General features: G+C 42.4%; 2 protein-coding genes across 5 annotated transcripts; one reads left to right on the plus strand and one right to left on the minus strand.

Annotated features, from left to right (window-relative positions):
* The first annotated feature begins 1,201 nt into the window (after positions 1–1,201).
* On the plus strand, positions 1,202–20,379 carry LOC103114269 (serpin B13). 4 transcript variants are annotated; one of them, XM_060173991.1, is made up of 8 exons: positions 1,202–1,221; positions 4,305–4,486; positions 4,985–5,116; positions 13,671–13,799; positions 14,240–14,357; positions 16,200–16,342; positions 16,976–17,131; positions 19,433–20,379. In XM_060173991.1, exons 2-8 carry the CDS (start codon positions 4,322–4,324, stop codon positions 19,835–19,837), a joined length of 1,248 nt encoding a protein of 415 aa, XP_060029974.1. In that variant the 5' UTR covers positions 1,202–1,221; positions 4,305–4,321; the 3' UTR covers positions 19,838–20,379. The 4 variants fall into 4 exon arrangements, with proteins under 4 accessions (XP_060029974.1, XP_060029973.1, XP_060029972.1 ...); XM_060173990.1 differs by lacking the exon at positions 1,202–1,221 and adding an exon at positions 1,733–1,887; XM_060173989.1 differs by lacking the exon at positions 1,202–1,221 and adding an exon at positions 2,661–2,751.
* Positions 20,380–29,150: 8,771 nt separating this feature from the next.
* Positions 29,151–38,914, minus strand: LOC103114456 (serpin B3-like). The gene is made up of 7 exons (XM_007524148.2): positions 38,733–38,914; positions 37,431–37,487; positions 34,966–35,094; positions 34,173–34,290; positions 32,997–33,136; positions 32,335–32,490; positions 29,151–30,344 (listed from the first exon to the last, which is right to left on the minus strand). The coding sequence occupies exons 1-7, from the start codon at positions 38,886–38,888 to the stop codon at positions 29,940–29,942; spliced, it is 1,161 nt and encodes a 386-aa protein (XP_007524210.1). The 5' UTR covers positions 38,889–38,914; the 3' UTR covers positions 29,151–29,939.
* Positions 38,915–61,401: the final 22,487 nt, after the last annotated feature.

The following is a 61,401-nucleotide window of genomic DNA, read 5'->3' on the forward strand; positions in this document are numbered from 1 at the left end:
GGATAAGTCAAACAAAATGGATTTTTTGCTTTGCTTCTGGATAGCAGTGAAGATACCCTTTACCTAAGTCAAAAGCTGAGAAGAACCTGAACTGTTTCCCTTCACGAATAGCAGAGCCAGTAGGAATGTCCTAGAGCTGGAAAACCAAGAATTACAGAGATGTAATTTCCTGTTCAGTTTTCTTTTTAATTATGCTATTTTCTTGAAGTTAGCGTGGGGCTAGGTGGTGGCTCATACGGCTGAGCGCACATGTTACCATGTTCAAGCCTCTTATCTCCATCTGCAGGGAGGGAGCTTCAGGAGTGGTGAGGCAGTGCTGCAGCTCTCTCTCTCTCTCTCTCCTTCTTTCTTCCCTCTCAATTTCTATCTACCTCTATCAAAGTAAATAAATAAATAAGGGGCCGGGTGATGGCGCACCTGGTTGAGAGCACATGTTACAGTGCACAAGGTCCCAGGTTTGAGTCCCCAGTCCCCACCTGCAGGGGGAAAGCTTCACAGGTGGTGAAGCAGTTCTGCAGGTGTCTCTCTGTCTCTCACCCTCTGTATCCCTCCCTTCCCTCTCGATTTCTGACAGTCTCTATCCAATATATAAATAAAGATAATAAATAAATAAAAAAAATTCAGTGAGCTTGTGGGATGTTAGTGAATTGTTTATTGGTGCTTATTCTGGTGTCTGGCACATCGTAGATGTTCAGAGAACGTTTATTGAGTAAATTACAGTGAGATTTCATAATTAGTGGATGGGATACTTGAGAACAAGAGTGATGTGCGTGTGTGTATATGTGCATGTGTGTCATAGCTGACTGACCTACCTTTTCTCACTACCTTTTCATGTTTTTTTCTAGACATAAAGTTTTCTTTCATTTTCTTCCTTGCATTTGAAACCTCAAAATACTGTGGCTGCAAAGCTGACTGTATTACAGAGACTGCTCTTGTCAGGACACAGCTTTGTGTCTGGAGGAAGCCAAGCACACATTCATTCAGATCTTCATCGGACTATACACCAGAGGTTCCCAGCCCCGTCTCCGCCTCATAATCACCTGGAGGCGACAGAAATTCTGACACCTGTTTTCCACTCCACGGATACTGACTCAGTTGTCTGGGGGTGCGGCTGGGCAGAGTATATATTTTCAAGTTCCCCAGGAGATTTTAATATACATTCATTGAGAAGAACCAGTGCTCCAGACAACTATTTCCAGATACTCTCTGATGTCATCTGGTGTGAGGAACCTCTTCTTCTCTCTTCCTTCATCTAGCTTGGCCAGTACCATATTGCTTTTTAATCCTGGGTCTTATTCTGTTGTTTGTACTTGACTCTTTTTTTTTTTGTACTTGATCTTTTTGTACTTGACTCCTCTCCTTTCCCTTAATTTCTTTTTCACTAGAATACTAGTCAGCTCTGGTTTATGGTGGTGCTGGGGATTAAACCTGCAACTTCAGAGCCCAAGGACCCGGGTTCAAGCCTCAGGTTCCCACCTGTGGGGGGGAAAGCTTCATGAGTGGTGAAGTAGAGCTACAGGTGTTTATCTCTTTCCCTTCCTACCACCTCCCACCAAATTCTCTCTGTATCTATCCAATAATAAATAAATAAAAGTAAAATAAATTTGAGAAAATCGACTCCTATAAGCCAGCTTTGTTTATTTTCAAATTTTTATTTATAAAAAGGAAAAAATGACAAAAAACATAGGATACGGGGGTACAACTCCTCACAATTCGCACCACCAGTGCTCCCTATCCCATCCTCTCCCACCCCAAAAGTGCTTCTGTTATTTATCCCTCTGGGAGTATGGATCAGAAGGGATAAAGAGATAAAACCCCATCATTATGGGGTTTAGAAGGTAGATGGTCTGGCTTCTGTAATTGCTCCCCTGCTGAACATGGGCATTGGTAAGTCAATCCATACTCCCAGCCTGTCTCTCTCTTTCCCTGGTGGGACAGTGCTCTGGGGAAACAGGGCTCCAGGACACACTGGTGGGGTCATCTGCCCAGGGAAGTCAAGGTTGGCATCATGGTATCATCTGAAAACCTGGTGGCTGAAAAGGAGTGAAAATATAAAGCAGAATTGTTGACTAATCATAAACCTAAGGAAAAGAATATTGCAGATGAAGATTTGGGATCTCCATTTTGGAAATAGCTAATATTTTAGGTATATTCCAAGGGGTCCATGACTTTATTAGTTTTTGCCTGAGTCTGACAGCTGATATGCAGGTGGACCCAAGGTATTGTCTGGGGCATCTACATTATTTTAATTTAATCCCCCCTACTTTACTGGGGAGGGGGGGAAATGCCTTACAACACAGTTGTTGACACATAGACACTCTCCTCTCCCCATGATCGGTGTCTGCAAGACTCTCTCTCCCCCAGCATAAGTCCTGAGGTTTTAAAGAATTTGGAGAAGATGGAATTGTGTTTCCCCATGCGTTGGTTCAGACTAGATGAGGTACAGTTTGCAACACCAGTTGCTGGCAATTTTAAGTATGTAATTTCATGGTCATAAGTGAGATAAATAGGCTATTGGATCCTTAGCTTTGTCATAAACCTGGTGTGCTGACTTTATTAGAGAAATCATCATTGAGAAACCAAAAGTTGTTTCACTGGAAATACATACTCTAATGACTAGGGAGAGGCAGAGAGAGAGAGAGAGAGAGAGAGAGAGAGAGAGAGAGGAGACTATAAATTAAAGATCTCAACTACTCCTTTTACACATGCTGCCTGGTCCCATACTCAGCTACCTCTGTTCTCCAATAGCCAGTAAGTTCTTCCTTCATCTCTGAATTGAAAATTCTGCACTTTGACAACACTGATACTTGTTGATGTGAAATACATGCTTTCATTTTGCAGACTTTCTTTGGGTGTTCTTTTTTATTTATATTTATTTATTTATTTTCCCTTTTGTTGCCCTTTTTATTTTTGTTATCGTTATTATTGTTGTTGTTATTGATATGATCATTGTTGGATAGGACAGAGAGAAATGGAGAGAGGAGGGGAAGACAGTGAGGGGGAGAGAAAGAGAGACGCCTGCAGACCTGCTTCACTGTGAAGCGACTCTCCTGCAGGTGGGGAGCCAGGGCATCGAACTGGGATCCTTAAGTCTGTCCTTGCACTTTGGGCCACGTGCGCTTATCCCTCTGTGCTACAGCCTGACTCCCTCTTTGGGGTGTTCTTTAGTTAAGTTGATATCTGTATGGCCATGGTGGTTTATCTTCTTCATCTTATCTGACAGTAAGCTACTTCATTTCATTTCTGAGTTAATCTGGGAGGAATGCCGTGTAAGGAAACCCAGGGTTAGAATAGAAGTTTTAACAGAGATTGTAGAATACACTTCTCAGGGATAGTAAAAGTCTCTCCAAATATGTAGGTTTTCAGACATGTTCCCTTTCAATCAGCATTGTTATCATTGTTTTGAGAATTTTCTAGAGGCTTTATGAATGAATTGGAATGTAGATGAAAATAAAAAATGTGTTCTATTAGTTAGCTTTTGGTAAATATGAATTACCACTTAAGAGCTACTTTTTGGTGTGATAACACAGGTACTCTGTGTTCACTGTATACATCTGATACACAGAAATGTGTAAAAAAGTAAATACTTTCTTCCCTGTTTGGTAATCTGTGGCTAGACACAAGTCATTGCCCTTTAGGGAGATTTTAAGCTCAAAGTCAAGGTTTCATGCAACTGAAGATGAACTATTTTATTTTTTAAAAAATCACTCTGTCTTGATTCTCACTGTATTGGGTTGGAATTAACCCAGAAACAGAAATTATTGGAAATGAATGCCAGTATTATTTTTATTGTTCACTCTGCATAATAGAACCTTGCTTAGGTCTGAGACCAAGGGGGCAGCCCCTAGTCTTGTCCTGAGACCAGCTGGACATCAGGCATCAGGAGGCAAAGGTAAGATCTGCCTTGGGGAGCATCCCAAAAGAAGGAGGTGCTAGCAGGCAGGCAGGCAGACACAGACAGGTTCTGACAGAGAACAAGAGATAATAAAACCAACTTGAGACATGAACCCTGCCCCCTGAGGAGATAAGAACTGAGAATCACTGCATGATTCAGATTGACTCATGTCTCCCATCAAGGAAAGGCCAAGGCGAGGGGAGAGCAGCAGGTAGCAGGGTCCTTTTCATTGAGAAAGTGAAGAACTCAGCTTTCTGGATCAATTCAGGAAGAGGAAGAGAAGCAGGAATGGATCCTATGACAGAAAGCCATTCATTCACACAAGCAAGAAATGTCTTTGGCTTGACTCTTGTAGAATAATCTGCTAGTGTTTTAGATCTTTTTTGAATCCTATGTTATACTGTTCTAGATCTTGCTTGAATCACCATGGATTATCTTGGCACGGCAAACACTCAGTTTGGGTTTAATCTATTCAAAAAGCTGAACAAGATAAAAGATGGCAATATCTTCTTTTCCCCTTTGGGTATGTCAACGGCCTTTGGCATGCTTTTTCTGAGGAACCAAGGAGACACCTCCAAACAGTTACAGAAGGTAGGAATGTCTTTCAGGAGCAGATTGGCCTTTGGGTGTAGGCTTCTCACCAACTACCAAGAACAGTCCCACCAGGAAACAGAGAAAGCATGTGAGGACACAGAGTAATTTCAGGCCCTTCAGAAAAGTTCCTTTCTCTCTTAGAAATGGCACCATCCCTTCAGGTCACTGGTGGTTGAAATTCTTTGGAGTGGGCAGAGTGATTGGCCTCATCTGACGCCATGAACCTCATAATTAAAGATGGAGCCTGAAGCACAAAGCCTACTGGATGAAGTTGCATAATTCCCAAGAGCACATAAGTCACACATCAAAGATGAATACATGAATGAATACACCAGTGGTGGTGCCCTTCTGAAGGCATCAGTCAATCTGTGAGGAGAGATACATCACCTGGGTACCGTGGAAGCTTTTCTTCACAAGCATCCACTCTCCTGACGGAATGCTGTGTGAGGCTTTCTTTGTTGTGACCACCACAGTAATTCTTTTCCCCCCATCCAGATGCTTTGTTCTGAAAAAGATCCAGAAGGCCCAAGAATTAAAACGGAAGAAAAAGAAGTGGGGAGACACGTCTTCCATTTTCAATATGGCTGCTTTTTAGAGGTGGGCTCACTCGGGCAATGCATAGATCAGGTAACACCCTTGGTTATTTCTCAGTCACAGTAATTCCTACACTCAAATCATGTTGCTAGGACTATCCTACAATATTAAAGCCTTTACTGGGAGGAGATCTTAACTTTAACATACCACAAGCACTTTAATATATATGGGCAAATGAGCATCTGAGCTTTGGAGCTAAACAGATTGTGTTTAAACCCTGGTTCAGTCAACAGCTATACCACTTGCATCAAGTTATTCATCTTTGAGCCTTTGTAAAGTATCTGGTAGAATGCCTGGAATACCCTGCCAATTCATCCAGAGGTGTTCATAAGAGTAGTAGATGGATGGCATTATTATTATGTCCCATCTCAATTTTAACTCTCTCAGCTAATCCTTTATTAAAAACCAATTTATTAGCATAAGACCAACAACTTCTTGGGTTCTCTTCCAGCTCCAAGGCTGTAATCTCCACCCAAAAGGTGTTTCTGCGTAAACACGAGAGCAGGATTAAGTCCACAGGTCTTGACTGGTATTCAGAGCTAGTTAGCAGTCTCAGGAGGAGCCCATCTTCCCCAATAGTAGTCACAGCCCATTCTCAGGGCCTCATAAAAGTCATGGCTCCAATCACCCAGGATTATGAGCTGCTCATTTCACAATTCCACAAGGCCAGATTGCCTGGGTGGTTCAACTACCCCTTGTGGAGAGTCAGGCTTCCTTACCCAGTTTGTACATCCTAGTTGCGTGTTCTGCTCTCTACCCAGTGAAGGGATTGCTTGCAGAGCAAACAATCTGAGCATGGTAGCCTAGGACAAATTTTTGTGTGTGTCAGAAAAAGGCATTCCTCATAGCCACCCCCCCCCCCCGAGAGATTATTCACTTCTGCCTTGATGAATGGGGTGAAGATTAAATTTTAGTCTATATGACTGTGTGTGACAGCTTTGTCTATGCCCCAGGATTTTTATGTGAACCATGGAAGTATATATGGAATTGCATACTGACCAGTCGAGAATGATGGGTATATCTGGGAGATCATCTATCTTATTTATTTTGCCTCCAGGGTTATTGTTGGGGCTTGGTTCCTGCAACATGAATCTACTGCTCCTGGAGGCTTTTTTTCTCCCACACTTTTGTTGCCCTTTTTTTTTTAAATCATTGTTGTTATTAATATTATTATTGTTGTTGGATAGAACAGAGAGAAATAGAGAGAGGAGGGGGAAAGACAAAGAGGAGGAGAGAAAGATAGACACCTGCAGACCCGCTTCACTGCTCATGAAGTGACTCCCTTGCAGGTTGGGAACCGGGGGCTAGAACCGGGATCCTTATGCCAGTCCTCGTGTTTAGCGCCATGTGCGCTTAACCCGCTGCGCTACCTCCTGACCCCCAATCTTATTTATTTAATTTTTTTAAAAAAAAAACTTTTTATCTTTTTCTTTGATAGAGACAGAGAGAAATTGAGAGGGAGGGGGGAGCCAGAGAGGGAGAGAGAAAAGAGAGATACTTTCGACCCTGCTTCACCTCTCATGAAGCTTCCCCCTGCAGGTGAAAACTGGGGGCTTAAACCCAGGTCTTTGCATATGATATTAAGTGTGCTCAGTTCCACCACCTGGCCCTGAGGCCATCTGCTTTAATCTCTCTCTCTTTTTTAATTGAAAATATTTGTTAGATAAAGACAGAGAAGGAAAAGAGGCAGAGAGTGAGCGAAAGATACCCTGTCGGGGAAACTTCCTGCATGCGGTGGTGGGGACCAGGACTGAACCCGGGTCGCATGCATGACAAAGCAGCACACTGTCCAAGTGAATTATTTCACCAGCCTGAATTTCTTCTCTTAATAGATAAACAATGACTGAGTTATATGTGATTTTGGAGACGGGCCAGGTATACATTTGATTATCATAAGAATTCAGAGTATTCTGGGGTCTGGGAGAAAGACTCACTAGGTAGAGTGCACAAACACACTGTGTAGACTTTATCACATGGGAACACAACATCACACACAGGGGAAGTGTACAAGTGGTGGAGTGGTGTTGTAGTCTCTCTCTCTCTCTCTCCATATATATGTATATGTCTTTCACTTCCTTTATTAGATTTGCCCCCAAGGTATTTTATCTTTTTTTGGTGCAACTGTAAATGGGATTACTTGATTAATTTCCCTTTCTTACCACTCTGTTTGTTTATAGAAATGAAACAGACTTATGTATATTGAATTTGTATTCTGTCTCAGGGAATTTATTGATTTTTTATCTAGTAGTTATTTTTGTAGTTTTTAGAAATTTTCTCTGTTTATTAACATGTCATCTGTGAATAATGATAATTAAAATGACTTTAAATAGAAGGAACATAATGTAAACTATCACTTTTACATAAGTAGGTATTGAGTTATATCAAATCCTTTTGTTCTACGTTGACTGGAAGGATCATGTGATTTTTATCTTTTTTTAAAAAAATATTTATTTTATTTATTTCCTTTTGTTGCCCTTGTTGTTTTATTGTTGTAGTTATTACTATTGTTGTCGTCATTGTTGGATAGGACAGAGAGAAATGGAGAGAGGAGGGGAAGACAGAGAGGAGGAGAGAAAGATAGACACCTGCAGACCTGCTTCACCACCTGTGAAGCGACTCCCCTGCAGGTAGAGAGCCAGGGGCTCGAACCGCTATCCTTATGCCGGTCTTTGTGCTTTGCGCCACCTGCGCTTAACCCACTGCGCTAAAGCCCAACTCCCGATTTTTATCTTTCTTTGTGCTCATGGTATATTACATTGATTCACACATGTTGAATCATCCCTGCACCCCTGGGATGAATTTTATTTGATCATAAAGGTTTATTCTTTTGAATTCTATTTGCTAAGATTTTGCTGCAATTTTTTTTTTGTGGTCATGTTCAGCAGGTGCACTGATTAGTGATTTCCCTTTTTTAAATTTCTTTGTTGGGGGATTAATGGCTTACATCCAACAGTAAAATACAATAGTTTGTACATTTCTCAGTTTTCCACCTTTCCATTCCACCCCCACTAGGTCCTTCTCTGCCATCATGTTCCAGGACCTGAACCCTCCCCAACCACTTCAGAGTCTTTTACTTTGGTGCAGTACATAGTACACCAACTCCAGTCCAAGTTATGCTTAGTGTTTTCCCTTCTGATCTTGTTTATCAGTTTCTCTCTGTGAGTGAGATCATCCCATATTCTTCCTTTTCTTTGTGTCTGATCTCACTTCACATGATTTCTTCAAGCTCTATCCAAGGTGAGGTGAAGAAGGTGAATTCACCATTTTTATTAGCTGAGTAGTATTCCATTATATATAGAGACCACAACTTACTCAGCCAGTCACCTATTGACACCTAGGTTGCTTCCAGGTTTTGGCTATAGCAAATTGTGCTGCTATGAACACGGGTATACACAAATCTTTTTTGGGTAGTTGTGTTTGGTTCTTTGGGATATATCCCCAGGAGATGAATTGCAGGGTCATAGGGGAGGTCTACTTCTAGCCTTCTGAGAGTTCTCCAGACTGTCCTGCCCACCTTTTAAACATCCTTTCCTGTTTTGGAGATCAGAGTGGTATTGATTTTATAGAATATGCTTGGAAATATTACCTCTTCTGATATTTGGGAAAAATTTGAGTGCTATTACTTTGTTTTTTCACCAGGACCTCATATTCACATCACTCTACTGCTTCTGAATTTCTGTGAACTTCCTTGCTTCTTTTGCAGCATCCCATACAATATGATAGTTTGTTTGTTTATTTATTTATTTATTTATTTTTACCAACTTAGTTATTACTGGGGCTTACGGTCTCCACAGTTATGCCGCTACTAGAGGCCATTTATTTAATTTATTTTTTAATTGAGAGGTAAGGGAAATACCAAGAGAAGGAGGGACACCTGTAGTACTGCTCTACCACTTGTATATGTACCATGCACTAACTGATTAGCCACTGGAGCTCCTGCTCTACCACTCGTGAAGTAGGTGGGGACTGGGGCTTGGACCAGAGTCCTCAGGCATGCTAACATGTGCACTCTACTGGGTGAGCTGGCACTCAACTCCTGATAGTTCATCTTTGTTTTTGTCTAGGTAGATTTTAACTTTCTTTTTCTTAAAAAAAAAATCTTTATTTATAAAATGGAAACACTGACAAGACCATAGGATAAGAGGGGTACAATTCCTACCACCAGAGCTCCCTATCTCATCCCCTCCCAGATAGTTTTCCTGTTCTCTAACCCCATGGGAGTATGGATCCAGGGTCACCATGGGGTGCAGAAGGTGGAAGGTCTGGCTTCTGTAACTGCTTCCCTGCTGAACATGGGCGTTGGTAAGTGGATCCATACTCCCAGCCTGCCTCTCTCTTTCCCTACTGGGGTGGGCCTCTGGGGAGGCTGGGCTCCAGGACATATTGGTGGGGTTGTCTGCCCGGGGACAGATGCCCATGGCATCATGGTAGCATCTGGAACCTGGTGGCTGAAAAAGAGTGAAAATATAAAGCAGAACAAATTGTTGACTAATCATGAACCTAAAGACAAGAATATTGCAGATGAAGATTTGGGGTCTCCATTTTGGAAATAGCTAGTAAGGTCTATTTTAGGTCTATTCCAAAGGGCCCATGACTTTATTAGTTTTTGCATGAGCCTGACATCTGATATGCAGGTGTACCCGGGTTATTGTGTGGGGAGATGATGTCATGGCTAGAAAGCTGGATCAGGGAAGAGAATAAGCTCCCAAATATGGGAAAACTGTATAAGCAGTCCAAGTGTAGTTAAGAAGCATTTTGTTTAGTCTCCATGTATTTGACATTTTTCTTATTTTCTTTTTGTTGTTAATTTCTAGCTCCATGCATTGTGATCACTAAAGATACTTGTTATAATTTACATATTCATATATTTGATCAGTCTGTGAAAATATTCTATGTGTATTGACTGGGATGGAAGATTTTGTATATAGATATGTAGATATTCAGTCCATCTCCTCTATAGCTTCATTTAAGGACACTATTTTCTGTTGTTGTTGATTTTTGTTTTAGTATAAATGATCCATCTTTTTCCATACATGGTGTATTAAGATCACTTACAATTACTGTGCTGTTGTTAATATATTCTTTGAGGTCAGTTTGTAGTCATTTTGTATATGTGGGTGGACCCGGATTGGGTGGATATATATTGAGGATAGTTCTAACCTTCTTTATGAGCTGATCTTTTGATCATTACATAGTACCTATCTCTGTCTCTCATTACCTTTTTTTTTTTTTTTACCAAAATTCTCTTTTTTTATTTCTTTATTAGGGATTAATGTTTTACAGTCAACAGTAAATACAATACTTTGTATATACATAACATTTGTCAGTTTTCCACATAACAATACAACCCCCACTAGGTTTTCTGCCATCATGTTCCAGGACCTGAACTCTTCCCCATCAACCACCCTAGAGTCTTTTACTTTGGTGCAGTGCCCATGAAATTCTCTTTTATCTGAGAGTAGATAGCTACCCTTGTCCTTTCTTCTGTATTAATGTCTTGGGACACCTTTCTCCATCCTTTCACCCTGAGCCCATATTTGTCTATATGTCAGTCTGTCATATACATAGTATAGATGGAACCTTTAAAAATCAGTTTAGCTATGCTGTGGCTTTTAATTGGTATTTTCAAGTCATTCACTTCTGCGTTAATTTTTTTTTCTGCATGAGGCTTACTATTATTCTATTTCTTTTTTTAAATTTTTATTTATAAAATGGAAACACTGACAAAAAAAACATAAGAGGGGTACATTTCCACAGAATTCCCACCACCAGAACTCCATGTCCCATCCCCTCCCCTGATAGCTTTCCTGTTCTTTATCCCGCTGGGAGTATGGACCCAAGGTCATTATGGAATGCAGAATGTGGAAGGTCTGGTTTCTGTAATTGCTTCCCTGCTGAACATGGGCATTGACAGGTCCATCCATACTCCCAGCCTGTCTCTCTCTTTCCCTAGTCGGGCAGGGCTCTGGGAAGCAGGGCTCCAGGACACATTGGTGGGATTGTCTGTGCAGGGAAGTCTGGTTGGCATCATGGCAGCATCTGGAACCTGGTGGCTGAAAAAAGAGTTACCATATAGAGCCAAACAAATAGTTAACTAATCATGAACTGATAATTTTATATTTTTGTTTCATTTCCAATTTGTTCCTATCTGTCTTTTTCATGTAGATGGTTTCCTGATTCTCTCAGCTCTTTTAAAAGGCCTCTGATTCACATTTATTTTTTAGTTACCATAAGGGCTATATTCAACTTACTATACTTAACAATAGTCTTTCTCTCTCTCTCTCTGTGTGTGTGTGTGTGTGTGTGTGTGTGTGTGTGAGTATGTGTGTCTCTCTCTCTGTGTGCACTAGTCTTCATCATCTGATTTTACTGCTCCTATTCATTTTTCATCCCATCTTATATTTTGTTGTTATATCATTCTGCTGTCCCTGTTTTATGACTTATTTATATCACCTTGACTTTTCTTTCCTTGTGGAACTCTTCAACAATTTTTGTAAAGAAGGTCTGGTAGTAGCTGTAGCTGACTAAAATTGGCTTTTTTTTCAAAGATATTCTTTTTTATTTTTATTTATTTATTATTGAAGAGAGACAGAAATTGAGGGGGAAGGAGAGATAGAGATGGAAAGAGACAGAGAGATACCCTGCTTCACCACTTGTGAAGCCTTCTTCCTGGAGGTGGGAACCAAGGGCTTGAACCTGGCTCATTGCACACTGTAATGTGAGTGCTTAACCAGGTGTGTCACTGCCTGGCCCCTCAAATTGGTTTTGTATGTCACAGAAGGCCTTCATATTTGAATGGCAGTTTTACAGGAAAAAGTATCTATAGCTATCAATTCTTATCTTTTGGCACTTTGAATATGTTATTTCACTCTCCCTTGAACTTCAGAGTTTTTGCTGACAAGCAAAATGACAATCTGAAAGTCTTGTCTTTTAAAGTTACTTTCTCCCTTTCTTTGGAAACTTGAACTTGTTTTTTTTTTTTTTTTTTTTAACTTTGTCCTTGTCTGTATAGGCCATTTTAGATTTTGGAATTTGGATATCCTCTCTACTTCCTAAATGTCTATGTTCTAGTTGTTCTCAAAATTTGGAAAAAATTCAGTTATTTGCTCTGTTACTCTTCTTCTAGAATTTCCATTGCCCTCGTATTTATTTCTTTAATATAGTCTGATCTCTCTTTTATAGTTGTTTTATTTTCCTTAAACCTCATTTCCTCCCTCCTATTTCACTTGAAATAACGATGATTTTTATTTCCTATTCTGATAGTATGTTCTCTGTTTGACAGAGTTCACATATTACATTTTCTTAGTTCACATGCACTTCATTTAATGTGTTCATATATATATAGTTACCCAAATCTTGCTGGCTTTTGGTAAGAACACTTGGAACACCTGTATCTCTTGATGATTACTCTGACCCTGACTTTCCATGTTCAGTTGAGGTTTTCTAATTATTTAAGATGGTTTTTCTAACTTTCTTCTTTGGTAACTTCTCTATTCTGAAGCTTTATGACTTTCACCCAGGAACTCATTTACTTCAAGGACTCTCATCTTGCTTTTAATAGGTGGCCTATTGGCTTTCCCTGTGCATCTAACTTATGTTGTCTACCTACAAATGATACTCATCTACAGTGGTGGGATTTCCTTTTGTTTATAATGTGTGGCAGGGAGAGGGAGGTCAGTGGAGACCCTGGAAAATCTGTGATGACTTCTGGCATTGCTAAAGGAGGAGTAGGAGGTCCACTGTTTCTGATTTAGTGGTACTTATTTTCTTGTACTTTGTAATTCTGGAATTTGAGATAATATTTGAGTGGTAATAAAGAGAATTTCAGTGACACCCAGGATATAGTTACATTTGTCTGGAACAAGACCCTTGAAGGAGGTAAGTGGAGGGTCAGGTGCCAGTCAGATAGCTCAGCAGCACTGCACAGGACTTTTAGATGAGAGGCCCTTGCTTCAATCCTGTTTGCCCACCAATATCTAGAGCTGAATGGTGCTCTGACGAAACATGTAGACAAACCAACACACGGTCATCCAAGGAAGCATGTACTTCCCTCAGGAGCTTAGTGGATGTGGGATGCTAAAAGCAAGCACATAAAACACTTTTAGCGGGTAACTGCATTCAACAAAATGTTGTTCCAGCCAAAAATGCAAGATTCTTGGTTCTAGGCTAGAGGACTACACTTGTTTGTTTTTTTTTTGTAGCTGAGATGGGTTGTGATTCACTTTGTCATCTGATTTGTGTAAAAGTCTCTGAGCATGAGGTCAGATGGTGTCGTACCTAACTGAGCACACGTTACAATATGCAAGGACCTGGATTCAAGCCTCTGGTCCCCACCTGTATGGGGAAAGCTTTATGAGTGGTGAAGCAGGGCAGCATGTGTCTCTCTCTGTTGCTGTCACCCCCTTCCTGCTCGATTTCTGGCTGTCTTTATCTAATGGAAGTCACCGAGCATCCAGGGGCCACACCCAACGGCCACATTTCAGGCTGCAGAACTGCAGGGAAAACCCAACAGTCATATCCTTCTAGGTGAGAATCTCGATTCACTTTGGTCAAGATAACTCACTGAGTTTCTGCTTTGATTTTGAAGATGGAGAAGACAGAAGAGGTGCATCACCAATTCCCAAAGATTTTGAGTGAATTAGGCAAATCAACAGATGATTACGAAGTGAAAATAGCCAACAGGCTGTTTGGAGAAAAGACATACCTGTTCCTTCAAGTAAGTCTGTCTGTGTCCACTGTGTCTGTAAGTAGTATTCATGCATGCTCAATGGTTCTGTTTAGGTCTGGGTCTTGGAAGCAAGCCTCACAGTGTATTTGCCTGGCTTGGTCTATTTTTTTTTTTTTTAATCTGCCATTATTGCCTGTTCTCCAAACAACCAGGACCCAGGGGTGTTCCTGTTTAATACTAGTCTTTTGGGAGATTCTTTTGAATCCTGGCAATCTATTATGAATCTGATTTTTCTCTAACCCCACTGTACCTGCATAAAAATGTGCATGCAAGTACTCAATGTGCTTTGCTCTAGTCCTCAGAAATTCCTGCTCGAAACATCAGTCATCCTGATGTTATGTAATATGCAGATAGATCTGTTAGAGACATTGCTAGTGGATAAAATGAATTTTCAAGATCTTTCTATTCCTTCCCTATTTCTTCTAAAGAAATATTTAGATTATGTTGAAAAGTATTACCATGCCTCTATGGAACCTGTGGATTTTATAAATGCAGCAGATGAAAGTCGAAAGAAGATTAATGCCTGGGTTGAAAGCCAAACCAATGGTAGAGTATGTATGGGTATTGCATCATAACAACAACAACTAACACTCTTTGAGTTCCCACTAGGAATGAAGTCCAGTGCTTGGCATGACTTGGGTGCCAGGGTCACTCCCTTTTGAGGTACTTGAGATAGAAGGGCAGGGAGAGGACTGAATGGTGGGACTGGCAATGCAGATAGTGGAACAGGCTGAGTAAATGATCTCTGGGCAACCTCAGAGAACCAACAGGAAGTAGGGAGGAGGCCACCGGAAGTCCACGCCATGGAGACATTTAGTGCTGGATTATCTGCCTGTGCTTGTGAATCACAGTCATCCTTGGGGCTCCTGAAACTTGGGCTGATGTCTGTTTTGGGGCTGACATTTATTCCATTATTGCAGAGCCTCCCTCTCTGAGTCTGGATCCCTAAATGAAAATGCTAGAAAGGGTCTCCTTTCTCCTGGTGAAGTGTGAAACTTAGTGTTTTCATTAAAATAAGACTTTACTACTATACTGCTGGAACCCCATGCATCTCCACTTGAGCATTTTGCAGGGATGATAGCAACTTTCCATGTATCCAGTGCTGAGCACTTGACAGTCTTCACCCCATCTTCCCCTCCTACCTTCCAGGGGGAGCCAGACACAAGACAAAGTTGTTCACATGGAAACTCTCTAGGAGAGCCATAGCTGCTGTCAGGCTTGGGTTTTCAGGACATATATATTATTCCAGTCCTCACAGAAACACCTGTAATTTTAGAATGTATTCTTCATACTTAGTGCAAAGGAAATAAAATTTTGAAAAACAGGAAAAGCTTAACTCATCATTAGGGTACAGGACTTGTATCCCTGAGGTCCCAGAGGACCCAGGTTCAAGTCCTAGCACCACCATGTACCAAAGCTGACCAGTGCCCCCCCCACCTCCAGGGTTATTGCTGGGGTTCAGTGCCAGCACTACAAATCCACTGCTTCTGAAAGCCATTTATCCCACTTTTTATAGGATAGGACAGAGAGAAATGGAGAGAGGAGGGGGGACAGACAGGGGGAGAGAAAGACAGACACCTGAAGACCTGCTTCACTGCTTGTGAAGTGACCCCCCTGCAGGTGGGGAGCCGGGGGCTCAAACCGGGATCCTTGTGTGGGTCCTTGTACTTTTTACTATGTGCACTTTGTGCGCTTAACCCAGTGCACCACTGTCTATCCCACGTGCTTTCTACCTCTCTCTCTTTCATATGAAAATGAATTAACTCTTTAAAAAATGAAAAATGAAAAGCGGGTTAAAGAGGGTCTATCAGAAGGTGAGCTGAAAACAGTATTCATCAAAATTTAGTGCAGAATATATTAAATCCAGAGAGAAAAACATGATTCATTCTCTAATAGAATAAGAAATCCATCAATCCTGGGTGTTAGTTTAACAAGTCAATAAAAATCCTAGGTCACTCGATGAAGCACTTCTTATGAGCCAGACAGTGTTCTGATAGCTTTACACATATTTTGACATAATTCCTCTCAACTGCCTTATGAGGCAAGCTCTATTCCTATTTTGCTAATGTGGTAACTGAGGTACAGAGAGCTTAATAATGTTCCCATGGTTCTTCAACCAACAAAAGGCAAAACTGGGAGCAAAATAGAGGCTGTCTGACCGTAGAGTCTGAACTCTTAGCTGTCACACCTCCGTTTATCCAGTGGGACAAATGGGTGATGGACAGAGTGAGAATTTTCCGATGATTCTGTCAGCAAGCTCCTTGATTCTCAAGTCTTCAGGTTATATCTGAATTATTAATGATTCATTCCAGCCGACCTATCTGGTCTCTGCCATCCACCACACCTGCAGTTTTGAAGAAAGCCCATTTTGTTGTTGCTCTTTTGCAGAAAAAGTCAAGGACCTGTTATTAGATGGCTCCATAAACAGCTCCACAAAGCTGGTGGTAGTGAACATAGTTTACTTCAAAGGACAATGGGACAGCGAGTTTAAGAAAGAAAATACCAAGGAGGAGGACTTTTGGCTGACTAAGGTACAGTCGTTAATTTATCCACCTGAGGTGCTTGCATGTGGAATGTAAAATATAGAGTTACGTTTTTAAAAGTATCTACCTATTATTTTGTTCAATAGGACATAGAAAAATTGAGAGGGGATAGAGGAGATAGAGAGACAGAGGGGCCAGGTGGTGGTGCACCTGGTTAGTGCTCACAACAGAGCTCACAAAGACCCAGGTTCAAGCCCCTGGTTCCCACCTGCAGGGGGAAAGCTTCACAAATGGTGAAGCAGGGCTGCGGGTGTCTCTCTCCCTCTCTATCTTCCACATCCCTCTCAATTTCTGGCTGTCTCGGTCCAATAATTAAAGATAATACAAAAAAAAAAATAGAAGAGCTGGGGGGGGGAGAGGGAGGAACCTGCAGTGCTGCTTTACAGCTGTCATGCAAGTAAGGACTACGGGCTTGAACCTGGGTTCTTGCACACAGTGATGTGGGAGCTCAACCAGGTGTGCCACCACCCGGCCCTCAGAGTTAGGTCTGAGCAGGTGAGCGTGGGAGACGGCCAAGGTGGAGTTTGAGATTCTGATTGTGAGCATTTCTTCAGTTTGAGCACACCATTCCGTTGAGCAGTTGGCTTTCTCATGTGTCTTTTGATACTTATTTTTTTGCAGAACGTGAGTAAGTCTGTGCCCATGATGATACAAGAACATTCCTTTAGCTATGTGTCCTTGGAGGACTTGCAATCGAGAATCCTGGGCATTCCTTATAAAAACAACAACCTCAGCATGTTTATCCTGCTGCCCGATGATGTAGACGGCCTGGAGAAGGTAAAACTTGGAGTCTCTGCAATCTCACTTCCATGGTTTGAGGCCGTGTCCCCCGAATCTGGTCCTTGGGGAGACTGGAGACGGGGCTTCTGATTTGGAGTTGGTGTCCAGCATGGTCAAGTAGAAAAGATGAACAGGGGGCTGGGTGGTGGTGTACTCGGGTAAGCACGCATAGCACTAAACGCAAGGACCTGCACAATGATATGGGTTTGAGTCCCTCGCTTCCCACCTGCAAGGGGGACACTTCACGAGAGGTGAAACAGGTCTGCAGGTGTCTCTCTCTTTTTCTTCTCTCCCTTTCTATCTCCCCCTCCTCTCTCAATTTCTCTCTGTCCTATCTAATAAAACAGAAAAAATGGCCTCCAGGAGCAGTGGATTCATTGTGCTGGCACCAAGCCCCAGCAATAACCCTGGAAGCAAAAAGAAAAAAAATAAAAAGATGTTCACTTGTGCAGCCACTGCTGAGGGATGTCTAAAGAGGAGCATTCAGTGGATTCAGTTGAGACTGAGAAACACCCGTACTAGAATATGGTCTGCGTGAGCTAAAATGCACAGCCAAGGTCGTATGGGGCGTTTGTAAAGGTCACCCTGTGCTCTGAGAAATTCTGCTGGATTCTTGCTAAGAAAAATATCAGATAGAAACAGCGCAAAATTTTCACATTATTCAGTAGGCTGTTAAGACTTCTGGATTTCTTTTTATACTTTTTAAAAAAAACTATCTTCATTTATTTAATGAGTAGAGACAGCCAGAAATCGAGAGGGGGATGAGATAGGGAGAGAGGAAGACACCTACAGCACTGCTTCACCACTTGCAAAAGCATTCCTCCTGCAGGTGGGGACTGGGGCCTCGAACATAGGTCCTTGAATATGGTAACATGCATTCAACTGGGTGCATCACCACCAGGCCACCCAAAAGTTAACTTCTAGAACATACTTAGATTTCTAGCAAAATTGAGAAAAGTGTACATTACAGTATTCAAGGACTCAGGTTCAAGCCCCAGTCCCCACCTGCAGGGGGGACGCTTTGCAAGTGGTGAAGCAGTGCTGCAGGAGTCTCTCTCCCTCTCTATCTCCTTCTCCCCTCTCAATTTCTCTGTCTCTATCCAATAATAAATAAATAAATAAATAAACAAGCAAATGACTTATTTCTCTTTCTTTTTTTTTTTTTTTTTTGCCTCCAGGGTTATTGCTGGGGCTCTGTGCATGCACTACGAATCCACTGCTCCTGGAGGCTATTTTTTCCCTTTTGTTGCCCTTGTTATTATTGTCATATAGGATAGAGAGAAATTGAGAAGGACAGGAAGATAGAGAGGGGAAGAGAAAGACAGAGACTTGCAGACCTGCCTCACTGCTTGTGAAGCAAACCCCCTGTAGGTGGGGAGCTGGGGGCTCGAACTGGGATCCTTGCACTGGTCCTTGTGCTTTGTGCCATGTGTGCTTAACCCGCGACTTATTTCTCTCTTATAACCATTCGTTTGATTCGATGGACCTATCTCATGCACACACATATTTAAAAAAGTCACACCGAGAAAAGGTGGAAAAGCGTAAAGTCTAGTGGTAAACCATGCAGCAGGTCAGCCAGCAGCTCCCAAGCGTGTGTCCCAGAGGACGAGACCCCAAGAGAATGAGAAGTTTCTACAAAACACTGGCTTAGATAATCTTCCATTCTCATGTTATTAGAGTCCGTTTTTTTTTCCCTATGTCCGACGCTAATCATGCCCACTTGGCCCACGTTCTCTTTGTTTATGGCAATTAACAGTCATAATGGATATTCCCAACACACACGTGTATTAAGTTTAGAAATATGATAATGTCCTTTTATAAAAACAATGAGGTGAGAGAGTTAGGCAGTAGCGCAGCGGGTTAAGCGCACGTGGCGCAAGGACTGGTGTAGGGATCCCTGTTTGAACCCCCAGGTCCCCACCGGCAGGGGACTCCCTTCACAAGCGGTGAAGCAGGTGTGCAGGTGTCTATCTTTCTCTCCCCCTCTCTGTCTTTCCCTCCCCTCTCCATTTCTCTCTGTCCTATCCATCAACAACAATAACCACAACAATAAAACAACAAGGGCAACAAAAGGGAATAAATAAACAAATAAATAAAACAACAACTTTCTACTTGTGTTACTTCTTCTTCTAGCGTTTGCCCTTCTTCCGTAGCCAGTCAACAGCGTCAGGTTGAGCCTGATGTAAAGTTTCGAGACCTCCTTTGAATCAGTAGTTACTGTTACTCATCCATTTTTTTTTTACCTTTTATGAAAACCTAGGCCATCCTTCCACCTTTTTTTTAAATGCTTCTTTATAGATTATTGATAAACTCACCCCTGAGAACCTGGTGGAGTGGACCAGCCCGGGGCGCATGGAGCAGAGGGACGTGTGTTTGCACCTGCCCAGGTTTGAGGTGGAGGACAGCTACGACCTGGAAGCGCTGCTGGCAGCTCTGGGCATGCAGGACAGCTGCCAGGAGCTGGGGGCCCACTCCCCGGGGGAGTCCTCACACTCGGGGCTGCAGGCCCAGAAGTTCCTGCACAAATCCTTCGTGGCGGTGAAGGAAGAAGGCACCGAGACTTCTGCCGGCACTGGTGTGGGCTTTGTGGTCACATCAGCACCAGCTTCTGAGAGTTTCCATTGCAATCACCCTTTCCTGTTCTTCATCAGGCGCCGTGACTCGGACAATGTCCTCTTCTTTGGCCGATATTCTTCTCCTTAGAAGGACCAAGGACAGTCAAACTGTGTGCAGAAAAACCACCACCAGTGCTGGCGTGCTCACCCTGTGAAGGAAACAAGCCTTTTATTAATAATTGAGCTCACTTGCTTCATTCCAACACCACCCTCAACATCAGCAACTCAGTGATGGTCATAGCATGTGTGTGCTTAGAATTCTTGTAAGGATTCTTTTGGGGTGGGCAAAATGGCCCCCTTGGATAGTGCACTGCTTTGCCACGTTTGAGCCCAGCCCCCACCTTGATGAAGGAAACTCCCATATTGTGGTCTCTTTCACTCTCTGCCTATCTTAAAAAAATAATACAAAGTATCATTTTGTTTGTATTATGCATAAGTGAGTCAAATCAATGCTTTTCAGTAATCTTCCAATTGATCAAATAAGCCAGTATCTTGATGTAGTTTTCTAGTTGAATAAAGAGAAACATTCTTCTCTGTAAAGACAGTAGGTTTGTGCTTTCTGGGTATTCTAGTTCAAATATTTTGACATCTAATGATGTACAAGTAAAATAAAATAGCCAATTTACTGAACTCATGTGTTACTTTTTTTTTTTTTTGCTTTCTCAGTTACTAGTGTGAAAAGTTGTACAAAGGGAAAGAGAATTCAGGTACTTATCAGTGGAATATAATTAAGACAAAAGCCAGAATAAAATAACTCAAAATAATACAGGCAGAGCAAATTCCCATATTTTTTGTTCATAAAGTAAATTGCATTGATTTGAAAGTAACAAATGTGTGTATAGAAAGAAGTACCACCCTGGTGGACACATGGATGTAATCTCACATATGCACCAGAAATTATAGAGGACTTTAAAAAAATTTCTTTGTTGGGACATTAATGTTTGACATTCAACAGTAAATACAATAGTTTGTACATGCATAACATTTCCCAATTTTCCACATAAGAATACCACCCCCACTAGGTCCTCTGTCATCCTTCTTGGACCTGTATTCCCCCACCCCCACCCACTCCAGAGTCTTTTCCTTCGGTGCAATACACCAACTCCAGTTCATGTTCTACTTGTGTTTTCTCTTCTGATCTTGTTTTTAAACTTCTGCCTGAGAGTGAGATCATCTCATATTCATCCTTCTGTTTCTGACTTATTTCACTTAACATGAATTTTTCAAGGTCTATCCAAGATCAGCTGAAAATGGGGAAGTCACCATTTTTAATAACTGAGTAGTATTCCATTGTGTATATAGACCACAACTTGCTCAGCCACTCATCTGTTGTTGGACACCTGGGTTGCTTCCAGGATTTGGCAATTACAAAGTGTGCTGCTAAGAACATATGTGTACACAGATCTTTTTGGGTGGGTGTGTTGGGTTCCTTAGGATCTATCCCCAGGAGAGGAATTGCAGGATCATAGGGTAGGTCCATTTCTAGCCTTCTGAGAGTTCTCCAGACTGTTCTTCACAGAGGTTGGACCAATTGACATTCCCACCTGCAGTGTAGGAGGGTTCCTTTGACCCACAACCTCTCCAGCATTTGCTGCTTTTCTGATGTATGACATTATCACAGGAGTGAAGCGATATCTCATTGTTGTCTATTTGCATTTCTCTGACAATCAAAGACTCGGAGCATTTTTTCATGTGTCTCTCGGAGGAGGATTTTTTTTTTTTCTCCTCCAGGGTTATTGCTGGGCTCGGTGCCTGCACCATGAATCCACCGCTCCTGGAGGCCATTTCCCCCCCCTTTTTGTTGCCCTAGTTGTTATTGCCATTGTTGACGTTGCTTTGTTGTTGGATAGAACAGAGAGAAATGGAGAGAGGAGGGGAAGACAGAGAGAGGGGGAGAGAAAGATAGACACCTGCAGACCTGCTTCACCGCCTGTGAAGTGACTCCCCTGCAGGTGGGGAGCCGGGGGCTCGAACCGGAATCCTCACGCCGATCCCTGCGCTTTGCGCCACGTGCGCTTAACCCAGCGCCACTGCCCGACCCCCTCGGAGGATTTTATTACTTACACATGAGATACATTCCTTTGCAAGGCGGATTGTCTGTTTGAATTTCCTGCATGTGCCAAGAGAGGGCGCTCAAGGACTTTCCTACCAGTTCTTCCACTGTGGTTCAAAGGCAAGCGGGGAGGGGCTTGAGAGTTTTCTGCAGCTATGTATCAAAAATGGAGTTTGACTCGCTTTCAATGGGTCTTGCTTTCAATGGGTCTTGCTTTTCTTCGTGCTATTTAACCACGTCTGTCCTGGAGATGCGTTTGTCCCTCAGCGGTCGTTGTCATTATTTTTCTTGTACTCAGGTTTCAGGCTATCTCACTGACTTTTATGCTCCACTTGTCTCGGGTGTTGCCCCTCCTTTCCTCTCTTCCAGGCTTCTTTCTGATCATGGAAGCACCTGATTCATCTCCACTCCCAGCTGACTAGCAGCAGCTGCAGAGTTGACACTACCCACGGTTACCTCTCAGAGAGGGTTCTCTTCAGTGAAGCTCACAGCGGTTAGTTTTTTAGTATGGGAAGACAACCCTTCCAATGATTTCCTTTCATTTTATCCTGTCTTCCTTTGTGCTGTTTTAGTTGTTGCTTTTATTTCTATATTTATTTTTTAAATATTTATTTAATTATTTGATAAAAACAAACAGAAATCTGGAGGGAATGGGAAGATAGAGAAGGAGAAGGACATCTACAGCACTGCTTCACTGCTTGCAAAGCTTTCCCTCTGCAGGTGGGGACTGGGGACTTGAACCTGGATCCTTGCCCACTGTTACACGTGCACTCAACCTGCTGCACCACCACTCAGCCCCATTATATCCACATTTCGTATTAACCACACAATAGATAGCTATTCCTTTTGATTTAAATAGTTAACTATCTTCAACTCATTTCTTATTTTTTCAATTAAAATAATTTATTTATATTTCTTTTTAACTTTGATGTTTTAAAAAAATATTTTTATTTATTCCCTTTGGTCACCCTTGTTGTTTTTTTATTGTAGTTATTATTATTGTTGTTGATGTCGTCTTTGCTGGATAGAATAGAGAGAAATGGAGAGAGGAGGGGAAGACAGGGAGGAGAGAAAGGTAGACACACCTGCAGACCTGCTTCACCGCTTGTGAAGTGACTCCCCTGCAGGTGGGGAGCCGGGGGCTCGAACCTGGATCCTTATGCCTGTCCTTGCGCTTTGCGCCACGTGTGCTTAACCCGCTGTGCAACCGCCCGACTCCCATTAACTCTGATGTTTTAACAGAGGGTAAAAACAGAGAAAAAAAGAGAGGGAGAAAGAGAGAAAGGGAGAAAGAGACACAGAGAATGAAAGACATCTGCAGCATTGGTCCACCTCTCGTGAAGTTTCCCCTGTAGGTGGAGACCCAGGGAACTTGAGCCCAGGGGCTCACACATGGTGACATGTGCATGACTGCATGAGCCACCTCCTGGCCACTAACTTGTTTTTCATTTTTGTAGTTTTAGTTTTTTTTATATTTACCTATAATTTGCCATTTCTTTGAATAGATCTAAGTTCTTGTTTGGCTTCATGTTCTGCTGCCTGCCAAAGTTTTGTGGGGAGATTTCAAGCAATGCTGACCAGAAGTGTGAGGGGAATCCACTCTCTATGGCCATATTTCATGAGTCCACGGGGAGATACAATACAGCTTCCTTTAAAAAAATTTTTTTTTATATTTATTTTCTCTTTTGTTGCCATTGTTGTTTTCATTGTTGTTGTAGTTATTATTGTTGTTGTTGTTGATGTCATTGTTGTTAGATTGAGAGAAATGGAGAGAGATTGGAGAGAAAGATAGACCACCTGTGAATTGACTTCCCTGCAGGTGGGGAGCCGGGTGCTAGAACCAGGTTCCTTACTGCATATCCTTGCACTTTGTGCCACATGCACTTAACCTGCTGTGCTACCGCCCAACTCCCATACAATCCAGCTTTCTTACTTTGCTTGAGACTCTGAATTCCCAAAAGGCAACATGAAGCAGAAAACAAGCATCAATCAATAGCCTGACATTCATCAGTGCAACCACCAGCCAAACGCAGCTGCACTGCTTTTAAATTAATGGAAATTAAAGGTTTTATTCCTGTATTATCTGCCATTACTACTACTGTTGCTGCTGCTGCTGCTACTAGTACTACTACTGTTACTGCTACTACTACTACCACTGCTGCTGCTGCTACTACTACTACTACTAGTACCACTACTACTGCTACTGCTACTACTACTACTGCTGCTGCTGCTGCTACTAGTACTACTACTACTACTGCTGCTGCTGCTACTACTACTACTAGTACTACTACTGCTACTGCTACTACTACTACTACTGCTGCTGCTGCTACTGCTACTACTGCTACTAGTACTACTACTATTACTGCTACTACTACTACCACTGCTGCTGTTGCTACTGCTACTGCTACTACTGCTGCTGCTACTGCTACTGCTACTACTGCTACTGCTACTGTTACTGCTGCTACTGCTACTACGACTACTACTGCTACTGCTACTGCTGCTACTGCTGCTGCTGCTGCTGCTACTACTGCTACTGCTACTACTACTGCTGCTGCTGCTACTACTACTACTGCTGCTGCTACTGCTACTACTGCTGCTGCTGCTACTACTGCTACTGCTACTACTACTGCTGCTGCTGCTACTACTACTACTGCTGCTGCTACTGCTACTACTGCTGCTGCTGCTGCTACTACTACTACTACTACTAGTACTGCTACTACTATTACTACTGCTGCTACTACTACTACTGTTACTACTACTACTGCTACTACACAGTACAGCAAATCATTGCAGCTGAAAACAAGAAACACTACTGATCTCATATTTTGTCTGGGCAAGGAAACCAGCCCCACAACCCTGTGAGGGTTTCTAGAAATTAACTAGACATAGCATCTGGTTCTCCTGTTAGAACCCTCACACCTGAGGTAGTCCCTGCTTTCCTGTTAAATAAGACATCTCCCTGGACTAATGACTAACCAACCACCCATGCTCGCATGTCACTGCAGGGTCATAGGCTTGATCAGCAAACATACACACATACATATTTAAACCAACTTTTTATTGCCATTGGGTTTATTGCTGGGACTCAGTGCCTGCATTGGCCAGCTCCTCATGGGGCGCGAGCACTTCCACACTACGATCATCATCTCTGGCATTATGCTATTCCACTGCAGAATACTGTGCCCCAGTATGGTTCCGTAGCCCCCATGTCCACTTGGTCGATTCCAAATTATATTCCTCCATGAGGATAATTTCTGGAACCATCCGTTCCACCCCGGTCCCATGGCTGCCAATTCTTAGCCACATCGCCCCGCCAGATATTCGTCGGGATGCGGCATCATCTAAGTTCATTTCCCACGTCTACGCTCGACCGGACCTGCCAATATACGCGGATATCTTCGCCCACCCTGTCCAACGCTTGACGTCTCGTCACCCAATCTGGTCCCATACACCTACACTGAACTTCTCTGTTCCAGACTCTTGGAAACAGAGTTGGCAGTCAGCTGAGGTAAAGAACAAACACCTCATCACAGACCCCTGCAAGCGTCAACCCTGCTTTGACCTGGCACGTTATGATTGGGCCCTCCTCAATCGCTATCGAACAGGCCATGGCCGGTGCGCCGCTATGTTCCATCACTGGGGAGCCAGAGATGACCCGAACTGCCCCTGCGGATACAGACAGACTATGACCCACATAGTCAACGACTGCCACCTCTCCAGATTCAAAGGAGGTCTCGAAACTTTACATCAGGCTCAACCTGACGCTGTTGACTGGCTACGGAAGAAGGGCAAACGCTAGAAGAAGAAGAAGAAGAAGTGCCTGCACCTGTAATCCAATGTTCATAGTGGCCATTTCCTCCTTCCCACCCCTTTATTTGATAAGAAAGAGAGAATTTGAAAGGAGAGATGGTATAGAGAGGGAGAAAGACAGATAGTTTCACTACACGTGAAGCTTTCCCCCTAGAGGTGGGGAGTGGGGGGCTAGAAAGTGTATGCTTAACTAGGAGTGCCACCACCCAGCCCCCTCTTATTATTTTTTTTAAATTTATGGAATGCTGGGAACAATGTCAACTATGGCCATCAAAGGCTTTAATACAGTCAGACAACTTACAGATAAACTTTGTGTAAAATTTACCAATATCATCAACCAAAAGTACACACTCTCCGAACACAGCTTAGCAAATCTGCCTGCCCTATTTTGGACCCTGGAACTCAGGTAGGTTTGTTAATACCTTCTCAAATTGCCCAACTAAGATTAAATATAGGAATATACATCACGTCTAGCTGTTTAAACATCTGAGCTAAAAAACTTGGTGAAATCAATGAAATTGCAAACACAAAAATCTTTCTGTTTAGTTACTGCTCCAGTGAGTGTGTAGCTCCCTAAGATACCTTGCTATTTGATTTAGTCAAATTTAAATAGACATACCCCAGACATAAATTCTCCTTTTTATTTTTTTAAAAATAATTATTTATTTATTCCCTTTTTTTTCCTTGTTGTAGTTATTACTGTTGTCCTCGTTGTTGGATAGGACAGAGAGAAATGGAGAGAGAAGGGGAAGACTGAGAGGGGAAGAGAAAGATAGACACCTGCAGACCTGCTTCACCGCCTGTGAAGCTACTCCCCTGCAGGTGGAGAGCCGGGGGCTGGAATCAGAATCCTTATGTTGGTCCTTGCACTTTTTGCCATGTGCGCTTAACCTGTTGCGCTATCACCGGACTCCCAAATTCTCCTTTTTTTTGAGAATCTGAACGAAGTCCATGTTTGAATCAGAAATGTCAAACTTAAAGCAGATGTATTTATTTCTATGTGAGAGACAGAGAGACAGATAGATAGATGGGGTGGGAAGAGAGAGGGAGAGGGTGAGGGAGAGAGAGAGAGTGAGAGACCCTCCTCAGCTTTAGCCTATATGGAGTTGAAGATTGAGCTAGGGGTCTCTGAGAATTCAGGTGTGCAAGTCCTGTACATGGACTCTGGTGCTGAACAACCTTCTTCCTCAGCCAAAACTAACTTTAAGCACACCCCCAACTTCCTGAAACTACATACCAACTTTTGCCAACCACCTTATATGCTGCACTGATACTAATGTAGTAATTAGACTAAATTCCTCTACAGAGACATATTCCTAGAGCCCACATGGTAATGTAGTTTAATGATTAAAAAGTCAGGTGCTGAAAATTCATAGATGAGTCTACTGACCCCATAAGCACATAGATTTGGTCTTGCTATTAATCTTTTCTTTCTTTCTTTTTTTTTTTTTGGCCTCCAGGGTTATTACTGTAGCTCAGTGCCTGCACTACATATACACTACTCTTGGAGGCCATTTTTCCCCCATTTTTGCTGCCCTTGTTGTTGTTGGATAAGACAGAGAGAAATGAATAGAAGAGGGTAAGACAGAGAGGAAGAGAGATAGACACCTGAGTTTTGTGTGGACTGTTATTTAAATAGGTATAATAGACAACTACAATTTTGAATAGATTTTAATGGTACCAAGTTTGACATTAAGTTGCAACAAGAGGAATTCTCAATCCAAAGCATATAAACACTGGGATATTCCCAGGCCTTCATTCCTCCCTAAAATGAATTCTGAAAGCTCTGTTGTTGTGAATTTGAGGCAGGTCCATTTAATTTTCAGTTGCAGGGTACATACATGTATATGTATATATGTCTTTCTTTCTGTTTTCTGTTCTATGTGTGCCACATAGAAATAAGATTCTTTTTTTTTAATTTATTCCCTTTTGTTGCCTTTGTTGCTTTATTGTTGTAGTTATTATTGTTGTTGTTATTGATGTCGTTGTTGTTGGATAGGACAGAGAGAAATGAAGAGAGGAGGGGAAGACAGAGAGGGAGAGGGAAAGACAGACACCTGTAGACCTGCTTCACCACTTGTGAAGCAACTCCCCTGCAGGTGGGAAGCCGGGGGCTCGAACCGGGACCTTTACACTGGTCTTTTTGCTTTGTGCCACGTGTGCTCAACCTGCTGCGCTACCGCACAACACCCTAGAAGTAAGATTCTATATTGTTTCTCTTTCTCCATCTAGCTTGTCTCTTCTACAATTGTATCTGTGAATCTGAGTAGCAGGAAACCATCCCCAGGGATAATGAGACATAACTTATTACAGCTCCCCTTAGAAAGCAATACATCAACATGTATTTGAAATATGCAAATCTGACAGTTCTGGGTTTGAGTCATGTGAAACCTCCTTCAGACTGCATTTCCCGTCCCTCCCAAACCATTCTCAAATCCAGTCCTTCCAGAAAACTTGAAGAGACTCGTTCATATCCCTAGCCTAACCTCATCACTATTCTCTATTCCTGTGATTTCCCACCGCTAGACGTAGTCCTCGTTTCCTCCACAGATAAAGTATTTGGAAATGCAGGGGCTCAAAGATCTGACCCACTTCCGACTCCTGAAAATCTTTTCTCCAATGTCTTGTCCACCAACTTCTCAGGGGATCAAACAAGCAGCATCTCATGGCAAGTCGTCAATGAAGAGTACAACTGAAATGGAAACCTTGAACTCCAGTGCCATCTGTTAAGCTCGAGCAAGAGGTACAATAGGTCCCAGGACTGTGGATGGGCAAAGGATCTGAGAACGAGCACGTGTGCAGCCACTGTCTTTGGAGGGTCATGGATGACTGACTGCCAAAGTGGGCAGCAAGAAACATCACCTTAACATAAGCTAGCTGATGGAGGGAGGGAAGCAAGCAACACGCAGAACTCCAGGTTCTAGGAGAACTCCAGGAGGCTAGACTTTCTCTTCTGTTTCCTCCTTAAAGTAACTGGAGTTTCAAGGATAACAGTTAAGGTTTTTGGAATTTTCTTTTATTGCCTAAGTGAAGAGAATTGCACAAATGATCTCTAATAGAGATGCTAATATTATGATGATGACTACACCTTATGAGATACCCACTATCTGATTAGAGTATAATGGAAGAAGGTTATCAGACATAATGTAGGAATTACAATGATTCAAGCTGGCAACAAAGGCAGCTCTTGTTTCTATGTGTCTCTAATTTCCTGTGCACCACTTTCAGACACAGACAAACTGAATATACCTGGACCTTGATAATAGGTATGTGCCTGTGGGGAGTTTAGTCCAAACTTTGGAGCTGCAATTTCTTCCTTTTAAAATGGTTTATTAAGAATTACTACTTTGTTGAACTCTTTTTTTTTTTTTTTACTTTAAAAAGTTGTTTTACCAGAGTACTGCTCAGCTTTAGCTTATGGTAGTTCAGAGGATTGAACCTGGGACTTGGAGCCTCAGGCATGAGAGTCTTTTTGCATAACCATTATGATGTCTACCCAAGCCCTGAACTCTGTAATGATAAATAGAACATATACTGATTAAAGAAACAGTAAGACAGTTTAATGATATTTATATATAGATTTAATGAGAGACAATTTGTGTTTACTTGGGATCAAACTTTGCAATTTGGGGTGCACAGTTCCAGGCAGAATCCTAAGATGTGCTCAAGAAAGAGTAAATAAAAAAAATTTAGTGGGAAGGTATTTTTTATGGAAGATATCCCCAACCTTTACATGGAAGCAAATTTTTACCATCTACAGAATATATCTGGGAAAAGGTTAACTTCATGAAGTGTGCGTGTGTTTGTGTGTGTGCATGTGTACATGTCAGGAGGACTTGAAAACAGAGGAAGATTGCCTTTGAAAGAAATATTTATACGTAACCATATTTCTTAAGGGGATCTCCCAGGGAACATTTCATCGGCAGAGAAGGCAGAATGTTTTCTTTCAATTAATTAATTAATTTATTAATTAGATACAGAGAGAAATTGAGGGGGCTAGGGGGACATAGAGGAGAGAGACAGAGACACCTGTAGCCTTGCTTCACCATTTGTGAAGCTTTCCCCCTGCAGGTGGGGACCGGATACTTGAACCTGGGTCCTTGTGCACTGTAATGTGTGCGCTTAACCAGGTGCGTCACCACCTGGCCCATAATTTTTAAATTTTCGATTAACAGACAGTGGACTACAAGGTTGTAAGGTTACAGAGTATGTCACACCACACCCACCACAAGAGTTCTGTGCCCTCAGTGCCCTCACCCGCCCTTCCCAAAGACAACCACCATAGTTCCTACAGAGTCTCCTGAAGTTTATGGCAGTCTCACCCCCTTTAAGGAGAAGAGAATCTGCCAAAGAAGAGGATGCTGTTGAATTTATTGTGCTTGATGAAGAACAGGAAAGGGTGGTCACAGTGGAACCTTTCGAGGTAGGGGGATGCCGTGATCTCCACTTTTATGGCGGTGGCGGCTGCAGCTTCCGTGCCTCTCTCGGTCACATCCACAAGGCACTTGTGCAGGACTTTGGACAGAACCAGACCCTGGCTCCCAGTCATGCCCGACAAGTCGGCGTCCTGAGAGCTAAAGGCATCCACAATGCCCAAGCCCATCAGTGTGGCCTTCAGGTCGTAGGATTCCTCCACGTGGAGCCGAGGTAAGTGGAGACTCACCTGTCGTGCGCTCATATTCTCGGGCCTCATCCACTCTTTCAGTTTGTTGGAGGTAAAGTTCTCTTCCAGCTGTAATAGCAGGGAGAAGGACCGAGTGGCATGACTCGTTATACACATGGATCACAGTTCTGGACTGGATCATGTTAAAACATTTTTTCCTGGAGTCGGACTGTAGCGCAGCGGGTTATGCGCATGTGGCGCAAAGCGCAAGGACCGACATAAGGATTCAGGTTTGAGCCCCAGGCTCCCCGCCTGCGGGGCAGTCGCTTCACAGGCGGTGAAGCAGGTCTGCAGGAGTCTTTCTCTCCCCCTCTTTATCTCCCCCTCCTCTCTCCATTTCTCTCTGCCCTATCCAACAAGAACATCAATATCTATAACACTAAAACAACAAGGGCAACAAAAGGAAATAAAAATAAAAAAACCACTTTTTCCCTATCTATTGTGCCTTATTATCTTAAGTACTATTTTTTTTATTGGGTAGATTAATGGTTTCCAATAAATACAGTTGCTAATACATGTGTAAACTTTCTGTTTTCTGGGAAACACTCTTACCACCAGTCTAGTTTCTCCCCACCTTCATGCACCAGGGCCTGAAAGCCCTGCCCTCCAACTCCCCCACCCCCACCCTGCCTCAGAGGCCTTCCCTTTGCTACAATACACCAATCACAGTCCAAGTTCTGCTTTGTGTTTCCGCTTTCTGTTCTTATTTCCCAGCTTTTCTTTATGAGTGAGCTCATTCTGTGTCTAGCCTTCTCTTTCTGGCTTATCTCACTTAACACTATTCTTTCAAGTTCCATCCAAGATGAGGAAAGCCTGTGTTTATAACTGTCTCAGACTTGGTGAGAACTTTGGTGATTATCCAAAGGGGGCACAAACCTTTGGTAGTGAGGGCATGGACCCTCCCCACCTCCACATATACAAGTGTGATACTATGCCCCTGAAAACTCAGAAAAATGTAAACCATAAACTAAATTATTGGTAAAAGTTTAAGAGTAAGGGAAAATAAAGTTTTACTAGGACAGTGTTAAAATTAAAAAAAAGTTGCACAGATAGATGTATGTGTCAGTATATGTGTGTATGATACTGAAACAACAGAGGATTGAATACATTTACTTTGTGAAAGAGGTATTATTTATCTCCATTTACATTAAATTAATTTTTTATGTTTTTGTTTTTTAAGATGGAAGAAACTGGATGGAGAGGCAGTGAAAGAGAGGGAAAGATGTTACGGCTCTGAAGCATCCTTCAGTGCAGTGGGGGTCAGGCTTGCAGGTGGCTGGCTTGCATGGAAAGACAGCATGCTAACCAAGTGAACTATTTCGCCAATCCAATTGAATTATTTTGCAATTATTTTTTAAATATTTATTTTAAATTTATTTTAAATTTATTTTTTAAAATATTCCCTTCCTTCCTCCTTCCCTCTCTCCCTCTTTTCTTTCCCTTTCTTCTTTGCTTTTTCATGGGAGAGATCAGAACACTGCTCAGCTCTGCCCTGTATAGGCGCTAGGGAATGAGTCTGAGCGCTATCTGGCCTGAGGCATACAAGTGTGGTACGCAGACCTGCTTCACCGCTTGTGAAGCGACATCCCTACAGGTGGGGAGCGAGGGGCTCGAACCAAGATTCTTACGCCAGTCCTTGTGTTTTATGCCACCTGCGCTTAGCCTGCTGTGCTACCTCCCGACTCCCATCATCCTTTTTCTTTCTGAACTGATATTCCAATGCTTAATCAGAATATTAGTAGCAACTGAGATGCTAAGCATTTCTATGTATTCCTCCATCTCACAGTGGGACTCTTATTAGATTTATTTTGGTGGAGCTGATAGTATGTTGGGTTCTCCTCAACATTTCTCTCTCCAGGCTGAATGTGGAGAAGAAGGAAAGGAGCTTCCACCACAGTCCCTATGGGCATGGTAGTACTAGAAACCGGACTACAGTTTCTTGAAAATGGACTGCATTTCCCAGAAGCAGGATAGTGTTACTAAGGTAATCTTTGGGAAGTAGGTCCTTGTGAAAGACACAAGTGTCTCGTGCAGGAGTACTAGAAGGACAGCCCTTTACCTTCTTTAGACCATCTACTTCATTTGGCAATAGCACCACCATGCTTAGGTCTTTCCCCTTGTATGGAATTTCCAGAATCTTGGCTTGCACATCCTCCAGTGAAGAGAAGTTATAAAAACTGATTTGTCTCATCATCTCTACAGATTTGCTTGTGTCCTGTAGGAAATGAGTCAATGTAAGTTACAAAAAGAGATATTATTTATTTAAAAAAATTATTCACTTCATTATTGAATAGAAAAAGAGAGAAATTGAGAGGGGAGGGTGTAATATAGAGGGAGAGAGACATTGAGACACCTGCAGCCCTGCTTCACCAATTGTGAAGCTTTCCCCCTGCAGGTGGAGACCAGGGGCTTAAACTTGTGTCCTTGCTCACTGGAATGTGAGTACTTAACCAGGTGTGCCATCACCTGGCCCCAGAAAAGATGATGATACTTATATGTCAGGCATACCCTTTTACTAAGGGATAGATAACCTGGGAAATTTGTGAATTAGAGAGGAGAGCTCTCCCCTCTTCTTAGCATTCTCAGTTAAAGTTAAAAGAGAAAATACAATCATAACGAATTTGATTTCCTCCCTATGGTTGTATATTGATCATATATATATTTTGAACTCAAATTCCACATTTAACTACATCCATTAGGTACATAAATTATAGCTGATACCTTATTTAGCCAAAATTGGGCCTGCTCAGTAATTTTTTCATCAAATATGTTCTCCCACTGCCCTTTAAAATAGACTGCATTCACCAGGAGCAGGATGGCACCTGTAAGGTCACCTTTGGGAATTAGGTCCTTGATTTTGTCTGTAAATGGAGGGAAAATAAAAGTCCATTAGGAAAGACCAAAGTGTTTTGTCCAGGAAATGCTTTGAAAGCTAAAAACCATTGTGGATGACTCCCACGAGTCCTCTCTCTAGACACTTCATGACAGCACACCAGAGTATCTGGTTAGAGGCACCTCTTTGGGACACTGCTCTTATGGCTGGAGAGATGGCCAGCTTCAGTCTGTGGGTGGCTTGAGTCATCTCACACTGAAAACTGGTAAAATAACATCAGCTCCATATTCAAGTCCATTTTCTTCCTTATTTTTTCTTTTCCTCTCAGACTCTCTCCCTCTGTCCCATCTTCCTCCCTTCCTTCCATTCTTTTATTTTCCTTCCTCCTTTACCTTCTCCCTCTTTATTTCCCATTTAGGAGTTGGACATAGACTTACTGTGTGTGTGAACTCTGCACTAGGAAGTCCCTTCCCTGTGTCAGACATTATGGATCTTCATTCTCTACTTTGAATTGTGGAAGGGAGGCTGAGAATGGGGGGTTATAGGTTGGTTGCAATTTGCAGCATGGAGACTTTGTCAACCTCTGTGCTGAGACTGGGGAAGAGAGCTGTGATAATCCCTGTGGCACGTGAGGATGGAGAAGAGGGTCGGGCAGTTCCCTGCAGGTGGGAACTTGCTTTGCTAATTAACAAAGGGTGATAGGGCACTTTGTATATGTATACATTTTTCTGTAATTCAGAAATTAACACCGCTTTACAGTCAAAAGTGTGAACCCAAGATGGGATCTGCGTGGAGCCTTGGGGTCCGTGAGAACCCTGGCCTCCACACTCAGAGCAGACACACAGATCAGCAACAGCTCCCACCCAGAGACTCCTGTGATTCCCCTTGACTCCCTGCTTTTTTCTCACATTTCCTCTGACTGTTTTCTCACCTGCAGCCTCCTCACCTCTGCAAGATTATCTTGCTTCCCTGCCATTCTTTCCTTGCACCCAGGTAACATCAAGCACAGAGTTCATGCAAAGTAGGAATTCAGCACTATATTATTTAACCCTTTCATACTGTACCATGTGTTTGTCTCTCCACCCAGGAATTTATCATTTTCCGACATTCTTCTGCAGCATTTGCAAAGTCTACAGATTCCACATCAGCTAGGTAAAATTTCTTAATATTATCTGTGTATTCCTTCAGTATGGAAAGGAAGGAAGGAAGAATTAAAGGTATTTTGTCAGTAATTATGCATCAGAAAATGAGATTATGTTTAATGAGGACCAGACACTGTACATAAAATAATCCATAGCCTTGTATTTGACTGGTGGGTTGTCAGCCTCTGGAAGCCTTCAGTGGGTACAGTTATGGGGCAGAAGCCTTGAGACACCCTGTGTGAGTCAATGTCAAGTGGTAGCCTTTGCTGACTAAAGGTGGGCTTGGGGAGGTGAGATCCCTAGCTGTGTGAAAACATGTAGAATTGACACTGTTGGAGCAATTAAGTGCAAGTGCACCCAGTTTATTGCTTCCAGCAGAGCCTTTATAATGTTGTCTGATGAAGTCAGCTTAGAAACACACAGTAGTCAGCTGAGTCATTCCATGAGATGTGCAGTGTCAGCATTACATCATAAATTAGTGCTGGGTGCAAAAGGTGTCGGCTACAAAGAAAGTAAAGAGTGCAACATGGGCTTTGAGGTGGCAAAACATAGGTCTTGAGTCAAGGCTACATCAGAAGCCTAAGCTATCATCCGGGGTTTGAGCCAGAGTACAGGCCAGCCCATAGCCAGTCATTCTCACTCTCCTCCATTTGGAGCTGGGCAGACTGAGGACCCAGAAAGTGAGTGGAAGGTGTTGTCTGCCAATGGAACTTACCTGAAGAAACCGAAACGTCTTTTCTCCATAGAGTCTGTTGACAGTGCTCAGCTCATAGTCATCACTGGGCTTATTGAGTTCAGTCTGAAGTTTTTGAAAATGATGATGCACTTTGTCCAACTTTCCAGCCTTCGAATATTAAAAAATGAGGCCACTGAATTTCTCACTTGATGTCCACACCAAACCCTGGTGAGCTTGTTAGCTCCCCTCCTAACATCACCTTGGGATGATCTCTGTTGTTGTTCCTCAGTCTTTGGTGACTGTCACCTCACACATCCCTCATAATCCTTCCATTCAATATTTCAAGGAATTAGTTCTAAAACACTCTCATCATTTCTCTTCTACTCTACATAAGACATTGTTATAAGTAAGGATAAGCTTTCAAATGTGTCAAAGGGGTAGTTTACTTCCCAGCTGAATTTAAGCCCTTTGTGGGCCTTTTTAAGACCCTACTAGGACCATCATGTTACACTGAATTTGATTTCTGACACACAGTCTTGTCCTGATTTGAGAATGTCAGAATTATATATTTTAATATGTCATGACAAGAAGCCCTGTTATTATCTGGGTGGTACCATCTTCTCAGACCTTCTGTGATCTTTGGCTCTTCCCTCAGAAAGGTTCTATTTGATGTGTAGGAACAGGGTATGCATGGTGCTCTGCTCAGGCTCTTTACGTTGGTTTGTTTAAGTCTTTAGTCCAAATCCAGAGGAAAACAAGAGAGTGTGGAGAACTGAACAACATTGCCAAAAATGCAAACAGTGAAAGAGCTTTGGATCCTGGGCCTGACTGAATCCAGAAACTTCCACTTTCTAGCTGAGAGTTTTGAACTATTAAGGTCACAAACCATCCGTCTCATTCAATTCATTTCCTTTTATTTAATAAACAAATACTTAAAAGATTTAAAAATTACATTTGATAGGACAGAAAGAAATCAAGAGGGGAGGGGAGGTAGAGGAGGAGGAAGAGAAACACCGGCAGACTAGCTTCTCCACTCATGAAACCTCCCCCACTGTAGATAGGGAGCAGAGGCTGGAACCCTGATCCTTGTGCATGGTAATGTGTGCACTCAACCAAGGATACCACTGGCTGGCCCTTACGTTCATTTTTTTCTAAAATATAATTGGATGTATACTTATTCCTCTGATCTCACTGATGAACTCAATGAAATCATTTCATTTTTACAGCACTATTATGATTGCTCAGTTGTTATCTCAGCATTGTCAAATAGAATGTTTTTTTGGGGAGCTGGGCAGTAGCGCAGTGGGTTAAGCTCATGTGGTGCAAAGCACAAGGACCAGTGTAAGGATTCCGGTTTGATCCCCGGCTCCCCACCTGCAGGGGAGTCGCTTCACAAGCGGTGAAGCAGGTCTGCAGGTGTCTATCTTTCTCTTCCCCTCTCTGTCTTCCCCTCCTCTCTCCATTTCTCTCTGTCCTATCCAACAATGAAGACATCAATAACAACAACAATAACTACAATAAAACAACAACGGTGACAAAAGGGAATAAATAAATGTTAAAAAAAGAATGTTTCTCTGGACTTCTGGGCAGCCCAGCACTGCTGTGGTATTCTGACTGGATTGAGGCAGATGTTTCCTTTTCCTTGTTTATCAGGATAAGCTCAGTGTCCTTCAGAGAGCAGCATCTAGCCCATGCTTACCACTTGTGAGCAGTAGAGCAGGAACTTGAAACTAACCTCCCAGCTCGAGTCATTATTATTATTATTATTATTATTATTATTATTACTGAGTGCTGCTCAGTTCTGGCTTATGGTGGTGCTGGGGATTGCCTCAGGCCTGAAAGTCTTTTTGCATTAGTATTGTGCTATCTCCCTAGCCTGAATCTGAGACCTTTCACATGCAAGTCCTGTGTGCTACCTATGGGCTATCTTGCTGACTCTAGAACCCATGTTTGTTTGTTTCTTTTTCCCTTTCTTTATTTTTCCTTTATTTCTTTCTTCCTTTCTTTTCATTGCTGCTAGGGTTGTTGTTGGGGCTGGGTGCCAGCACTATGAATCCACAGCTCCTGATCATCTTTCTCTCTTTTTTTTTTTTTTCCTTACTTCATTTGATCGAACAGAGAGAAATTGAGAAGGGGGGAGGAGATGGAGAAATCAAAGCAGCTATGGATGAACCTGTTTCACTGCCTGTGAAACATTCTCGCTGCAGGTGGGGATCCAGAGCTCGATCCTGACTGAGTCCTTTTGCATGGTACTATGTGCACTTTAACTGAGTGCACCACTGCCTGGCCCCCAGAACTATTGTTCTTAAGCACAGGACTGGTCTCTCAGGAAAACAAATACATGAAATTAATATGTAATGGATGGGAGGCAGCTCTCCTCTGATCTAAATACTCTAGGATCTCCTCTTAAACTTGGACTTGCCACAGTTTGTGTGAAATTTGCACTTTAGAGAACAACCCTCTGGGATACTGGGCGCATCTTCTAGCCCCCGACACTGACTTACCGTAATTGCTGTGTTTCCTTCATTGGTTGTCTCTGAGGACTCATCAGAGAAAAGGACCTGGAAGAGACAAGGAGGGAAATATGTAAGTTTTATTCAGAGCATCTGTGTGCCTGCCTCAGAGGAGACTTTAATTTTTTATTTTTTTTACAGGAAGAAAGATTCTGTTACACATATGTGGAATGCAGATAGCTAACACCAATGAACTCATCAAAAGTGTAATCATATTTTCTCTTACACTCTGAAACTGTGGTGGTTATCAGAGGGAGTAGGGAGAGAATTCTGGGGGCAGGTGGAAGGGCCCAGCAACTTTGGTGGTGGGTCCAGTGAGTTGTACAAACATACAGGGATGTGTGCAAAGCTATGATCTTGGAATCTTAGAATTTTGTTGATCAATGTTAAAATAGATAATAATACATAAATAAAGACAAAAAATTAAAAAGGAGAAGAAGACTCAAACAAAACCCTTCTGAAACTCCCCAACCAAACTGAAAGAAAACAACAAACAAACAAAAATTTAGAGGAAGAGCTCACTCCTTGAAGAAAGGAATCAAAACCCATTTTTTTAATAGTTGTAGTTATTATTATTGTTTTTATTGATGTTGTTGTTGTTGGATAGAACAGAGAGAAGTGGAGAGAGGAGGGGAAGACAGAGAGGGAGAGAGAAAGACACCTGCAGACTTGCTTCACCGCTTGTGAAGCGACTCCCCTGCAGGTGGGAAGCCAGGGGCTGCCTCCAACTGGGATCCTTGTGCAGGTCCTTGTGCTTTGCGCCCTGTGCGCTACCAATTTGAATCCCTCAAAACCCGTTTCTGACCAACCACTTCAAAGAATTTTTTCCAGTGGGGGAGGCAGCATAGTGGTTATATCAAAGACGTTCACACCTGAGATTCCATGGTCCCAAGCTGAATTCTCTACATCACCAAAAGTCAGAGCAGAGCAGTGCTCTGGTCAATAAAAACAAAACAAAAGCCCAAAGAATCCTCATTCATATTCATTTGTTGCCCAAATACAAGGAAAATACAAGGAAATACAAGACAATATTTGCCATGGATTTAGGCAGATCCACTGCTTTTTCCGTTGGAGCCACCTGGGTGCTGAGAGACTGCGTTTTCTGTCCTACCTCTTAAAGGCAGTCAGGACTCAGAGAAGAAGCTAAGGGAGAGTGAGTGAGCCTTACATTCCCGAACTCAGCCAGCTACGGGCTATTGTGCCTCCCAGGACACAGCCCGCTCTGCAAAACCTAGGCTGCAGGCAACATAGAAGCCAACCCACACTGGGCATTGTGACAGGGGTCCCTCCTACCTTCTGAAGTTCTACTGCGGTGTTTTTTTTGGCCCCTAAGTAGACCAGGGATAAGGCTGATAAGATACTGAAGGGAGAAAAGAAGATATTTTCCTTATTGGATAGTCGAATCTGCTGGAACAGTTTCACAGCAAAATGGCATTCCAGCGAGCTCATGGCGGCTTTGGTGTGAACTGGAACTCCTGGAACAGCAAGGGGTGAACATTTGATGATGACCTTGCAGACGGTGTTATGTGAGGCCGTTTCTTAAGAGAAAAGACTCACCCATTTGGTTTACGAGATTCTGACAAGAAAACCTTTCCTTCTTTTTACATTTTTAAATATTTGTAATTAGTTAATTGAGTAAAATTTATTAGTGACTTAATATTGATTTACAAAATTAGAAGATAACAGGGATATAACCACTCCCACCACGAGTTCTTTATTATCATTACTACTATTATTATTATTTATAAAAAGGAAACACCGACAAAACCATAGGATAAGAGGGGTACAACTCCACACAGTTCCCACCACCAGAACTCTGTATTCCATCCTCTCCCCTGATAGCTTTCCTATTCTTTATCCCTCTGGGAGTATGGACCCAAGGTCATTGTGGGATACAGAAGGTGGAAGGTCTGGCTTCTGTAATAACTTCCCCGCTGAACAGGTCTATCCATACTCCCAGCCTGCCTCCCCATTCCCTCCATTGGACACTATAGTAGTTCTCTTAAGGTTTCAGATATGGGTTGACTGTTTTTTTTGATAACTGTCTATATTTATATATATTTGCTCATTTATTATTATTATTTACTACTGGATAGAAGCGGAGAGAAATTTTAGAGGGGGGAGACAGTGAGGGAGAAAGACAGAAAGACGCCTGCAGCCATGCTTCACCACTCATGAAGCTTTGCCCATGTAGGTGGGGATCAGGGACTTGAACTTGCATCCTTGCATACAGGGATGTGTGCACTTCACCAGGTAAGACACTGCCTGGCCTTCTTTTTACATTTTTCTGTAATGTACATGCATTTGTTTATGTCTAGAAAACTAATACAATTACTACTCCAAAGGTTCTTGTAAAGTAGCAGTAGAGCATCTATTTATCTGTCTGTCTATCTATGTATGTATCAACCTATCTATTATCTATCATCTATCTATATCTCGATCAGATTAGCACTCAGATCTGGTTATGATAGTGCTGGGGAGGTAACAGAACATATTAGTCTTGTTTTCATAACTGATTGTGTCAGATAAAGAAAAGACTTTATGGCACATGTGAGAATCCTGACCCCATGGTCACCATCCAGTCAGATCTCCCAGACACCTCTCTGCCTTGTCTTTCAAAGCATTGTAGTCACCAGGCGAGCTCCACATGTGTTCCTGGGAAAAGATCTGCTTACTCCACAAAAGACAAGTCAGATAAAGAAGGCATTTTAATCTGAGCCTAGGTTTTCTATGTCTTTCTCTCTGCATCTCTCTCAAAAATAAAATAAGAAATTGAGCCTGGAAGAAGTAAAGAGCAAGTCCATAGCCTGACCTAGAGGCAAACCGCAGAAGTTATTCTCTGTAAAGATTACGTATGCTGGTGAGTAGGCGGAAGCACTTACGTTTAGGAGACAAGGTGAGCCGGGTGTCTGTGAGTCTTTGAGTGGTGAAGGGTAGTGCCTACTTTTATACATGTGCCTTCTCCTTCCTTTAATTATGATTGGAGCTGAGTTTTCAAGTAAGTCAACCTTTTCTTTCTCAACCAGCCTGAAACAAAACATGTCTGGGATCTTTATCACTCAAGACATGATGACTGCCCCACTACTGTACTTCCTTTTCGTAAGAAAGTCCTATGCCTGCAACCTGAGCAATTACCATTCTGGGAGATCCTTGGAACTGCCTAATTCCAATGCGACTAAAGGGGAAATCCCAACTTCCTCACAGTCACCCTGCTACCTACATCCATTTAGAATTCATCCTTAGAAAACTCATTTGGTGCTGGGCGGTGGTGCATGTGGCTGAATGTACACGTTACCCTGATCATGCACCCAGGTTCAAGCCCCCTGTTCCCCATCTACAGGGGGAAAGCTTTTTGAGTGATGAAGCAGTGCTGTAGGTATCTGTCTCTCTCTTTATCTCCTTGTTCCTCTCAGTTTCTCTATGTATCTATCCAATAAACAAATAAAGATAATAAAAATTTTAAGAGAGAGAGAGAGAGACTTTCAGCTCTGGTTCACCATTTGTGATCCCCTTGCCCCCGGAGTTGGAGACCAGAGGCTTGAACTGGAGTCCTGTACACTGTAACATGTGCACTCAACCGGTGCATCTTGCCTGGCCCTTATAGTACTCTTAACTAGAACAACTCAGCATGAGCTAAGATAATTCCCTTCCAATACTCCATTCCTCAGTTTATGGGTGTCTGTATAGTTGGAAGAATACCCTACACATTTCAATTATCTTGACTGATTAAAATGAAGGAGGGGGAAAGCTTCACAAGAAGTGAAGCAGGTCTGCAGGTGTCTTTGTCTCTCCCTCTCTATTCCCTTATCAATCTGGCTTCTGCAATTGCTTCTTCACTGGATATGGTCATTGATAGGTTGATCCATATCACCAGCCTATTTCTATTTTTCCCTAGTGGTGTATGTATCTGGGGAGGTGGAGTTCCAGGACACATTGGTGAGGTTGTCTGCCCAGGGAATTCAGGTTGGCATTATGGTAGCAACCATAGCCTGGTGGCTGAAAAGCATTAATATATAAAGCAGAACACATAGTTTAATAATGAGGAACCTAAAGGTACAAATAGGACAGATCTGGGGTCTTCATGATGGAAGAAGCTAGGAAGTCTATTTTAAGTATATTCTAAGGGGCGCATGACTTTACTATTTTTTTTTTGCCTGAAACAGACAGCTAACATGAAGATGGGCTAAAATTATTGTCTTATGAAGCTTTCCCCTGAAGGTGGGGACTAGGGGTTTGAACCTGGATTCTTGTGCATTGTAACATGTACTCAACAAGGTACACCACTACTGGGGCCCCAGTGTTATTTAATATAAAAATATCTACTGCTAAAAGTTTGTGAGCTGTGCATCTAACATAGAATCTTGGACTTCATTTATAGGGCATTTCTAGAGATGAGCCAAACCTTTCTAGAGATAAACTAAAGCAAGGAGTGACTTTCGTGGAAGGAAATATCCTTTCTCTATTCTTTGCCAACTGGGCTATCTCTGGGGTTTGGTGCTTACATGACTCCACTGCTCCCAGAGGCCTTTTTTTCCCCTTTCTTTTCTTTGAGAGGACAGAGGGAAATTGAGAGGGGAAGAGATAGAGAAGGAGTGAGGGAGAAAGACATCTGCATCATTGTTCCCCCATTTGTGAAGCTTCTCTGATGCAGGTAGGGACTGGGGGCTATAATCTGGGTTCTTGTGCAGGGTAAGGTATGTGTTATACCAGGTGCAGGAGCCAAACATTCTCATTTAAAAAATGGGTCGTGGTGGGAAATAATAGTTTCCACTGAAAAGAATGATATAAAGTGTCATGTTAAAATGACAACACTGAACAATTTTAGATATTAATAAAAATGTGAGAGTTTAAGAAACAGTTGAGGGGACTTTAGGGTTCTGGCACATGATAGAAAGGGCCCTCAATTGGGGGTGAGAGTGCCTGCAGATGCTTGTCATGGAGAGATGGGAAATTATACCATTTGTCAACAACTTCTGTGTAATCCATTAACCCTACAATAAAGTAAAAAAGAAAAAGAAAAAGAAAGAAAAGTGTTGAGCTATTCTTGAGCAAAAGATTTAAGGTCAAGGTCACAGATTCCAAACCAAACCAAGGACATGGTGATGCTAAGTAACCAAGTCCAGAAAAAAAAAAAAAGGCCCAGACATAGCTGGCTTCACTGGTGAACATTCCCAGAAATTTAAGCAACTAACACTAATTCTTATCAACTAATTTCAAGAAGGTGAGGAGGATGGAACACCTTCTTTTTTATTTTATTTTATTTTATTTTATTTTATTTTATTTTATTTTACTTTAGAAAGGATTAATTAACAAAACCATAGGTAGGAGGGGTATAACTCCACACAATTCCCACCACCCAATCTCCATATCCCACCCCCTCCCCTGATAGCTTTCCCATTCTCTATCCCTCTGGGAGCATGGACCCAGGGTCATTGAGGGTTGCAGAAGGTAGAAGATCTGGCTTCTGTAATTGCTTCCCCACTGAATATGGGTGTTGACAGGTCGGTCCATACTCCCAGTCTGCCTCTCTCTTTCCCTAGTAGGGTGTGTCTCTGGGGAAGTGGAGCTCCAGGACACATTGGTGGGATCTTCAATCCAGGGAAGCCTGGCCAGCATCCTGGTGGCATCTGGAACCTGGTGATTGAAAAGAGAGTTAACATACGAGGCCAAACAAATTGTTGAGCAATCATGGGCCCAAAGCTTGGAATAGTGGAGAGGAAGTGTTAGGGAGGTAGTCACTGCAAACTCTAGTGTACTTCTGCTTTCAGGTATATATTTTGCAGTAGTTTATGGATACGTGTGAACATAAGCTCTCTCTCACAGAAACTGGTGTATATCTAGGTTATGGGACTTTGTTAGAAAGTGAACCACCTGAGATGAAATTAGAGTGTACTATAAAAAGAAAGGTCTCACCCGAATAATGAAGCTGAAGGGTTGTCATTCCACACGTGTAGTCTCTGGACACAGTCTGAGGTGAAGCATGTTGAGGTGGCAATCATTGCATTGGTTAGGTTGTGATCGGTGGATGCAATATTATTTGGTATGGATTGGGAGAGGCATACGGGAAAGTGGGCCCTATCCAAGGGTTCCAGGACTGGGGGAAGTAGGGGCTCTATAGTGGAGATGTGAGGTTCCTGCTGTCTTAGGGTTCCAAAAGACAATCGATAGTTAATGTTATCATCACATTATTTGGTAATTGTGTTAACTTTGAAAAGTCCTTTTGTTATGGTTTGCTGTACAGTATCCAGTATCTTGTATATAGCTGTACTATTGGATGCTTCTAATCTACTTGGTCTAGGCTTTTGAGAGAGTCCGCATATCAAATACACAGCCTATATATTAAAAAGATTCAGTTTGTGTTTTGAAAAACTTTGAGACATACAATTGATTTTCCCCCTCTCATATTGATTAACTACTGATTTATATGTCTACATTTTGCTAGGAGTGTACATAAACACCATTCCCACCACCAAAAGACTGTGACCCATCCCTCCCACCCACTCCCACCCCCCACTGGCCCAGGAAGCTGCATGTCTACCCCTCACCACAGGGTTTCTACTTTGGTGTCCTACTTACAATTTGGTCAGGTCCTGCTTTTAGTTTCCCTTTCAGATCTTCTTAGTCAACTTCTGTTGATGAGTGGGATCATCCCATACTCATCTTTATCTTTCTGACTTAGTTCACTTAACATAATTCCTCCTAGCTCTGTCCAAGATGGGTCAGAGAAGGTGGGTTCATTGTTCTTGATAGCTGCATAGTATTCCATTGTGTATATATACCACAGCTTTCTCAGCCACTCATCTGTTGTTGGGCACCTGGGTTGCTTCCAGGTTTTAGCTATTATGAATTGTGCTGCTATGAACATAGGAGTACACACCTCTTTTTGGTTGGGTGTTATGGAGTCCTTAGGGTATAACCCCACGAGAGGAATTACTGGATCATATGGAAGGTCCATGTCTAGCCTTCTGAGAGTTTTCCAGACTGCTCTCCACAGAGGCTGTACCAATTTGCATTCCCACCAGCAATGTAAAAGGGTTCCTCTGTCCCCACATCCTCTCCAGCATTTGTTGCTGCTGTCCTTTTTGATGTATGCCATTCTTACAGGAGTGAGGTGGTATCTTAGTGTTGTCTTAATTTGCATTTCTCTGACAATCAGTGACCTAGAGCAGTTTTTCATATGTTTGTTAGCCTTTTGGATCTCCTCTGTAGTGAATGTTTTGTTCATATCCTCTGCCCATTTTTGGATGAGGTTATTTGCTTTTTTGGTGCTAAGTTTGCTGAGCTCTTTATATATTTTGGTGATTAGTTTCTTGTCTGATGTATGGCATGTGAAAATCTTCTCTCATTCTGTGAGGGGTCTCTCTGTTTGTTTAATAGTTTCTTTGGATGTGCAGAAGCTTTTCAATTTGATGTAGTCCCATTGGTTTGTTTCTGCTTTAGTCTTCCTTGCAATTGGGTTTGATTCATCAAAGATGTCCTTGAGGTGTATGTGGGAAAGTGTTTTACCAATGTTCTCCTCTAAGTATTTGATTGTTTCTGGTCTGACATCTAGGTCTTTGATCCATTTGGAGTTGATTTTTGTTTCTGGTGAGATTAAGTGGTTCAATTTCATTCTTCTGCATGTTACAACCCAGTTTTCCCAGCACCGTTTATTGAAGAGAGCCTACTTTTTCCATTTAATCCTTTTGGGCCCCCTTAACAAAGATTAGATGCCCATAGGTGTTGGGATTTATTTCTGGGCTTTCAATTCTGTTCCACTGGTCTGTGTGCCTATTTTATGGAACACCTTCTAAGTATTCTATGAGAAAAGAACTTTTTTCGTTTGTTTGTGTTTTTGCCTCCAGGGTTATTGCTGGTAGAGGTTCTGTGCCAGCACTATGAATTCACTGCTCCTGGCTGCCATATTTTTTCCTTTTTACATTTTACTGGATAGGAAAGAGAAAAATTGAAAGAGGAGGGGCAGATAGAGAAGGAGAGAGAATGACAGATACCTGCAGACTTGCTTTGCCGATTGTGAAGCATCTGCCCTGCAGGTAGCGAGCAGGGGCTCAAACCAGAATCCTTGTGCAGGTCCTTGCACTAAGTACTATGTACACTTAACTGGATGTATCACTGCCTGGCTCCTGAGAGAACTATTTTGAAATCAGTGCTGGATAGACACTATAAAAGGAAAACTATAGATCAGTTTTGCTTGTAAATAATGATACAAAAATTTTCACAAAATATTAGCCCACCAAATTTAAGAGCATACTAATACAATTCTGCATCACAATCAAGTAGGATTTATCTCTGGAACAATGATAAAAATAACTATAATCCACTATCAGGGTAGATAGACTACCAGCCATAAAGTGGACTAGGAAGTGAACAAGTTCAGAGAAATTTATCAGGGATTGTTTATTGCATGTTAAATTGTTTTAACTCATGACCATTTTTTAAAGGATTCTAGATGTAGAAGAAGTCAACTTTTTTCTTGGCTATGCATTTTTTTGCACATCAGTTGTGTGGGAAGAGTGGAAGAGAAGTGCAGGCTGGCCTCCAATGAGGTCTAGAAGTGCTGGGGGAGAAGGCAGGAGCAGAAGAGGCTGTGGTTTGCCTGTTGTTAAGCAGTTTCCCTGAAGGATCTGACTTGTTTCTGGGACTTCCTCCTCCTCCTCCTCCTCTTCTTCTTCTTCTTCTTCTTCTTCTTCTTCTTCTTCTTCTTCTTCTTCTTCTTCTCCTTCTCCTTTTCCTTCTCCTTCTCCTTTTCCTCCTCCTCTTCCGCCTCCTCCTCCTTCTTCTCCTTTCTCCTTCTCCTTCTTCTTCATCATCTTCTTCTCCTTCTTCTCCTCTTTCTTCTTCTTCTCCTCCTTCTCCTTCTCCTTCTCCTCTTTCTTCTTCTTCTCCTCCTTCTTCTTCTCCTCCTTCTCCTTCTCCTCTTTCTTCTTCTTCTTCTTCTTCTTCTTCTTCTTCTTCTTCTTCTTCTTCTTCTTCTTCTTCTTCTTCTTCTTCTTCTTCTTCTTCTTCTCCTCCTCCTCCTCCTCCTCCTCCTCCTCCTCCTCCTCCTCCTCTTCTCCTTCTCCTCCTCCTCTTCCTCCTCCTCCTCCTCCTCCTCCTCCTCCTCTTCTTCTTCTTCTTCTTCTTCTTCTTCTTCTTCTTCTTCTTCATCATCATATTCTTCTCCTTCTCCTCTTCTCCTCCTTCCCCTCCTCCTCTTCCTCCTCCTCCTCCTTCTTCTTCTTTCTCTTCTTCTTCTTCTTCTTCTTCTTCTTCTTCTTCTTCTTCTTCTTCTTCTTCTTCTTCTTCTTCTTCTCCTTCTTCTCCTCCTCCCCCTCCTTCTCCTTCTTCTTCTTTTATGGATTTAATAATGATCAACAAGATTGTAGGATAAGAGGAGTATAGTTCCACACAATTCTCATCACAAGAGTTCTATATCCCATCCCCTCCATTGGAAGGTTCCCTATTGAAAAATTATTTATAAAATGGAAACACTGACAAGAGGGGTACAACTCCACACAGTTCCCACCACCAGAACTCCATATCCCATCCCCTCCCCTAATAACTTTCCTATTCTTTATTCCTCTGGGTGTATGGACCCAAGGTCATTGTGAGATGCAGAAGGTGGAAGTTCTGGCTTCTGTAATTACTTCCCTGCTGATCATGGGCATTGATCAGCAGGGAAGTAGTAGATCCATACTCTCAGCCTGTCTCTCTCTTTCCCTAGTGGGATGGGGCTCTAGGGAGGTGGGGCTCTAGGACACATTGGTGGGGTCATCTGCCCAGGGAAGTCAGGTTGGCATCATGGTAACAACTGAAACTTGGCAGCTGAAAAAAGAGTTAACATATAAAGCTAAACAAATTGTTGACTAATCATGAACCTAAAGGCTGTAATATTGCAGATGAGTATTTGGGGTTTCCTTTTTGGAAATAACTAGTAGGACTATTTTAGGTATATTCCAAGGGGCTCACAATTTTACTAGATTTTGCCTGTGCCTGATATCTCATATGCAGGTGGACCCAAGTCTGGGACTCTTCTTGAGTAATATCCATAATTGTATTTCTCACACTTATTTTCATTTCCCACTCTGGGCATACAGCATTTCCTGGTATATTCCCAACATTTCCCAAGGACTCACAAATCCTGCCCTTCCCATCACTATTCCATTACTCCTACATTCCCTGGGACATTGTTCATCACAAAGTACACTATGTGACTGAATGGTGTTAGTTCATTGATGGGAACCTCATGAGTTGACTATTAGTCAACTTCTTTCTTCATAAATGAGCCCCAAATCACAACCTTCATAGGTAGTTTTCAGGCTCTGGGAAACTCCCGAAGGTGGAGGTACCTATGGTAAGGGAATCAGGGCATCCTGGGTAAATACACAGGATTCAGTCAGAGGTATCAATCTCAGAGTTCCCCATATGGACAGAGGCCCCAGGAAACAAACTGAAGGTGTGTCAGCTCAGTACAACCAACATGTCAAAACTGATACTTCTTTACTCCATTGATTCTGTTACTGATCTTCTACTAATAGGCATCTGTGGTTTTATTCAGTTTAGTCAGACTCTTTTAAAGTGTGATATTTACATTTCTTAACTTTTCAACCTTTATATGTAGAAATTGAATTCACTGAATTTTACATCCTTGTCAATACTGAACTCACGGAAGTCTTTTAGATCTCTGCCAAAAGACTGGCAGCCTCATAGATAATCTTTGTTCTTCTTCTTTCAAGTCTATTCTTTTTACCAGTAGTTTTGTGGGAGATGGAGCTGATAAAGTGATAGTTCTTTTCTTTCAGCATTTGAAAAATTTGTGCCACTTTCCTGTAGTCACCATGGTTTCAGATGAGAAATCAGAAATCTGTTGTCATTTGATTGTGTGTTTCCTGACAGGAATATGTCATGTTGGTTGTTTAATTTCAAGAGTTTTTTGGTTTCTTTTCAGAATTTTTAAATGGGTTTTCATATGTATTTCTTTGTATTTAACTTATTTGGAACTTACACTTTTTTTTAATTGGTTTTATATCTTTGGCTAAATTTGGAAGTTTTCCACCATTATTTTCTAGAATGCTTCTTTGTTCTTTTAGCTCTACTCACTCTCTCTGAGATTGCTAATACTGATATAAATTTGGCATCATATATTATTGTCTCATGGATTCCTGAAATCTGTTCTTTTTTTCCAGTCTATTTACTTACCATCATTTGCATAACTTCTTTTTAAAAATTGTTTATTGGGGGCCAGGTGGTGGTCTACTGGGCTAAGCACACATGGTGTAAAGGCCAAGAATCATGCAAGGATCCTGGTTTGAGCCTCTGGTTCTTCCTCTGTGTGTGGGGGGACTTTACAAGCAGTGAAGCAGGTCTGCAGTTGTCTGTCTTTCTCTCCCCCTTTCTATCTCACTCTCCCCTCTCAATTTCTCTCTCTCCTATCCAATAAAATGGGGAAATAAGTGACCACAAGGAGCACTGGATTCGTAGTGCTGGGACTGAGCACCAAAATGACTCTGGAGCCAGAAAATATATTTATTTTAATGAGATAGGTATAGAGATAGACCAGAACACTGTTCTACTTTGGCCTATGTAGTGATGCGGATTAAAGCGGGAACCTCAGAGCCTCAGAACCTCAGGTATGAAAGTTGTTTGCATAACTGTTAAGCTATTTCCTCAGCCCACCTGAGTTATTTTTTTATTGACTTAATAATGATTAATAAAATTATGGTATAAGAGGGATAGAGTTCCACACAATTCCTACCACCAGAGTTCTGCATCCTATTCCCTTCATTCAAAGCTTTCCTATTTATCCATCTGGGAGTATGGCCCAAAGATCACTATGGGTACAACAGGTGGGATGTCTGGCTTCTGTCATTGCTTTTCTACTGGACATGGGCATTGGAAGGCTGATCCATATTTCCAGCCTGTTTCTATCTTTCCCTAGTGGGGCAGGGCTCTGGAGAGACAGGGTTCCAGGACACACCGGTGAGTTCATCTGCCCAGAGAAGTCAGGACGGAGTCATGGTAGCAACTGCAGCTTGGTGGATCAAAAGCATTAAAATATAAAGAAGAACGAATTGTTTAATAATCAAGAACCTAAAGGTATGAATAGAGCCGGTGAGATTTGGGGTCTCCATCTGGGAAAAAGCTAGGAAGTCTATTTTAGGTATATTCCAAGGAGCCCATGACTTAACCAATTTTTGCCTCGGCCTGACAGCTAACATGCAGGTAGGTGGGCTAATGGTATTGTCTGGATAGATGGTGTCAGAGTTGGAAATAGGACTAGAAAGCTGGATCAGGGCAGACAGGAGCTCCCAAATATAGGTAAAGTATATAAATACCATTAACTGTAAATCCCATCGATCTAGGGCCCATGTCTATTCATATTCAACAAAGGATCCTGTGTAAGCTCTGCATCCCTGTCAGCCTGAGCTGGCATTCAGTGGTCATAGATAGAAACATTCTAGCAGAGTATGTTGACACAGTTTCCTTTCAGAGAGTGGGGCAGTCCCTACCATTGTTGTTCTGCATTGAGGGCAAGGTCCTGCAGAGGCCTATGAGAGGTTTTATGATGTTACTCCTGATGAAGATGACCAGTGATAGTGGAGAGAGGGATCTGTTAGAGGTCTAGGCCCATCATGTCTGTGTGGGATTCCCTGACTAGGGCCCTGCCTGGTAGTGTGGCCTGGTAGTGACGAAAAGGGCCATCATTAAAGTATGCCAGTCTCTTGCCCTTATCCAGCTTTTGTAGTCCTTACTTTATCTGACATGGTTAGTCACTTAGAGTGACTGAGGGAAGTGAAATAGGACATAGGTAAGGAGTATATCTAAGAAACTATTTGATTAAGTATTCTATAGTGTCTCTTAAAGGTGTTTCTACTTGCTGCATTTATTGAGTCACTGCAAACTGTTGTTCACTTTTACTTTAAGGTATCTATATTTTACCCTTAATTATGATTATACAGACCACCTAACTTTTATAAATCTGTTTCAGTTGGATAAATTCTATACATCTACTGTTAAATTTGCTGTACTTTTCACTCTAACCACTGAGCCTACTCAGAATTTTTAATTTTTTTGTTATTGTATTTTTCTAAAGTTCATATTGGTTTCCACTTATTTTTTTCTTTTTGAAAATTTCTATCTTATTACCATTTTGCAAGAGAAAATTAAAAAAAATGTTATTGGATAGAGACAGAGAGAAACTGAGAGGGGAAAGAGACAGAGAGACACTTGAAGCCCTATTTCCCCACTTGTGAAGCTTTCCCCCTTCAGGTGGGGATCAGGGGCTTGAACCTGGGTCCTTGTGCGTTGTAATGTGTTCACTTAGCCAGGTGCGCCACCACCTGGCAGCCTCAAGAGAATTTTTATTCACATGCTAACACACCTTTGTGATGACAGATTTAAAATCATGTAAGATGATTCCAATATCTGACTCATCTACAACTGCTGCTAGCTTATTGCAATTTCTCATTTAATCTTGACTTCCATGCCTCCTGGTCTTACAGATGAAAAATAAATTTTTATGTTATTCTGGATATTTTGGCTATTTTATAAAGAGAGTTTGGGTCTTATTTAAATTATTATTATTATTATTTTTACTATGGCAGTCAATCACTATGTTTAGATTTAAAACACAATCTCTTTTCTACTTCGTGGTCTCTAGTTTAAATAACTTTTACTTTCTGAACTTTTATTGCTTAATGTTTGTTGTAGCATTGGTCAAAGCTGAGCTGAAAAGATGGAAACAGAGAGATTTCTCAGGCAGAGACAGCTGCTAAATGTATGTGGGAAAAGGAAATCTAGAGTCTTTATTCTGTAAGAATCTCAAATTCTTCCCAGGTCTGAGCATTTATCCTTGCTGATTCTGCCAGATATCTGGTATCACGCGCGCGCGCGTGTGTGTGTGTGTGTGTGTGTGTGTGTGTGTGTGTGTGTGTGATAAGCCTTAGAGTCCATGGAGAAGAATAACTGCTGGCAGAACTCCCTGTCAACCCCAAACACCAGTGACTTACCTGAAGTCATCAAAAATGCCTGTTGAATCAGAATGGACAATGAATCCACATGTCTTACTTTCTATCACTAGGTTGGGAATCAGGTACTGCCTATGAGACAGAATAGGAACAGGACTCAAACTGCTTCTTCCTTACTTCCAATACCCTGTGGGTCAAGATAAATAAGTTTCTGGTCATCTATTTCCCTTCAAAACTACCTCATTGTTTCTCCTAGGGGACTTGGTGTTTCAGCAGCATCAGTGGGCAGTATGAAACCTCACTGCCATGAAGCAGGTGTGTGGAACAGAACATAGAGCCACTGTGTGTAGTAGAATCATCTGTTCACTTGGGCCGCACACCACCAACCATCTCTAATTATTGGGTGTAGTGAGCTCTATACCACTGATTGGATGCAATGAGCGCTATGTATGCAAGTGGTGGACTTAGTCTGGCCCCATCCCTGAATGAATACCCCATCTGTAAGCATTTTGTCTGTACACTGATTGGATAGATGATCAACTCAGCTCTTCTCTCAGAATGATTTTGAAGGGAAGCCCTCCCGGCTAGTGATCTTCCTTCCTTCCTTCCTTCCTTCCTTCCTTCCTTCCTCCCTCCCTTCCTCCCTCCCTCCCTCCCTTCCTCCCTCCCTTCCTTCCTACCTTCCTTCTTTCCTTCCTTCTTCCCTTTCTCTCTCTCTTTCTTTTTTCCATTTCTGTGTGATATTTATTTATTTATTGGCTAGAGATAGTCAGAAATCAAGAGAAAAGGGGGCGATAGAGAGGGAGAGGGACAGAGAGACATCTGCAGCCCTGTTTTACCACTCGCAAAGCTTTCCTCCTACAGGTGGGGACCAGGGACTTGAACCTGAGTCCTTGCATATTGTAACACGTATACTCAGGCAGTCGCACCACCACCCGGCCCAAGAACTTTTCTAGCATTGTCTGCCCATTAATACATTAATGTGGGCACCTGTCAGTAAGGCAACACATGGTTTCCTGCCTCAGCTGTAGTTCTCTTTTGTCTGAACACAGCCCCAATGAAACCTTGTCAGAAAATTATTCAGTAGTTTGCCAGTTTCCATGGCATGAGAATTAAAATTTTGGGTGTTGAGAACATTGGGTCTTGTTTGGTGGAGATATGTAAGCACTGTAAACTGTTGTAAATTGTTCCTTCCTCCTGGGGTTACAACATGACTTGCTTTTCTTATTATCATCTCTCAGTCGCTATGTTCCATCGCTGGGGAGCCAGAGACGACCCGAACTGCCCCTGCGGCTACAGACAGACTATGACCCACATAGTCAACGACTGCCACCTCTCCAGATTCAAAGGAGGTCTCGAAACTTTACATCAGGCTCAACCTGATGCTGTTGACTGGCTACGGAAGAAGGGCAAACGCTAGAAGAAGAAGAATCTCTCAGTGCATGCCTCAGAAAGTGGGGTCATTAGTTCTGGAGGACAGTGGTGTCTTTCAAAGAGAAGTTTATCCCCTAGCATTTCACACAGCACATATTTTGTTGGACCTAGGCAGAAGTCAAAAGGGGGGGGGGTCAGGAGGTAGTGCAGTGGGTTAAGCATACATGACACGAAGTGTAAGGATCCCAGTTCGAGCCCCTGGCTCCCTACCTGCAAAGGGGGGGGGGGTTCTCTTCACAAGCAGTGAAGCAGGTCTGCAGGTGTCTGTCTTTCTTTCCCCCTCTCTGTCTCCCTTCCTCTCTGTCCTATCCAACAACAACAACATCAATGACAACAATAACAATAATGACAACAACAAGGGCAACACAATGGGAAGAAATGGCCTCAAGGAGCAGTGGATTCGTAGTGCAGGCACCTAGCCCCAGCGATAACTCTGGAGGAAAAAAAAAAAAAAAGGAAGCCTCAAATGAGTAAAGAGACTTAGCAGTTAAGGTGAGGACTGATAACTAGACTAACTGCTTTCAGTCCTAACCAGACACCGCCTAAGTGTGTCAAACCTAAGCGTCCTGTTTCGGAGGATGGATAATTTGGTCTAAATGACCAGCAAGACCTCGTCTAGCTGTTAGCATCTGTTCATTCTTTTTTACACTTTAGTTGAAGGAGGCTCATGGGCCATGTTTCCTTCATTTCTCCTAGGAGTGGAGGTGTTGAGTTTGGGGAAGAGGCCAGTCCTGGTACATCTGCCTGCACTGAAGCTACTATTTATACCTGTTTAGTAACTTTTTACTGCTCATTTAGTTTGTCAACAAAGTATGCTTTTTTTCCCCTCTAGGGTTATCTCAGTGCCAGCACTATGAATCCATTGCTCCTGATGCCCATTTATGGGATAGGACAGAGAGAAATTGAGAGAGAGGGGAAGATAGAGAAGGAGAAAGAAAAACAGACACTTGCAGACCTGCTTCGCCACTTTTGAAGCGGACCCTATGCAGGTGGGGAGCCGGGGGCTTGAGCCCAGATGACTGTGCAGGTCCTTGAGCAGAGTACTGTGTGTGCTTAACTAGGTGAACCACTACCCAGCCCCCAGCAAAGTATGTTTTGTACCCTAAATTTGTACCATTTTTGTCTTAGGTTTTGCAAAGTAACACAATCTCATCTTGTTCAGCTACCCATAGAGTGATTCATGCCAATAAATACACAGTAAATAATGTGAACAAGTAACTTGAGAGGCTGAGGCATAGAATGTGAGGAGATTCAAGTGTGAGATGTCACCTCAGCTTCTCTGTGAAGCTGCCTAGGAAGTCTGGGACTTTTGTTTAGAAACAATGCCTTAGTACTCTTGGCACTCTCTGGCCCCTAGGAGCAAGCTTCAGTGATTCTGTGAGCTTTGTTCTTTAATACATTGAGCAAACACGAACTACAAATGCTGTCACTTTGTCTCTATTCACTGTGCTGTGTGATTGGAATTAGTCTCACTTTCCTGTTCTCAGTGTCTCTCACTATAGGAATGATAAAGCATCTTGGAGTGGTGAAATCTCTCAGGTGCAAGACCCCTGGCTTAGCAAAATATAGGAAAAAAAAAAGACCCAAGAACATCAAATTAAGTATATTCTGTCTTTTTTGTGTGTGTATGTGTGTGTGCATAGTGTGACTTTATTTGAAAATCGTATTGTGGGTTGGCAAACAGCTCACCTGGATGGTAGGACATTGACACTGGTTCCAGGCCAGCACTCACTGAATTTTCAGTGTTGTGATGTCTCCCTCCTCCCCTTTCCCCATTTTTATCTCTTTATCTGAAAAAGTTGTGCTGGCACAGTGAAGCCCTGGTGACAATAACAACAACAACAACAACAACAAAATTGTATTGCAGATGCATCGACTTGCAGCATAATGTAGGTTTCAGGTGGGAAGCACTGGAATTCAATATCTGCAGACGCCGCAGTCTGAAGCCACAACTTAGTTTCCACCATCATTGCACAACGAACTTTCAGTTCAAGGTCCCCTCTAATACTGCTCTCCTTCTAAGTGACCATCGTGGTCTTTTTTTTTTCTTTCCTTCTTTCCCTCTTTCTTTCTTTCTTTATTTCTTTCTTTCTTTCTTTCTTTCTTTCTTTCTTTCTTCCTTTTCTCCTTCCTTCCTTTCACAGAGATCACAACACCAAAGCTTTCTTCATTACTTTCAGGGCCAGGCTTAAATCTGGGTTGCACACATGGCAAACAGCACACTACCCAAAGGGTTTATTTTGCAGGCCAGCCATTTCCCTTATTCTGTTTTTTTTCCCCCTCAGTGAAGCTCTCTTTGAGAGCTACTTGTGAAATGCCAAAATGCTAATTTTTTCATAAAAGAAAGATTTCCTCCTTATATTTTATGAGAGAATGACCATAGCAACACTCAGCTCTGGCATATGTGATGCTGGGGATTGAACCTGGGGCCTCAGTGAGAGCAGTGCAAGTCCTGCATTCTACCACACCAAGCTATGTCCTTATCACTTTAAATTTCTTCTGTCACCAAATTTGTACCTCTGAGCACCAATGTAGATTTTTTTTTTTTTGGTAAATAATGTATTTCTTCCATTTTTTTAAAAAAGATTTTATTTATTTATTAATGAGAAGGAGAGGAGGAGAGTACATGTGCTGTCTGGGATTGAACTCGGGACCTCATGCTTGAGAGTCCAATGCTTTATCCACTGTGCCATCTCTCAGACCACTGTTTCTTCCATTCTTTACAATTTATTTAAAAAGCAAAGTCCAAAGTTAAAAAAAAAGAGAGAGATATTGGGGGCCAGGCAGTAGCGCAGCGGGTTAAGCGCACATGGTGTGAAGTGCAAGGACCCACGCAAGGATCCAGGTTTGAGCCCCTGGCTCCCCACCTGCAGGGGGGTCACTTCCTAAGTGGTGAAGAAGGTCTGCAGGTGTCTATTTTTCTCCCCCCCCTGCCTGCTCCCCCCCCCAATTTCTCTTTATCCTATCCAAAAGATAAAAATAATGGCTGCAGGAGCAGTGGATTTGTAGTGGAGGCACAGAGCACAGAGTCATAGCGATAACTCTGGAGGCAAAATAAATAAATAAATAAAAGAGCTATTGAGATAGGAGGTATTCCTATGGGTGTTCCTTTGCATTTCAGATCCTGTCTTCCATAGCTCTGGCTGAGAAGCAGAGAGAGTCAGCTGAGTGTGACTGTACTATTCTTGTGTGAAGATGGTATGTGAACCGTGTCCGAGGATGAAATGTGATTGTCGGCAGATCTTGGGCAGCTGTGGAAGAAAGCCCTCATTTTAGAGCCGATGAAGGTGTTGCATTGAGAGAGGTATAGAAACTCGGAATTTCCTATAGTTAATTAGCGGTAAGGGTTTCTCTGTTATCATCTATCTTATTTAGTTTTGCAGAACAGGGAGCAGGAGCCATTGGGAACAAGGCTAGAGGAACACTGCAAAATCTAGAGGTCTCAGTAAGGTCAGTCTGCCTCAGCCCACTGGTTCCCGTGCATTTGCTCCAGGAAGGATTCCTTAATGATTGGGTGTTAGCCCTCCTCACTAGCCGCATGTAGAATGTGTCTGGTATATAGTATGGCCTCTGTAAGTACTGTTTTATCCATTTGTTTATTTTTTAAAATAGTTTTAAAATTTTATTTATTTATTTTCTCTTTTGTTGCCCTTTTTTATTGTTGTTGTAGTTATTATTATTGTTATCGATGTCGTCATTGTTAGATAGGACAGAGAGAAACGGAGATAGGAAGGGAAGACAGAGAGGGGGAGAGAAAGAGAGACACCTGCAGACCTGCTTCACTGCCTGTGAAGCGACTCTTATGCAGGTGGGGAGCCGGGGGCTGGAACCGGGATCCTTATACTAGTCCTTGTGCTTTGCGCCACATGCACTTAACCCACTGCGCTACTGCCTGACTCCCCATATGTTTATTTTTACTAGAGTACTGCTCAGCTCTAACTTGTGGTGGTGCAGGGGATTGATCCTGCAACCTTGGACTCTCAGACATGAGAGTCTTTTTGCATAGCCATTATGCTCTCTTCCCCACCCTTCAGAAATACTGACTGGATAAATAGTGTGAGTGCCTTCCCACCTGAGGGATCTACGTTCCAACACTGGCATGGAAAGTCTCAGCACCTGGAGAAACTCTGGTGTGCCTCCCTTTCTCTTCCACTATCTGAAACAAGTAAAGTGAAAAACTTGGCTCTAGAGAGGTGGAATCAGCATGTATATGATTATGTTGTATTAATGTTATTTAATAAAAATTTCTATAATAAACATTGATATTAATAATTTGAATATATACTTTATTTTATGAAAGCAAGAAAAAGAGAGATGTACAACATAGTGGCTATGGACAACATCATTGTTTATAAACTTCAAAGTTTAAAATAATTTTTAAATCGTGGGGGCTGGGTGGTAGTGCAGCGGCTTAAGTACATGGCACAAAGCTCAAGAGCAAGGACCGGCGTAAGGATCTGGGTTCCAGCCCCCGGCTCCCCACCTGTGGTGGGGTGACTTCACAAGCGTGAAGCAGGTCTGCAGGTGTCTGTCTTTCTCTTCTCCTCTCTGTCTTCCCCTCCTCTCTTGATTTCTCTGTCCTATCCAACAACAACATCAGCAGCTATAACAACAATAAGAAGCACAACAAAGGCAACAAGGAGGGCAACAAAATAGGAAAAATAGCCTTCAGGAGCAGTGGATTCATAGTTCTGGCACTGAGCCTCAGCATAACTATGGAGGCCAAAAAAATTAAATATTTAATTGTTTATTGGATAGAGACAGACATAAATTGAAAGGGAAGGGGGAGATAGAGAGGGAGAGAGAAAGAGACACCTTCAGCCCTGCCTCACCACTTGTGAAGCTTTCCCCTTTCAGGTGGTGACTGGGGAGGGGCTCGAACCCGTGTCCTTGTGCATTGTAGCACGTGCGCTCAACCAGGTGCGTCACCACCTGCCCTCTAACCTCAAAGTTTTTAAGAGACAAGATTTTCATTGTTGATGCCACAAAGAAGAAATGATAATTATGCAGAATGACAGAGGTATTAGTTAAAAACTACCTTACAGGAAGTCGGGCGGTAGCACAGCGGGTTAAGCTCAAGTGGCGCAAAGCGCAAGGACCTGCGCAAGGATCCCGGCTCAAGCCCTCGGCTTCCCAAGAAGGGGAGTCGTTTCACAGTGAAGCAGGTCTGCAGGTGTCTGTCTTTCTCTCCTCTTCTCTATCTTCCCTTCCTCTCTCCATTTCTCTCTGTCCTAACAATGACGACATCAATAACAATAATAACTATGACAACAATGAAAAACAAGGGCAACAAAAGGAAAAATAAAAAAATGAATAAATAAATATTTAAAAAATTAAAAAAACCCTTACCTTATCAGAGGTCCAGCCCTGTGGGAGGCACCCCTTTTCCATTTTGTTTTAGTGAACCATTATGCTTTTTTGATGCTACAGGCTACTTTGTAACTCCTTTGCAGTATCTTGTAATCAAATAATAAAAGGTCGGGGATTCAATGGTCAGTGCTTCACTCATTAAAATTCTCCGTTTGGAGTGTAAGTGATGTGCAGCCTACCGGGTTCTCCAAAGACCAGGGGTGAGACTTTAAGTGATTATTTATTGTTCTCACATTGGTGACTTCTAGTTGTTTGCAGACTAGGTCTTCAGATTTTCTACATAAACTTTATGTTTATTTATTTTGGCCTCTAGGGTAATAGTTGGCCATCTTGCTTGCAGGATGCCACCATTCCTGGCAGCTTTTTTTCCCTTTTTCTTTTATTCTTTCTTTTTAATAGAAGGTGAAAAATGAGGGGGTGGGGGAGTATCTGTAACACTGTTCCATCACTCATGAAGCTTCCTTCTTGCAGGTGGGGACCAGGGACTTGAACCTGGATTCTCCCAGCACTGCCACCTGGCCCCTCCACATTAACTTTAGACTCAGTTTTCAGATATTCTCAAAATAACTCACTGGGAATTTCACTTGGGAATATTTTGAAAATATATGTGGATGAAGTTGGGCAGAACTTGACATCTGAAAGAATACGGAGTTCCCATCCAGGAACATAGACTGTTTTCTTCACTTAATTAGATTTTTGAATTCTTTAGCCAGAATTTTTATTTTTTCTTTATGTATAAAAATATTGACAAGATCATAGGATAAGAGGGATACAATTTCATACAATTTCCACCACCAGAATTCTGTATCCCATCCCCTCCCTTGAAAGCTTTTCTATTCTTTATATCTCTGGGAGCATGGACCCAGGGTTATTATACGATGCAGAATGTGGAAGGTCTGCCTTCTGTAATTGATTCTTTGCTGGATATGGGTGTTGGCATCTATACTCCCAGCCTGTCCCTATCTTCCCCTAGTGGGGCCAGGATCTGGAGAGGTGGAGTTCTAGGACAGATTGATGTGGTCCTCTGTCCAGTGAAGTCAGGTTGGCTTCATGGTAGCACCTGCAACTTGGTGGCTGAAAAAAGATTAAGATATAAAGCAGAACAAATTATTGACTAGTCATGGACCTGAAGGCAAGAATATAGCAGATGAGTTTTGGCATCTCCATTTTGGAAAAAGTGAGTAGGTCTACTTTAGGTATATTCCAAGGCCCATGACCCTACTAATTTCTGCCTGAGTACAACAGCTAACATGCAGGTGGGATAAAGGTATTGTCTGGGGTGATGGTGTCAGAGTTGGAAATAGGACTAGAAAGCTGGATCAGGGCAGAGAGTGGCTCCCAAATATGGGTACGGTATATAAATATAATTTTAGGGAGTCGGGCTGTAGTGCAGCAGGCTAAGCACAGGTGGCGCAAAGCACAAGGACCGGCATAAGGATCCCGGTTCGAGCCCCGGCTCCCCACCTGCAGGGGAGTCGCTTCACAGTCGGTGAAGCAGGTCTGCAGGTGTCTATCTTTCTCTCCCCCTCTCTGTCTTCCCTTCCTATCTCCATTTCTCTCTGTCCTATCCAACAACGACAACAACAATAATAACTACAACAATAAAACAACAAGGGCAACAAAAGGGAATAAATAAATATTAAAAAAAATTTTAAAGTATAATTTTATTATTATTATTATTATTATTATTTTAGGTCTTTCTACTTGCTTGCTGTTTTGGGTCACTGCAAGCTATTGTGCACTTCTGCTTTAAGGTGTTTATTTTCCGCTCACTTAGGGTACATGAGCATCTGTGTTCTGTCTCATGGGCCCTGATCTATATCTAGGTTCTGTGGCTTTGTTAGGAGGTGTAACACCCAATATGGAATTGAGGGGTCCTATGAGTTAGGAACGGTCTCACCAGAGTGCCGGAGCTGCAGGGTTGACATTCCACACCTGGTGTCTCTGGACACAATCAGAAGCGAAACATGTCCAGGTGGCACTGGTCGCATTGATTTGGCAGGTGCAGTGTCAAATGTTACGGATCAAGTGAAGCATGTAGGAAGACAAGCCATGCCCCGGGGTTTCCAGGACTGGGAGAAATAGGGGTTTTATAGAGAATGGGGAAGGTTCCTGCTGTCTTGGAGTTTAAGAAGCAACACTTTAACCAGAACTCAATAGCTTTCCTCATCCAAGTTTTATACACAATTTGTTTGATTTATAATTAAGTGATTATTTCAAGGCTGCTAGTGTAAATGGTACTAGTTTTTAAAGAACTTCTTTTCCTTCTCCTCCTTTTCCTCCTCTTTCTCCTCCTCCACCTTCTCTTCCCCCTCCCCTCTTCCTCCTTCTCCTTCTCCCTCTCCTCCTTCTGTTACTCCTTCTTCTCCTTCTCCTTCTCCTCCTTCTCCTCCTCCTCCTCCTTCTCCTTCTACTTCTTCTCCTTTTCCCTCTTCCCCCTCCTCCTCCCCCTCCCCTCCCCCTCCTCCTCCCCCTCCTCCTTCCCTCCCCTCCCCCTCCTCCCCCTCCCCTCCCCCTCCTCCTCCTTCCCTCCCCCTCCTCCCCCTCCCCTCCCCTCCCCCCTCCCCCCCCTCCCCCCCTCCCCCATTCTCCTCCTCCTCCTCCCCCTCCCCCTCCCCCTCCCCCTCCTCCTCCTCCTCCTCCTCCTCCTCCTCCTCCTCCTCCTCCTCCTCTTCTTCTTCTTCTTCTTCTTCTTCTTCTTCTTCTTCTTTTTTACCAGAGCACTGCTCATCTCTGGCTTATGGTAGTGCAGGGGATAGGGACTTTGGAGCCTTACCCATGAGCATCTTTGCATAACCACTACCCCACAATTTTGCTAATTTTTACATGTCAGTGTCAGTCAGGAGTGTTCATTTATAACATGTAGGAAACCACTCTTTATTTATACTTTCTACTCCTGATGAGTGAATGGTGTTCTGATATTTACATCTGTTGCCTACATTCTTGTACTTGATCTTTTGTAGACATGTGTTTTCATTTCTCCAGGATAAATACTTTGTAAAGGAATTGCTACATAGGGTAGATGCCTGCTTAACAGGTAAGGAATCTGACACTTTCCCAGGGTGGATGAACCATTTTACATTCTTTGTCAGTAGCATAAGGAGAGTTCTGGTTGTTCCACATTCTCCTCAGCGTTTGGCTTAGTTGACCTTTTTTATGTACACATTTATTGGGTGTGAAGTATTGTGTCTTGGTGGTTTTGGCTGACATTT

The sequence above is a fragment of the Erinaceus europaeus genome, chromosome 15, assembly GCF_950295315.1.
Source record: "Erinaceus europaeus chromosome 15, mEriEur2.1, whole genome shotgun sequence".
Taxonomy (NCBI): Eukaryota; Metazoa; Chordata; class Mammalia; order Eulipotyphla; family Erinaceidae; genus Erinaceus; species Erinaceus europaeus.

What these genes read in the sequence shown, in the direction of transcription:
- LOC103114456 (XM_007524148.2), bottom strand. Translation starts at nt 38,888, where the DNA reads ATGAGCTCGCTGGAATGCCATTTTGCTGTGAAACTGTTCCAGCAGATT. An exon ending in CCGCAGTAGAACTTCAGAAG is followed by an intron (nt 37,488 to 38,732) that starts GTAGGAGGGACC and finishes TGTCTCTTCCAG; the next exon opens with GTCCTTTTCTCTGATGAGTC. An exon ending in AAGGAAACACAGCAATTACG is followed by an intron (nt 35,095 to 37,430) that starts GTAAGTCAGTGT and finishes TAATATTCGAAG; the next exon opens with GCTGGAAAGTTGGACAAAGT.
- LOC103114269 (XM_060173991.1), top strand. Translation starts at nt 4,322, where the DNA reads ATGGATTATCTTGGCACGGCAAACACTCAGTTTGGGTTTAATCTATTC. An exon ending in TCGGGCAATGCATAGATCAG is followed by an intron (nt 5,117 to 13,670) that starts GTAACACCCTTG and finishes TTGATTTTGAAG; the next exon opens with ATGGAGAAGACAGAAGAGGT. An exon ending in GGTTGAAAGCCAAACCAATG is followed by an intron (nt 14,358 to 16,199) that starts GTAGAGTATGTA and finishes GCTCTTTTGCAG; the next exon opens with AAAAAGTCAAGGACCTGTTA.